The 72,089-nt window shown below is 37.1% G+C and overlaps 6 protein-coding genes across 12 annotated transcripts in view; 3 read left to right on the forward strand and 3 right to left on the reverse strand.

The window, feature by feature from the left end:
* Window positions 1–1,405: 1,405 nt before the first annotated feature.
* LOC105050506 (sm-like protein LSM7) lies at window positions 1,406–7,314 on the forward strand. 2 transcript variants are annotated; one of them, XM_010930560.4, is made up of 6 exons: window positions 1,406–1,542; window positions 2,139–2,225; window positions 3,458–3,539; window positions 5,821–5,892; window positions 6,483–6,535; window positions 7,000–7,314. In XM_010930560.4, exons 2-6 carry the CDS (start codon window positions 2,223–2,225, stop codon window positions 7,087–7,089), a joined length of 300 nt encoding a protein of 99 aa, XP_010928862.1. In that variant the 5' UTR covers window positions 1,406–1,542; window positions 2,139–2,222; the 3' UTR covers window positions 7,090–7,314. The 2 variants fall into 2 exon arrangements, with proteins under 2 accessions (XP_010928862.1, XP_029122056.1); XM_029266223.2 differs by lacking the exon at window positions 1,406–1,542 and adding an exon at window positions 1,573–1,690.
* A 2,583-nt stretch (window positions 7,315–9,897) lies between these two features.
* On the forward strand, window positions 9,898–11,967 carry LOC105050505 (zinc finger A20 and AN1 domain-containing stress-associated protein 8). Of its 3 annotated transcripts, XM_073262063.1 has the most exons (4): window positions 9,898–10,028; window positions 10,134–10,188; window positions 10,806–10,892; window positions 11,089–11,967. In XM_073262063.1, exons 3-4 carry the CDS (start codon window positions 10,834–10,836, stop codon window positions 11,621–11,623), a joined length of 594 nt encoding a protein of 197 aa, XP_073118164.1. In that variant the 5' UTR covers window positions 9,898–10,028; window positions 10,134–10,188; window positions 10,806–10,833; the 3' UTR covers window positions 11,624–11,967. The 3 variants fall into 3 exon arrangements, with proteins under 3 accessions (XP_073118164.1, XP_073118165.1, XP_010928861.1); XM_073262064.1 differs by lacking the exon at window positions 10,806–10,892 and having other exon boundaries at window positions 9,902–10,028; window positions 10,134–10,192; window positions 11,094–11,967; XM_010930559.4 differs by lacking the exon at window positions 10,806–10,892 and having other exon boundaries at window positions 9,903–10,028.
* A 4,365-nt stretch (window positions 11,968–16,332) lies between these two features.
* LOC105050504 (uncharacterized) lies at window positions 16,333–30,888 on the reverse strand. The gene is given in 14 exon segments (XM_073261490.1): window positions 16,333–17,420; window positions 17,595–17,684; window positions 18,845–18,950; window positions 19,252–19,448; window positions 19,937–20,147; window positions 20,288–20,363; window positions 20,571–20,650; window positions 21,265–21,360; window positions 25,121–25,192; window positions 27,932–28,129; window positions 28,273–28,475; window positions 29,473–30,082; window positions 30,735–30,740; window positions 30,742–30,888. Coding segments are annotated over 14 exon segments (2,820 nt in total). The 5' UTR covers window positions 30,874–30,888; the 3' UTR covers window positions 16,333–16,677.
* Window positions 30,889–60,017: 29,129 nt separating this feature from the next.
* LOC105050503 (large ribosomal subunit protein eL31) lies at window positions 60,018–62,140 on the forward strand. Its single transcript, XM_010930552.4, has 2 exons — window positions 60,018–60,194; window positions 61,636–62,140. The coding sequence occupies exons 1-2, from the start codon at window positions 60,109–60,111 to the stop codon at window positions 61,913–61,915; spliced, it is 366 nt and encodes a 121-aa protein (XP_010928854.1). The 5' UTR covers window positions 60,018–60,108; the 3' UTR covers window positions 61,916–62,140.
* Window positions 62,141–63,660: 1,520 nt separating this feature from the next.
* Window positions 63,661–68,242, reverse strand: LOC105050501 (putative pentatricopeptide repeat-containing protein At3g13770, mitochondrial). The gene is made up of 2 exons (XM_010930551.4): window positions 67,168–68,242; window positions 63,661–66,109 (listed from the first exon to the last, which is right to left on the reverse strand). Exons 1-2 carry the CDS (start codon window positions 67,628–67,630, stop codon window positions 64,674–64,676), a joined length of 1,899 nt encoding a protein of 632 aa, XP_010928853.2. The 5' UTR covers window positions 67,631–68,242; the 3' UTR covers window positions 63,661–64,673.
* A 479-nt stretch (window positions 68,243–68,721) lies between these two features.
* LOC105050500 (transcription factor bHLH48) overlaps window positions 68,722–72,089 on the reverse strand; it is an 8,163-nt gene continuing 4,795 nt past the window's right edge. For 2 of the 4 annotated variants that reach the window (XM_019852091.3, XM_010930550.4), the window contains one exon: window positions 69,834–70,064. In XM_019852091.3, coding sequence (XP_019707650.1) covers window positions 70,041–70,064 — 24 coding nt within the window. In that variant the 3' untranslated portion in view covers window positions 69,834–70,040. Of the gene's footprint in view, window positions 69,234–69,833; window positions 70,065–70,088 lie in introns of those variants that run through there. The other 2 variants (XR_003801644.2, XM_073242461.1) reach the window with 2 other exon arrangements.

Below are 72,089 nucleotides of genomic sequence, written 5' to 3' on the forward strand. Positions count from 1 at the left end.
CTTCACATGAATCCACCAGTAGATCGTATAATGGCCTCTTTGAGATTTACGAAGGAGTTTGCGGGCAGATGAATGAAGGAATCTGCAGTGCTTTGAGATCTGTATGAGGTGCGATTCAACCATTGATGTTGGAAAAGAAGAACAATCATTCTTCCTTTCCAAATTGTCCGTCCCAGATCCATCCCAACTATCACTGTGTCAAAGTATTTTTCTTTTTTATAATGGATGGAGCATTCGTGCAAATATGATACGAATACAAGAATCACAAAAAAAAAATATTACAAAATAATGCTGGAGTTATCCCGCTTCAATCTATAACACCACTTTTAAATGCTCCACAGTATAAGATACGGCTCAATCTCATGAGAGGCGTGACTAGCATCCAACGAAACATACTCCCTCAAGAATCTCTATATGTCGTAAAGGAGTGGGTATGTGGTATCAATCCTCGCCTGCTCCAGAATCCAATCGACCACCCTAGTTGAATCCCTCTCAAAGGTGGTGCAGAAATACTTTCCATATATTGATTCGTGTCGCTAATGAGAAATAACTGATTATCTTTTGTGATGCGAAATCATGTCATGAGAAATTTTTTATGCACGCCCACAGTGTAAAACATGGAGCACACCGTTCCGTCTTATTGAATCACGTAGCCACCACTCTCCAATACGCATTTAATGTCTGCAATTCTATTTTTTTTATTTAAAATTTTGAATGATGAAAATATTTTTTCTTAAAAATTATGACACTCTTTCCTTTTCGAAAAATTATAACATTTTTTCACAGAATTATGACACCTCTTTCATAAAAATTATAATATTCCTCCTTCACACAATTATGACATCTCTTTATAAAAATTATGACACTCCTTCACAAAAATTATATCATTTTGTGATAATATCTCTTCACAAAAATTATGATATCTCTTTTTTAATAGAATATCATAATTTTTATGAAAAGATGTCATAATTTTTATGAAGGAGTGTCATAGTTTTGTGAAGGAATATCATAATTTTTTGAGAAAAAAATATGTATCATAAGTTTTTTAAAAAATATTTTTATCATTTAAAATTTTAAATAAAAAATAAAATTATAAATATTAAATAATATTAAAAAGATGATTATGTGGTCCAATAAAATAAAGGGGGAGCGGTGCACTGAGATTTTCTACTCCGCGAGCGGTGCACAAAGAATTTGTAATCGTGTCATTTGGTACTCGGACTGGGCCTCAAGGATCGTTCAGCGGGTTTGGGTTGTTTATTTGGATGGATATTGGCACCGATCCATTCTTTGGTCGCCGACCAATCGTTCCACGATCCAACGGTAGGTTCGCACGGAGCAATGTGAATCCACACTGGCGCTCTTCAGCTCGACAAAACAGCGTGGTCCGCACGCTACAGTGGTGGGAAGAGCAGCGTGGTGGGCTCCACGTAAGCGGAACTTTGGTTGAAAGGCGGATTCGTCGTGATGTTTGGATTTAAAACGAATATATCTGGCTGGGACAAGCGACTGCCGAACCAGTTCCACTGCCGCAAGCAATAGGTAATTCTTCTCCGTCACTTCTTTCTTCGAATTCTGGAATCCAGGTTTTGATAATTAGGGTTTATTTGGGGATACATTTCCAGAGCTCGGGGATCGGATTTCGAATCGGGCGAATCTCTTGTATATTGTTATTGTCATCTTGGCATCGGTAAAAGATTATATAAGCTCGTTTTTCCTCGCCGGATTTGTTTTGTAACAATACTCTTCTTTCAAATCTTCCATCTTTCCTCAAAACTGATAGCTTCTTTGAGATTTAGACTATACCTTTCTGGGATATTTTCCCTCAGTAGTTGATAGTTGTTTGTTTTCTTACTAACCTTGATAAAAAAGAAGATCCCTTTTTTCCCTTAATTATTTTTCCACCTCCAGTTAATTACGTCGTTTATTCCTTTCGGTTACCCATTTTTATATAAGAAAGAAGATCCTTTGCTTTTCTTTTTTTTACTGTTTCGAAAAATAATCTCAAGTTACATCAAGAATTAAGATTTTGATCTTGATCAAAAAAAAAAAAAAATTAGGGTTTTCATCTTACTTCCTCTCATGCTAATTCTGTAATCTTGGAGCTATTGTTCATTGATGTTGTTACTTCGTCTCAGGTAATTGTGTTATACGGTCAGTTTAGTTGGTTAGTTTTCGAAGCGCTGAATTTGGGAACATCTTAGCAGGATCAAGATTGTAAAATGGTGAGTTCCTTATGCTAATCCTTGCTCCATTGTCAACAATCAGACTATACAAGTTTCAAAACTATGTATTTTTGTTTTACTGAATGTATCAGCGTTGATTTAATATGAGCAACCAACTGGTTTAAATCTTGAGAAATTGTTAATCTTAGGTATCACAATCATGTTTTTCAAAATCATGCAACTTGATGTGTTATATATGTTGTGAGAGCTCTCCATTGCATTGGTCGTATCAACATCATGCTAAGCTTATTGATGTCATCTACCTTAGCCATTTGCCTCATCACGAGTGAACTAGGAGTCGTGGTTTTCTATTTGGTGTTATATAAGTTTCTTCTTTTTTCTTTTTTTGTCAGCTGGTCCACAGTTCGTAGCTTGTTTGAATAAAGACCTTGTTCTTGGATAGTATGTACTGATACACAAATTCCACATGTGACTTTAGAAGCATTCTTCAGAATCAAGTCAGACATTGACTGAATGTGCAACAGTGAACATTGCATGTGTACTAAAATTTTAATGGGACTGAGCTAGATGTAATGTTGTTATTTAGGGACACTGGGATCTGTATGCCAAAGAAAGCTAGACATGCATTAAAACGCTTTCAAGGCTTCCTTTGAGTGTGCCTAAAAGAAACTTGTGCTATTACTAAAATTCTCATGTTTTAAGCTTATAACTATTTTGATTTTCATGTCTCATAAATTTGCACCATGATACTCCCAAATTTCACCCCTGCATCTCTCCTGTACATGTAGCCAATTTATTCCTTTATCAAGTTATGTTATAGCAACCTGTTTTATAGGCTCAAAATGATGATGCCTCGACTCAAATGTACTTATTATGCTCTTTCTCTGAAGAAAAGATGTTCTGGGAAGTAAACTAAACCATTCATGTGCTGTTTTATCATCTGGCCGTAAATCACGATCCTTCAGCTATTGCCTACATTGCCAGACAGGAATGCTAATGCTTAATTTTATTGTAAGAGATGATTGTAAAGTTTATAGGACTCGAGGGCACAGAAAATCTAGACCATAGTCTTTTTGTCAACTCCTGCTAATCTCACCAACATATTTTTCAATCAAAGTCAGTTAATCATCCTGTTTATTAACTTCAATATGATACTTGTTCTTATTAGACTTCTTTTCACTATATTAGACTTTTTTCATGACTCTGGACTACCCTATAATCCTAAATATTGTGCCGATCTAAACAGCTTATTGCTTATTTATATATTTCAGTCAGGCCGGAAGGAAACTGTTTTGGATTTGGCAAAGTTTGTTGACAAGGGTGTCCAAGTCAAGCTAACTGGCGGAAGGCAAGGTATGTTCTGAAGTTCATGTTTTTTTTTTTTTTTATACACTCAGATTTGTAATTGCTATATAAATATTTTTGCAATTGCTAGTTATCATGCATGTACTAATGAGTGTGTACTCAAATAAGGTCTCATGACATTAAAATATTGAGAATGTATCAAATAAATTAATAAAAAATGAATCTGATTTGTTCATAAAAGTTGCACTTAAGATGACACTGAATCTAATGGGTTTCCATTAGGAGGATAAGACCATGTCCAATCTAACATTACTATGTTGGAACTCACAAATTTTGTTTGAGGTCCCATTTGTTTATGATATGCTGTAAATTTCTGAAGGTTTAGTTCTCTATAGTAAGTGAAATTAAATCAAAAATGAATTTAAATCAAGAGTAAGATAGAGCCATTTTTAATGAGGAGAAATCAATATATGCTTTGGTTAAAGAAAGTTCATAATATCCATCCAAAAAAAGCTCGTGAAAATAAATAATGAGGATAAGTATGGGTACTTTTGGAATGAAAGTTGGGAAATATTGTGAATTTTATACTAGTGTTAGGTTTTTACAACATATATCTTTATTATGTTCCATCTTGTTTATAAGAAACCAATGTATCAACCCAGTTAACAAAGAGTTTTGTAGAATGCAAGGAATTCTGACTTTTGTTCATGTTGGTAAGGTATCATAAAGACCAATTTATTAATAAAAGCTTGCACAAAGTACCATATAACACATACTATATGCCGTACTTTAATATACACTGGAGGAAAACAACTCTAATAGGCTTTGAGAGGCATGGTTTTTTTTTTTTTTTCTGACATGGTTTTCTCAATATGGATTCTTTTCTTAGAAATTCCAACTCTATGATGTATCTGATGTTATTAGAAGTTAGAAAGGAATTTGTGAAGGTCAGCATTCAATTTGTGGCAAGCATAATATTTGAGCAAAATATGATAACTAAAATGTCCTGCAGCTAATGTTTGTTTTCGCTGGAGGAAAAAAAAGGAATTTATTAGAATGAGGATAATAAAAAAAAATGCATTATTTCAGTAATTAACATACTATTCGTTAATGTTATTGCAGATGGGCATATAGTGGTTCACAGGAGGATTGCTTTAGCATAGGCTGCATATAGTCCATTACTTAGTGTCGGAATCTTGCACCAAGATGATGCACCTGCTTTGGAATCTTTTTAGAATCTTGGATCTAAACCTCCTTCCTAAGCATTTCCTTTTTCATGTATTCTGAAATATCTGCTTCCCTGATGCTGCTCTTGTACCCACTCATACTCCCCCTCCAGATTCTAGCAACTAAGGTCCACTATACTAATCTGCTGGCAAGTATGAAGTTCATGGTGAGGAAGAAGATCCGTGAAATGATTTGTGTCACAAGCCATTTTTCTTTCATTTAAGAGAAGCCACACAGCCAAGGGCTTAAATACTTGGTACACCCGTTTCTGTGAAAAGAGGGAAAAAAATGGAATCTGCCCATTGTGGCTAGTATGTAATACCACACCAGTTCCAGCTGGTAAACTGATTTGTAGTCGATGAACCGGTCTTGGATATACAAGCAATACAAGATTAGAACAGTATAGCAGAAAAGGCTTAAGTAATGGCCAAAAAAAAAAAAAAGAAGAAGGAATGGTTTGACTTGTAGGAAATATTATGTTTTTAAAAGAAATTGAGCTGTTTCTTTTACTATGCTTGGATACCAATAATTTCATTATCATCAATTCAGTAATTCCTGTGCATGGTTGTCGCATTGGCTAGGAAGTCCGTAAGCAATGGTAGCCCCGATCGCTGCTATTGTCTAGGGTACTGGCATAGGAAGGATAGAAAATGGGGGACAAGAAAAGGAGGACAAAGAAAGGAAAAGGAAAAAGGGGAAGAAAAAGAGATGAAAAGGAGAGGGGAAGAGAGAGAGAAAGAACAAAATGTGTAAAAGAGAAAAGAGGAATATGTGGATGAGAAAGTGCTGAAATATTCATGTAATTGTTTTCAGGTTACAGTAATTTGAGTTCAATGATGCTTCTAAAGTATGCTAATATAAATGAATTTGTACTTTATACTCATCACAGGTTATGACATTGGTTATAAATCTGAATCTCTAATGTAGTTGATATAGTCAATAATGAATTTCTTGTAGGTGGAGTTAAATAAGATCAACATCAAGAACTTCTAGAGCAGATCCCTTAGTTTTTGGGATAAAACTTCTTGTTTTATGTTTCAATGATAAAACATATTATTTGTTTCGATGTTTTTACCTGAAATTTAGCTTTATCTTCGTGCAGTTACAGGGACTCTAAAAGGATATGATCAGCTGCTAAATCTAGTGCTGGATGAAGCAATTGAGTTTCTAAGAGGTACTTGTATTTGCCACACAATCTGGCTCAAAGTTAATTTGAGCTTTTTGTCATTCATTATCTTTTTTTTAATTTTTTTTTTTAAAAAAAAATCTTTACTGTACATGAATAGAATTCTTGAGTTTGTATATATGATGTGTGTATCTATACAAATATCTACCCGTTCGTCAATGTGATACAAATTATAAGTATGATATTGTGTCTTTCTTTAATGAATTGTGTATTGGAAGTTATTGGTGGATTTTTTTTTTTTTTTTTACTCTGGTGGGATATACTCAAGTCGTGAAATAAGCAACTATGATTATGAAAGCCATTTCCAGCTGAGATGACCCCTTTTTTTTTCATTAGTTTGTTCATCTTTCTTTTGAGGTGGATGACTTGTAACAGGCTTTCTTCTTAAGCAAATAATCTATTGCACAACATGGCTGGTGCTCTTCCCATTTAATTATGTGAACTATGTTATTTTTGTTGGGTGAGGGTCCGCCATTATCTCTTCAAGTTGTTGTAAAAGATTTCTGGATGAGATAGACATTTTTTTTCTGCAAAGCAAAGACTTCACTTTTGTCCCACCTTTTTCCCAACTTTTGCAGATCCTGATGATCCACTGAAGACTACAGATCAGACCAGGCGTCTTGGCCTAATAGTATGTGCTTTTATATTTTGCAGCTTTTGCTCATTGTTTGCTCACATAAGAAGTCTTACTTAAAGAAACGTAATATGTTGCAGTATCCTATCATACTAAAGCATGACCTTGACTGATGATTCAACTGTTATTTAAGTACCTTTTATATAGCCATAAAGTAACTAGGAACCAAAGATCCTGGAGGAAGACAAACATAAAAAATTCAGATGCTTTTGTAGAAATCTTATATGATTAGTAGTGTCCTGATATGGAAACATGATAACAAGATATGCCATAGAAGTGAAGATCTTTCAAGAAAGAAAGTATGAAATTGAGGTATTCTGGTAGAAAGCTTATTTGATTTCTCTTTATTTTTTGAAAAAAATGAAAACAAGAAACCAACATATGTGGATCTTGTTTTTTTATTTCCAACAAAAGGAAAGCAGATTTGCTCTCTAAACTGAATTTTGCTTGGTTCATCACAGGTTTGTAGGGGAACTGCAGTGATGCTCGTATCACCTACGGATGGAACCGATGAGATTGCAAATCCCTTTATGCAGCCAGATGGGGCCTAATCTGATCTTCCTTTTTTTCTCTCCTCTCCTTTTCCATTAATGTTGTAACTTTGATGTAAAATCAGTCTACTTTATTTTAATATGGTCTTTGCTGCAGTTTCTTTCCTCTGGAGGGTTGAACTCCCTGAGAATTTTTATTCACCAGGCACGGATGTTCCTATTTATCTTTGTGTTGAAATAGTAGCAGCAATTCGTGCTTAAAGAAATTTTCGACCATTAGTCCTATTCTTGGGAATTCCTTTTTTTAAAAAAATCACACTTTGTTATCGTATATGTAAAAAGAATATTATCTTCTACCATTATTGTTGTTGTTCATGTCGTTGTTGCACCACACTACAAGAGACATTTTCACGTGCATCAGCATGTTTAAGCGCACATGTATTACCTTTATGTGCATCTTGTCTTTGAAAAAGTGCAATTTGGTTTTGCAAAATGATGATGCCGTCTTTCTCTCTCTCTGTCTTCTCTTTTTTTGGCTAAGTTCCTTTTAATTTTTTATCTTCTTTTGTGATTGTACCAATGAATTACCTACATGATACTTTGTCCTAGATAGAGCACTCTGATGTTGGTTCTTGTAAACTTCTAGTTATGGATATGCAGATGAAGCTAATAAACAATATGAAAAACTTACAAGAATGGCTCCATGATCCATTTTAAATAAAAGGCTCAAACAGAGGAAAAAAAAAAAAAAAAGGCCTGTCAATGCTAAGTATGAATTTTAGTAAAATTTCCAAGTTGCAAAATTATTTTTGTTATTTGGTTCGATGAAGCAAAAAATTATTCACTGCATTGATGGCAAACATGTAGAGTATCAGCTAAATCTATGTCGGCGTGCACTGTGGACAGGTGTCCACCTATGGTGCCTAGAGAAAGGAAGGAACCGAGCTAAGGAAGTGGGCTGCTCAAGCTTAGTTTATTTACTATATAATAGTTTAATCAAGTTCAGCTTGAGTGAAGTTTTGCAAAAGTTGTTCCAATTCAGCAATATGAGCCAGGAGTTTAGAATTTTACCAAACCGAGCCAACTTTTTTCTTTCTTGTTTTCCGGCCAACCTATAGTATTCATGATTGGCTTGTTTATGCGTTGGATGGTAGAACTTTCTCAGCTGCCATTTACTATCTAAACGAGCTCCTAGCCTAGCTAATCTTGAGTTGCTCGTCAACAAATTGGATTGTTTAAATCTCTAATGGTACCAAATAGGTGATTGTGGCGATCACAGACCTTTCTAGGGATTAAACATTCTCCTTGAACTATGTCCAAAAGACAAATTATTGAACCGGTCATGTCAATTTTTGATTACCACCTATTAACTACATGAGTGAGCCCCTTCTGTGAAACTTACATGAAAGTGGTGACCATAAATGTTAAGAAACAAACACTTGGACCACCAAGAATCCAAGATGGGATGGTAAATAAATGATTCGCTGGACTTGCATTTCATTGAGCGATTAGTTTCTGAACAAGCAATATTTTTAATTAAAAGATGAGTCTGCCAATAGGAATTCCCCTGTTGTATGTTATCATATTATTGCTCTTTATTGATTTTTTTTTATACCAACAAGGAAACTTGCATATATTATAAAAGAGCGGATGTTTTAGCAACTCAATCCTTTAAGTCGGATGATGCATTTGATATGCTTTGTGGCTGTGGGCATAAATACAATGGTGGACGTATATATTAGTTTTCATGGCAATTTAATGAATCCGTGTCTCTCTATGCCACCCATTTGACGCAAGGATAGTCTACTAATTAACATCTTAACATGCTAGGCCTTATAAGAGCAAGTGACACGAGTTTATAGAAGCCTAAAGGGTTCAGCACTTTTATATGGATGGTCATATGATCCATTTGCGTATGATAACAAGGAGCATTAGTTAACACTCGAAGGACACAACTCTTTCAATTGGGAAAAATTAAGTCATGTAACCAAGAATAATACTATAGGGATCTTACGCATGCATGCAACCAATTCTCTTATCAAGTGGCAAAAACGAATTGGTACGTGTAATTCATGGGATTGTTACTAAATACAAGTCATCGGTCGATTATGAAGTTTCCAGATTAGCAAATGCTGATTCCATAAATTTTTGATGGTCACAGGTACCTCGAAGCATTTTCTTGTAACCAGACATAACCTCTAAAAAATTTTGGGAAACTAAGATCCATCTTTGGTTTCATGCATGAAAATTTTAGCCAGTAATACGACATACAAGCATCCAAGGGAATAACACTAAATTAATCTTTCTTACGTGATGTCACACTGGTGTCGCTTCTTAAACATGGAGATCTATGATGGTTATCAAGAATATTCGACGGTTTTACATTTTTTTTGGGTGGTAAATGCCGACGGTTTTACTTTTACGAGCCAAAAATCTCTAAACGACGAACTCTCCGGCCGCATGGTGATTTCTGCGCACGAGAACGCCGTAAAAGCTTCAAAAAGGGCGAAAAAACATAATCGCTCCGCCGGAACACGTCGCTTTGATGCGAAAAGCAGTCCCTTGCTTCTCAGAACCCCCAACATCCGTCGGCAAGAAATTCTCCACGTCATTGGTATATATTAATTTTGTTGGACCTCAGAGATATCAGCACCTCAAGTCGGTACTCTGAAGTCTAAACCGCGAGGGCATGGCGGTCGGGCAGCGTCGCCCCAGGTCGAAGGCTTTGTCTAAACGAACGCACAGCAGATCATACGAGTTTACCATCATCAAACGGGTGAGATCTCCTTCTAAGGTAAATGGACGGTAGATGTAGTTGATTGCATATAATTAAATATGCGGAATTGTGGTTAGGATGTGGAAGACTCGTCTTAAATAGGGGCGGAATGGTAACCCAACCCACCTCTCTCTATTTCTCGCTCTCCCCTTCGTCTTTTTTATCTCCATTCCCCTTCCGAGCCCTCGATTCCACGATCCCGAGGCGATTTCTGGCCGCTAGGGTTAGGGTTTCGACCTATTTCTGTTGATTATTTTTCGTGGATATTTTGATCAGATGGCAGGGGGTTCTGATCCATTTTATTTGTTTTTTTATTTTTTGATGGCAGGGGATCGTGGGGGAGATCGCGGCAGAGGGGTCGTGACGAAGGCCATTTCGAGCAGGTATGTTAGGGTTTTCATTAGCCCGGATTTGGGTTTTTTTTTGTTTTTTGGGTGGGGGGTGGCTAGGACCGAGGGTTAGGCTTGATTTCTGGTTTAATTGCTTAAAAATTCTTCATTTTGCATAATTTGGAAATAAAAAGTTGTTTGACTGATCATGAGTTGTTCTCGTGCTTTTATTCCCTTCTCCTCCTCCTCGTCCTATTTTTTTTTTCTCTAATTAAAATGTTATACCAGTCCGAGTTCGGTTCTGTCTGGAGGGGAGCTCATGATTAGATTTAAAGGCATTAATTTTGCATGAAGAAGTTGCGTAGTTCTATTTCTGTTTTCTCCCCATTTCTTGTTGTTGGTTCTTGAAATTTTGAAATTTTTTTGTAACATAACAGCTTTATTTTTTTAAAAATTAAATTATGGTTTTAATTCGAGATGTCCTCTTTTCATCCTCTGTTTGTTTAGTCTATACGATAAAGGTTAGATTTTGTTACGAAGTTTTTCTTTTTAATTTGATTGCTTGAATAACTTCTTTGTTTTCAGCTGGCTTTTAAGATTTCTGAAGATTGTCTAATGATAAAAATTGTGAACTGTATTGATTTCTGATGAATCAGTATTCTTGATTTTAGGTTTTGGGCAATTGTACATAAAATCTAGATGCATTTAGTGTATCGGGTTCTGAAATTTGATCAATCACTGATATTTATACTTGGCAGGTTGGTTCTGTTCTGTGACTGTTATCGCTTATACTATTTGTGGTCTTTGATTCTTGAAAGTTCGTCTTTTCCTTTCAATTTTTTTGGACATGGTTAGATTGGTGGCTAGGGTTTTGGAGTATTTAGGTGTAGAGTTCCTTTAGAATTTTGCACAAAATTGCTTGGCTGTTTAGATTTTGAGGTGGTTGTGTTTCAGGTTAGTTAAAAAAAAAAAAAAAAAAATGGAGCACGATGAGACTGGATGCCAGGCTCCTGAAGGTCCAAGGCTCTGCATCAACAACTGCGGCTTCTTTGGAAGTGCAGCTACCATGAATATGTGCTCCAAGTGCCACAAGGATATGATGCTGAAGCAGGAACAAGCCAAGTTGGCGGCATCCTCCATGGGCAGTATCGTGAATGGAAGTGGCAGTGGGAAGGAGCCTATTGTTTCCAGAAACGTGGACATAGTTGCTGGTTCTGTGGATCCGAAGGCCATTTCATCACAGCCATCTGATGCTTTGGTCTCAGGTAAGGATGGAGAAACAAAGACGAAGGAGGTTCCGAACAGATGCAACACTTGTAGGAAACGGGTGGGTTTGATGGGCTTCAGTTGTCGGTGTGGGAACCTTTTCTGTGCTGTGCACCGCTATTCTGACAAGCACAACTGTCCGTTTGACTACCGAACAGCTGCTAGGGATGCCATTGCTAAAGCAAACCCTGTAGTTAAGGCTGAAAAACTTGACAAGATCTAGAGAGCCGAGAGAGATGGCCAATGAACTCTGAAGTGATGCTTCTCTTTCTTATCCATGCCTTTTCTGTTGATGATGGTTTCTTGTCAGTGTCCTTTGTCACCATAAATGACTGGATGCGTAATTCCTGGGGCATCCTTGCAGCCTCAGCCTCAAGTACTTTTTCTTGATGATCAGAAAAGGTTTGCATGTTGGTTCTGGTGTGTAAGCTTTTATTCGTGCTGGTTTGATGGACATTAATGTGGCTTATGATTTGGCTAGCTTTGTAACCTGCTATCCTGGTTCTCGTGTTACATTCTATCAATAGTAATGATCAGCAGTGGTGCATGAAATAGTGTGAAAGTTCATATCTCCGTTCAATGTTTCTGTGTCGTATTTTTAAGTTACTAAATTGAGGAATGTGGGGTTGCAGAGTGGTGGCAGTTATTTGGTGATGCATGGTTAGGTTTTTTATTTTTTATTTTTTTCCAGTATGTGTAGTTTGGGGTGAGGGGCATAGAGTGATGGCAATAATTTGGTGATGCCTGGTTAAGTATTTATTTTTTTTATTTTTCTTTTTTTGAAATTTTTTTGAGTATTGCCATGCTTTTGCATAGTGTATTTGGTGGCGTTGTGTGTATTTGTGTGATTGCATAACTGATATAGCTTCTGACATGTCTAGACATTTGATAGTTATATCACTGACTCCATAAAGTATGAAATAGTATGTGATCTTCGTTATCTATGTTGTATGGTTATATTGTATGCATGCATTTCCGTATATAGGTTTGTTAATGTTTTCTATTTATCACATATCCATTTCTTTTGTTGCTTTTCTTGGTGGCTTATTTTCATCACCTACAATACGTATGACAAGTAATGAACACTTGGGCTATTTTTAGGTTGTTATGCGGTATCCCCATCAAACCTTTATTTAGATGGACTATTTTCCCTCTTTTCCATCTCTGTTCATGACTTTAGATTTTTGTTACAGATTTTTAGTATAGATGTTATTAAAGATATTTCACTGATGTTGGTAGGCAACGACAAAAGAAGCTGGGGGAATTGATTTTTGATACATGCCTAGTATGAGATTAGCAAGTTATATTGGTTGGTAGTTGGTATTTTAGATTTAAGAGTCATTCATGGCTATGACGTTGTCTTATGCACATTTGTAATTACATGTGTTGAAATGAATGGTGCTGCACTTATTTCGTACAGAGTACTCAGTTGCAATGACAACAAAATGGAAGATGATCTTTTATAGATTTGATATGGAACTTGAGTTTGTTGGTTGAGCGTTCAATCTGATGATGGGCTGCCTTATTTTGCTTGGTTTTTCACACTGCTTTCCCGACTACATCTTGATTGCATTATACATTCTGGTAATGGTTGCTGATAGTTGGTGATAGTTTGGCATCTCATTCAGAAGGAGAAATGATGTATGGTAGTGGTTGGTGTCATCTTTTAAAGTGGTAATAATGGTTAGTTCTAGCTTCGTTGGAGCATTAATAAATGAATTAATATTTGCTGGGAAATGGCTAAGCAAACCTGGAGACATAAGTGGATGTGGAAGGGGTCCTGCTTGCTTGATTTTTTTCACTAATCTTATGTGGTGGTCATCTTCCAGATTTATTGGGTGCTTTTATATCCGGTAAAGCATTCATGTATTGTATTTAAAGTTGTAACCCAGTTTAGTAAGATTCACACAGTTATCTGCTAGTAGTGGCTATTTATGTTTGGCATGTATCTATGTACAAAATTGTTCAATAGAAGATTATATTTTCCGGTCATTGTCTATGGGAATGATTAAAGCCAAATTTATGTTTACATAAGAGTCTAATCTTGCAAATACTGTGCGTATTTTTCTTTGTATTACTTGTTTGCCGTGTGCTTTGAAACCATAGCCATGAGTCAGAAGTAGCTTTTGGAAAGTCTTGCCTTAGTTCAGGGCAGGCTTGGATGAGCCTGGTAGAAGGAGCATGTTGTGTGTACCGCAGACATCATCTTGATATATCTGTATTGATAATAAATAAGGTTTGGAATGCCTGTGGATAAGGAGATGGTGGGTGGTAGAAAAATAATGAGATCAAGGAGGTGAAGATCCTACAGTTCATGAAATAGTGGAATACCATCTGATAACTGATTCCAGTATCTGTGCGATGGTGGATGACCCTGTTTGGAGACGAATCAGCGATTCATGTTCCACTGTGGATGCTTTTGGCTTTTATCCTTCTATTGTACGGACCTAAACTGCCTTATCACCAACATCAGCAATTGGTGCCAAAAACATGCTTACAGGCGACCCTGATGCGTGCTGACAGTGTTGTTAATTATGGTCGTATGTGGTCAAAGTAGCTTGCATTCATTTGTTCCAAGCGCAAAAATTATTTTACAAGTCATTGTGCCTTATTTTTCTGGCTGATTTCCAGGGCGGTTGCATCACACCAATGTTATAGATAGTCGACTATAATTTGACATATGTAAAGCATTGGAGTTTTTTATTTTTATTTTTTTTTGTGAATTTTCTCGATGTTTGTTTTGAAGTAATGCTGGTGAACAAGGAGCCTGTGTGCATTCCACGAAGTTTCTGTCATCAGCTGTATTTTCCTATTAATAGTTCAAACCTGAGCATCCTTTCGTTTTTTTGATCTGCTCTTGAAAGGTGGTATTTTGCAAGCATCATTGAATGAGTGTGTTTTTTAAACCATGCAAAATGGGTAACCTGACTTAAATCAGAATTTTGTTGCCAAATGGTGGGTTGTAGAGTCCTTCGCCCCTAGGTGGGCTCCCCTTTATCTCCATGTGCTGGTGCTATTGCCAGAGGGGCATGCATCTATGTTATATGAGCCGGTGTTTCATATGCTTGTTTTAGACTTTTGCTTGCTGCAACTCAACCAATGCCAAAGTGTGTATTCCACCCTCTGTTGTTTGTTCAGAGATTGGGTTGAACAGTCTGTGTGTATTTCACTTGTGGATGGTATAAGAATTTCAAGGGATACCAATAAGATAGCTGGTTGATTAACGGTAGTGCATTTTGTTTGCGAGATATGTGGGGATAAATGATTAGGTAATCACTGAATTGACGTTTAGGGAACTCCGATCAAATATTTCCTCTGATGCGGTCCTTCTGCAAATGTCAAACGAGTGGGTACCAAACAAATTGCAACACCGGTATTGCAGGGTGTTTGGAGTGAACTTTGGGTGCTTGCCAAAATTTAGTGCGGTTGCGAGTCTTAAGCCATCATCAGGTGGACTCGGGAAGTTTTTGGTGATGCGTGTTTTATCTATATATCTTATGTGACGTAGCAAATTCTGTGACACCCTGATCGAGGCAAGGCAAAACATCTGCTAATGCTAGTAGCTTGTGGATTTGAATTCGGGAAAAGATCCACGGCTATGATTTAAACAAAAGCTGGTCCTCAGAAATGACTTGAACTTTGGGACTCCTGTATCTTGGACAAATCCCATCGATTTTTGCATCGTGGCCTTGATATGTTGTGGCAATATGACCGGCCACTTTGGGTACAGTGTTCTTTCTGCTCTCTTTTCCTTTTTGCGTTTTCTTTTGGTAATATCTCTAAAAAGTTATGCTGGTGAGTCATTAGAGGAAATTCAGCATGTGCATGGGAAATATGGGAATAGAGAGTGAAAATTGAAGGACTTGTGCAGTAATATCGTTCTACATGCAGTCGCATATGCGATCATATGTTTTGGAATAATCTGAAACCTACCGGCGAACAAACGGCGGGTGCAATGGTCTTAGTTCAGGAGATCTATGGTAGGGAATTTACTTTTGAATGCCACTGGATTCTTCAAAATTTAGCTCCTTGCGTCCCATTTAGACGTGCATAACTGCTTGCAGCCGAAAAGGTCTTTATACCCATCTAGCTGGAAGGTTCGTAAGAATCTCCATGTTATTCTAGATTGACTATATCACGGAGTTTATATATATATATATGCATGCTTAATTTTGCAAAGGAATAAGAGGAAGGAAACACGGAGATCGAATTTACTGTATAAATCTCTTGTTATCATGTGGCGAAGATCGCTTGGGTTGGAGAGTATATAACATGATTGTTGAGTCTACTGGTTTCCACGAAGTGTGGACACATTTTTTGCCAGTTACCAAGGGTCATGAATGGCATTTTTTTTGTTTTTTTGGTAGAATGTGGTCATGAATGGCAGTGATCTCTCACAAATGTACAGGGATAGTTTGACCACACTTTGCCTGGAATAGCATGAGCATAATGTTTTGCTGATTTGAGGCACGAGTACGACAGCAAACCACTTCCACTGATATTTCAGAGCAGGGGCGAGACCTCTCTAAGTCCCATCCTTATCCATCATGCTAGTTTTCTCTCTCTTTTTTTTTTCTTCATTTTTGGTACATCATCATGCGAGTTTTGAGGGACAGCGGATAAGGCATGCAACTGAAGAAGCTTTTTGCATGCGTTTTAGAAACCGAGATCTACTTCTCTTTTATGATCCAATTTCATGTCAAAAATGTTGTTCTCGCTTCCACTTGGCATCATCAAAGACAAGTCATTTTGTTGATTCTCTCATGCCAATTTTTTCACATTTTCTAATTATATGACAGATTCAGAGAGGCCTCAACTGGCACACTTGTAACCCATGGAAGAGTTCTAGACCGATACTGCATCTTTACATCAGATTGCTCAAATTTACAAGCCATTAAGGAACTGGGCAAGAGGAAGATTCCAAATGGAAGATGGTCGAAAAGATTACTTTTGTGCACTTGCCAGAGAAAGATGCTATCAAGCTCCAATGTGGAAGAGATTACAGGTGCAAATATTCATTACTCACAATTATTAAAATTACAGAACATATGGTTTTATTGTTAGGACCGGCATTTTATTCTACGGCTCAGAGCCAATGGAATTATCCCATGAATAGGGCTTTTCCGTAGCACATAGCATTATTGAACCATTTTGTTTTGGTGGTCCAAACTCTTCAGATGACCCAAGATCTAGTATATGATCTTCACCAAGACGTGATGCTTTGTGGTGGTCATCGTGATACACTCAGGGTACAATTAGCTGGGCACAAATGCATCCTCAAGCTGCAATGTTGAAATAGATGGTGTAAGTTTCATCTCTCAAGTTCAGCAATGGCTCCAGGAGGAAATTTCTTCTTGCACCCTTGGCCACAAAACTAACAGGATGGTACTGCCTCAATCCAGAAACAGGAGTGAAACTTGCCGCCTGACGGAAGGATATGTCATCTGATACTGAAACCCCTTGGCATATGAGCTGAATGCTCCTGGTTGAGGTACCTGCTCCGCTGGACACAAAGCAGCCTTGTTGGCTCACTGATTCTAAGGATACAGTGTGTGGGTTCCCATCCAATCCAGCAACCAGGCGGAATAAAGATCCTGATCCTGTAGCACCAGAGATTATCAGGCCACCATTTGGCCCCTGTTGCACCACCATCCCAGGAAGATCAAATGGCTCAAGCATCACAGAGCTTCCAGCAACCATCTTATGGGCAGAGGCTCGTGAGCTCGTGGAGTTTGGAGCAAAAATTCGGAATGTTGCATGAACAGCACCATCAGTTCCATCTTCAGGCCAGTCCACCATCGTGAGAGAACCATTTGAGTTAGAGATGACCATGCTCATGTTGTTGAATTGCTGGGTGAGTGATGTCAGCTGAGAAGTATATGAAGTTGGAACTGCAGTGATCCAATCTGAAAGGGAGGTGGAATTTCCAGTCTTAATGTCCCAATCCCCATCAGTCAGACCTGCAAGAAGGTACGGACCGAAAAGGATTGCCTGGATGGACCCATATTCAGGTCGATCATCTGTGAAATTGGAAAATAGCGACGGAGGTTATATTAGTTACAATTTTACTAACCTTCTTGAACATGCAAATATTTGGTTAGTTCCCAGTATGTCTTCTAGAACCAATTTTTGATGAGGGGGGAAACAACATGCATGTATTTATAACGGCATGGAAAAGAGGTCCACGATGTAACCTTTTATGGCTTCTGTTCTTAAAGTGATGGGGAACCGAAGATCCAAGTTGTCATTTGAAGCCCACTTTCTGGTGACACTGAAGAAATTTCCTGCCAATGAACAAAGAAGAGAGGAGGTGAGGGAGTCTATGATGAGGTACATTTACTAAAGAGAATATGATATCAGCTGAAATTCAATTGATCTTCTAACAAAGTGAAGTATAATTTCATCTGAACTTGAGAACAGAGAGCATGGTGAATCATGCATATGCTCACTGTCGCAACAGCTATGACTGTTGCATGTAGATTGTGATGTTCTTTTCCCCTCCTAAGCTCAAAGTAATTATAGCTTCACTTCTGTTTAAAATCTAAGCACTCATCAACTCCCAGTAATAATCAATCAGATGTAGCTCAAAAATGGAGACATATAGTTCAAAAGTGGCGGGAAATGTCATAAATGGCATCAGTTCTTTGACATATGAATAACCAAATCCTCTCTCGCCTAGGATGAATCAAGTCCCAACATATATGCAGCTATTTAAGAGCCTCATGTGGATGTATAAGGATTTAACTTCCATAAATTATCCAGATGACAGTCAGACTCCAGCTATGTGTCAATTACACAGAAGTGAGATGCTAATACTCATGATATATCACAATTTATATAAATTGTGGGACATGATGCACAAAATACAAAATGCGGGAAGGACATGAAGAACTTGGCACAAACCATGGCTTTTTTTTTTAATTACTTTCAGAATGTAACGCTCTGAACTATTTCTGGTTATTTCATCCAAATCTTCATCTAGTCTTGGTTGCAGAATGTTTGAACCAGCCTTGACACTTTCGGTATAATGGCTCTCTCTCTTAATACACAAAATGTGCTCCGCTGCCAATCTTATTTCTAATATGCCTATGAAGTCCTCCATTCTGTTTTTTTCTCTGATGTCACATTCATTTGAATACACCAATTTCTACTTCGTTTATCAATTTTGCATAACCAAATATTACCGGTTCGAGTGGCACTGTGAAACTCTTTAATTTCAAGTGACAATATTATGCCATTTCATGTTATTCACTTATAAAGGCACCCCCTCCAGTATTCTTATCACCTTATACCCTAAATTTGTTATGAACATGTCTGTTTCTTCTGTTCAAATATTACCTTCAAATGTGAGTTATTTTCTTGCTTTTAATCTAGACAGGTCCAGAAGCAATATGCGTAAGATCTGGACAGATCAACTAAAAGGAACAAAGATAAAACAAGTCACCTGGATTTGGTAGTTGCATATCTTGACCATTTGATGTTGCTCTTGCACCATCTAAAGATGTCCAAGAAGGTATCCGCAGGTTCAGGGTTGAAGACTGACTAATTGACTATTACAGTGAGGTACGAGAGTCAAAAGAACACAATTTATCTCCTTGTAATGTTCACTAATTGAGAAAAGCTACTTGTAATGTCCACTAATAAAGAACATGATCACAATGCCAACATAGAAATGGAAATTTATGCATTAAAAAAATATATCCTTTTTCCTATGGGGAGGAAGCCATGAGCCATTAGAAGTGTAATGGTTGGCTAACTGCAGAAGTAAGAGACATGATATTCAAGAAGTAAGCTTTAGTTAGTGCTTAGCAATCCTATTAGCAGTCAAAACAATGATGCTCTCAGAAATACCTCATTTGCAGAAACGGTCAATGTCACCTGAAGGTATGGGTCCTGTGAGCTAACAGGGTTTATTTTTTGATGGAGTGCAATCCCTCCGAATTTCCAATTAAAAGAACTTGGTATATATTGTATGATATAGAGTCCAGGTGTACTTCCCTTCTCCTCAAAGTAAATAGAATTTCCAAGCTTTGAGAATGATTCTATTCCTGGAAAACGAAAGAATAATGCATTTACAAACAGTAGGTGCAAACAGACCAGATCAAAGCCAACATATTTGGAGCAGACAAAAACTAACATATGGACATTCATAATCATTGAAATATCAGTCAATCTATTGCTAATAGATATTGATGCACTGACACCTGTAAATGGTGCCTTACTAAAGGACCTGCCTCATAAAACTGATTGAGAATTATAAGAACTCCAGAATAGCAACAGAAATGCTGGGAGTCATTTTATCCCAGGTCTCACAAGACAGCTTTAAAACCCAAGTGATGTAGATATTTAGCTATTAGTTTTCTTGAGTAAGAGAAATTGAATGAGAACACAGTATGATTTAGGGAATGGTTGCATTATAGGTCATATTACTTTTAGGATGCAGAAACAAAGAGTCAGATAGCATCACAAAAAGCTTCGCATAATATCATGGATTACTCAAGGAACACAAAGTGCTGACGTAATAATATAACATTACCTGTTCCATAACAACACCAAAATGAATCAAACTTAGTTCCCCATCCATGATAGCTCCGTGCCTTTGACATCCCAGGCCCCTGTGGTAGCATATAGATCATTATTCCAGGCTCCCTGCCTCTTTGAATGCTTAACACACCATTCATCAGGGCTCTTTCATAATAATCAGCATAAATCATTTCCTTCGTCCATCTAAATAAGTTGCGAGAAACCTGTATAGATACAGCACATGCACATAAAGTTAGTACCTACAAAAAAGAGAAGCTTTACATGCAAACCAAATGCCATCAGGCTAGTTAACTTTCTGACATAATTTTGATAGAAATCAATACTGAAATCAAGTTTTAGACACCTTAAGCATGTTGTATGTTGTACATGACTCTTCAGTTTCTCTACTTAGAGCATCTGCTAATCGTTTTGGATTAGACCTGTATGAATATTAAAGGGACGAGCCCACAATTAACAAATGAAAGCATCTTCAAGCATATCATTTCTCAAAAACAAAGACTTAATCAGTAGTTCAAAAAAAAAAAAAACAGCTGAATCAATACCCCCCCACCCAAAAAAAAGAAAGGAAAAAACTCTATTGCTGTGAAAATGGTAATAAAAAAGGATATATGGACTTGTTTTGCTACCAGAATTCACTGACAGAAGTTCCTCCTGTTGCATAGCTGTGGGAAGAATTCACAATATCCATAAAGAATGTTCCAATTTCCTGCGAGTTGGATAAAAATATCTTCAATTCATCCACAAGGTCATAACAGTGCTACAACACCATTAAGCTTATAGAAACCAAACATTCAGAGGAAAAATATAACTGTTAACATAAGCCATATTGCTCTTTACTTTGTGGACTGAATGGAAGTGCTATAAAGCAAACTTGTATACTATTCCAGCTGACGTCACTGATATGGCAGCAGTGAATGTCTTTGCTCTCAATTATAAGCTCCATTAGACCATGTAAACATAGTGGAAAAGAATACACAGACCATGATACTCTAAAACTGCAAGTGGACCATTCAACCATGATACAAGTATATGATCACTGTTCCAAATGAAAGCACGTGGTACAAGCAAGTAGGAACAACTGAATTCAAAAGAAGTCTACAACTTTGGAAATCTTGCTAGTGGCTGTAGGGAACTGCCAATTCTTATGGAGAGATTGTGGCTTCTAACTAAACCTTTAAAACAATTTATACCTTTTGAAAATAGCTTTTTGAACAAAGAATGGTGTTATTTTCCAAGGAAACAAAAAAAAATACAGGACTAGCTTCCAGATCATTACACAGCCAGCTTAGTGCATTGGCATATACCATTAATAAGTTTTACCTTGTAAAGAGCATCACCGGTGATTTCATATCGCATCTGTGCTCCTATAACAACTGGGATATGTGTATTGGCATGGAAGCCAGAAAGGCTATCATCCTGCAATCAACATGTAAAAGTGGCATCATCTAGGATTCAATAGGAAAACAGATATACATTTATTATCAAAAGTAATGATGGTGAAAATGCATTATTATAAGAAATAAGATACTTGGGAAACATGCTAAATGGCATTAGATTTAGTGGCTATACAATGCATCTCGTGTTTTCAATCTCATGAACTATAATATTTCATCTTAATATGTTCCCAGCTCTTAGAAAACATGCTACCATTTTCCATGAATTATTAATAGTGCTCAATGCAGCTTCCATGAAGACATTAATACGGTAGCATAAAATCATTCATTGATATGATAATTGTCATGGTTATTATGTTTGTTCTACATGTCCAATTCCAAGGATTATCTATGGGATTCAAATGAAAGATCATCTCTTGGCTATGGAAGAAAGCAAAATGAAACAAATAATAGAATTTTTTGTATAGAATAATCACATGGATATATTAAGACAGCAAACACTAATATATTTTAGTTGTGACTGGACTTGTCTAACAAAACAGGCAAAAACTGGGGCTTTTAATTGTCACTCAACTATATAATTACCTGCAAAATTTAGACCTTAGTTTCAACTACTTAGAACTCAAAGCTACATCTGGTTTATTATTTTAGTAAGATGAAAATAAGTGTTCCTAGTATCATGGCTAAGAATAATTTATTCAAAAAGACAAAAGTGCTGCAGATACTCTGACATAGAAGGACCTTGACCTTGCAAATATGCAACAATTCAAGTTTTATACGAAATGAAGACTATGGTTGGCTGGTTGCATCAATTATTGCATCAACCTTACTCAGAGGTGACGTAAGGATGGTTGTTTTTTGTATATTGATGCAATCCCATTATACAACAAAGCATGTGTCCATGGTGAGCCCAAACTCATGCAATATAAGCAACTTTTGATCAATTGTTGCATGCTGTGGCTTATCACAGCTCATAAAATATTATCCATATGATGGATCTCATCACATGAAAATTTGAATCACATTCGTATTGCTTGTGCTAACCCTAAAACTTTCAACATTCAATTGACAAGATCAAGCTTCTTGGAGGAACCAGTTTTACATGTAAATGCATGTAGGGATTGAGGCCTCTGATAGCAATGGGATCTCTATCACTTTATCACAACATCCAACTTTGACCACAAATTTAATAACTTCATCCAAACAGAGAATATTGACTATTTGTCCTAATTTCTTGAAATATTACCTTGTCCAAGAGAAAATTGCTCATATTTTACAAGAACTTCAAGAAGATGAGATGAAGAGAGAAGCTTTATTTTGTAAGTATTAAAATATACATATTCATTTTCAACCAGAGGAGAGGTTAGGTTAGTGATCACATATGAGAATCCATCAAAGTGGGAAGCTTAGCAACCCATTGAATCTTCAAATTTGTATGCTATAAAATTTATCCACTTGTTAACATTCTTGGCTTCAAATATGCAAGCTAGCTTTCATTACCACCAAGATTGACTGTGAGGACTGTTATTTCAAGTGTAAGAACATCAAATATGCATCTGATTATGGAAAATTAGGTAAACAATTCGCATCAGGAAGATTATGCATTAACACAAAGCTCTAGGTTTATTGACTCAGAGAAATTTGGAGTGGAAGACTTGCCACTTGATCTGGACAGGGTTGATTATTTATTTATTATTATTTTTTCCTTTAAGTGAGAAGAAGACTGTGAAGTTCTATGTCTGCACTAGTGACATTAATTAGGAATGAAATTTTCTTGGAAAGAGCAAAACACGAGCCCTTTAAGGTTCAGTCATGTTACTAATTTCATCTTTAAAACAATCAAATATAGCACAAAGACAATAGCAGAAGAAGGTCAAGCTTGTCTTCTTGTATCTCAAGTATCTTTCAACATGTATCTCTATGTATCTTTTTTGAACAAGGTTTGCCAAGTATCATCATGATATGATCCATTGATACTATATGCATCTCTATGTATCTTTTGTGAACAAGGTTTGCCAACTATCATCATGATATGATACATGGATACCATATGCATATTGTCCCAAATAATGATTGCATTGTGAGTCTTAAAAGCCTTGGCTCTAAGCCTAACACTAGGATGTCTGGCAATGCCATAGTGACATTGTAGGGCAGTTTGTATAATCTCAGACAAGCAAGGAGATTAGATGGAGAACTTAATGTAGAAGGTATTTCGAGGTACAAGCAAATGGTCACATGCAGAGCCTCTTAGAAACAGACACTGCAGGCTATCATATATCAAGTAGAGGGTCATCCAGGTCAAATACTCTAGCAGCTTAGAATTTAGGAGAGATTTGAGCGAAAGGAGATTAAGAGAGGAAATAGGATTCATCAAGAAATGCATGGTTTGGAATGCATATTGTTGATAAAACAGTGAATAGGTGAGAAACAGTGCATTCAAGAGAGCATAGTTCTTTATTATACAAAAATGGGAAAAAAACAATACACCTTGATAGTTTAGGAATCATCCACATGTCAGATATTCAGTGGATAAAAACATAGAGAAGTGAAAATTATGGCATGTTAGATAGCTCAGTTCTTTCCTTTTCCTTGATCACATAAGAAAAGGAAAAGATAGTCTAGTTGAATCGAAGTGATTTAGGACAAATTTTGGGAAATTTGGAGAAAGAATTGCTAATTAAGCCAACAAATTAGAGAAGTCCAAAGTTCAGGATAGATTGAGTGATCAAGAATCAAAAACATAGTGATTGCATAGAAAAACAAACCAAAATTTTGGAATTAAATTTAAATGGAGTTTCTTAGGGTATTATGGGGATGAAAATTGATGGATAGAATCTTTTGAGTGATAGTCTAAAATTTAAACATATCATCTGCTCATATAGTATAGATTAAAAATGACCATATTTCTTTTATCTTGCCCCCTGAAAAATATATAATTGCCAAATTTAGGTGTGTCTTCTAAAGCTTCAGCTATACCTGGATATTAAATTATCAATCCATGGGCCATTTGTTTGGATTGTATTTTAATTAGGGTTTTGTCACTCAAATAGTGTGCTTTAGAGGAGAACGTACAGTCAAACCTTACTTTCACTTTATTCAGATTTCAGACTGAACATTGGAGGCTCACCACATTCTACCATTAGCTTAGACTCCGTAACCAGTGAAATGTGTCACTATGCCCACCAAGTGGCCTTCAATGATGGCAGGCCACTCTCTTGCCAAAATTTTTATCAGACAGGAAGGTGGCTCCAATGTACTGAGAATTGGCATTTAGAAGAAATGAAAAAAAACTTCGATGCACAGTACCCTGATCCCGATTTAAATTGAAACGCACAGAGATGAGATAAGCCCCATTGGCTGAAGTTTTATTTTTTTGGTAAAAATTAGAAAACAATAGGACCACATAGATCCAGATGTTTCTATGTAACTATACTGAGCATACATATAAAATGTACCGAGGAATAAGAATATATCACAACTTTACACCTACACTTTCAGTGGTAAATAGTAGTAATTAGCTTCTTGAAAACAATGTTTGCTATCACAATACCTGTTATGCATTTGATAGTAACTACTGAATTTTAAAAAAGATGACCAGCAAATAGAAATCTGTGAAGTCCATATGCTAAATTAATCTTGTCTGAAAAAGAAACTTCAAAACAGAATAGCAAATTCATATAAGTTCCATTTCTTTTGTTTAGAATGAAATTTACAGGTAAAACGAAAAAAAAATGCAAGTTAATAAGGAGCAAATCCATGATTTAGCTAGGAATGATGCTGACCTGCAGAGCAAGCAAACCGAGAAAACATGGTTTGTCAAAAAGATGAGCCAATATCAAATGCTTCTGATCATTCTGGAAAAAGTCAACATAAAAATTAGAATAAAAGTCAACATACAAATCCACATATTACAAAAGGAATAAAAGAAAACTACCAAATATGTGAAAAAAGAAGATAAATAAATAACTTGATATGGGGATTTCGCAGAAAAAACACTTTATTTTCATTTAGCAACAGCTACCTTCCTTTAGCAAAAGTACATCGTTTGGGCTTTACAAAACATTATGCATCTAACCCATAGATAAATGCATACATTTAGCTCAACAAGCACTAGACAAAGACACATGATGCTAAGAGATGCACATGCGGTAGAATGCTGCAAATGTAAGAATGTTCTATATTAGTTACAAGGTACGGGGGATAACAGTCCAGTAAACTCGAAAGTACACCATTCATCCAGGGCAAAAAGTAAAAGTAGTTCACTTTTGTAAAAATTAAAATAAAGTGGACTTCTGTTGCAAATTTCCCCAATTATTTGTGCCAACAATTCTAGTTCATGAATACAACTAAAACTAGTATCAACAAAGATGCATTTTGCAGTAGAGAGATCTTCCAGATTGAATGCAAAAGCATTGGATACAAAATCTATTTCACCATCAATGTGTGGTTACTTATTTTACCATTATTTCCTCATCAATATATGTGCCCAAAACAAAGTATTTAAAGTTACATAATTTCCTTAGATATAAATATTACCAAAAAATTCCAATATATATTGCATTAATTTCCCCCAAATTCATGTTACATTTTCAAAGTCAATATGAGATGCCAATGAACCATGATAACATATCCTCCAACAAACATTATATTGGAGATGGACTTTATATGCTTCGAGGAAAACCAACTCCACATATTGTATACAAGGAATCAGTTGAAGTAATTATAAATGACAGAATGAATAAAGTTTACATTAGATAAAGAAAATAGTGCAATAAATATGCTGACCTAGAAAACCAGGGTGCAAGAGGATCTGAGGACTGGATGATTGTGAAGTTTATGAAGTAATATACGAAATGTTTACCAAATAAAAAAAATAGGCTCTACATACTCAAATTGTAATATTAAAAAAGAGTTTGGCTTCATTGGAACTGATAACATGGTACCCTTCATTAAACAATCACCAAAATTAGGACAAAGTTTCTTACTGAATTTTCTCTATAAAAGGATGAGATGAGGCTTTTTAAATTCATGTTGTTGCAGGAAAACTATTGTTTAAGATATTTCTGATTCAATCATTCACCCACTCATGAGTTCAAGAAATTGACTGGATGGATGCGTGATGGGGAGGTCATACCAACTGAAGTATTCTAAATAGAGAAATAGTGAACTCCACCCCTCTCTCCCCCCCCCCCCCCCCCCAACCCAAACCAACACACACCTTCCTCTCTCTCTCTCACCCATGTTTTGACATCTAGATATCTTAGATGAAGAATATGAAACAAATGCAAGTAATTATCCACAAGGAAGTTCATGCATTTAAGATTTTATATTCTTGAATACATGCAGATATGAATCAGACCCACATGAACTGAATAAGAACTCAAATCTAAAGACACATGCACTCACACTGCAAATGGATCTCATCCATGCATTAGAATACAATCAACCAAAAACAGATTTGTTAGAAAGTTGCAATATATTTGATGGCAAAAGTTCTCTATGTTAGATTTAAAGAAATCTACTTGCTAAAAGATGTTTTTTGGAGGAAAAAAAAAAGTGCCACTGAAAGGTCAGATATTTTGCTTTAATTAGAAATGTGAAAGCGCAATAGTCCACACAAGCAGAATTTCCACATACATGACTGGACAGTTCAGCCAGGAATCTATGTCAGGTTCATAAATATGCTTCACAAAACAAGGTGATAACTTAGACATAATGGTTACTAATACCATATATCCTGCTTTTTTGGGTGCTAGGCAAAAACAGAAACAGGAAACTTCATCCTGAAGTAACTAACTCCCATACATGGATTGCTGAACTGGCCAGTTCGGGGTGTGCCGAACCAAACCAATCGGAGGTGTACCGCACCAGATCAGTCGGGGGTGTAATGAACCAGATCGATCAGGGACCGGCATGGTTCATCCAATTAAATCGAGATGGGACTGGTACTCTCTCAAAAGCAAATTAGTCACATATTTCTCTGCTCTCAAAAGCCACATGCCCCAATTCCGAGTCTGTCGAAAACCCTCACTGCTTGGAATCTTGAAAACCCTCACCCCTTGCTTGTGTAGCTTCTCACGATGGTCCCCCATGCCCTCCACCCTTAGTAAGTCCCTCCCTTCGGCTCCCTCTCCCCCCACCTTCCCTGCCTCCCTCTCTCTCTTGTTCTCTTTTCCTCTCTCTCCTTCTCTCTTTCCCCTCCCTCTCCAGCTCTCTTTACGTCTGTATGCCTTGAAAGGGCACACAGTACAGACCCATACCATACTAAACCGATTGCCAATCAGTACTCTCTCCAATATACATTCAGCGAACCTTGCTCCCATAACATATATCTTCGACAATGCTTGAGTAGTTGAAACACATCCTTGATTTGAAAATTTGGACCAACTAATACAGCTAAGCTTTACATGTCCTTCAAACAGCTAAGAGACATATATGATTTATGATCATCACATATCTTGATCATTATTAAATAGCAAAGGCTGCATACATAGATGAATGTCGATTACATTGTACTATAACTATTTTAGCAAATAGGTTGGTTCAATGTGAATTATTGATAAAAAGTCATGACTGAATTGAAATAAATTTACCGTTATGCTGTATAATCTATAAAGAACATCATTCATTCCACCAGTTTCTTCATTTAGAGATAACCAATGTCTCTCTATAGTATATTTCAATATGACATTTTTCACACGGTTCCCAAAGTATTCAGCCATCCAAACCACCATTTGTAATGCTTTATTGTTCCCAGCCAATGAATATTGATCAAGAAGACCCGCCATGATCTGTTAAAAAAGCAGAATTAGTTTCTCTACAATAAATTACAATGAGAGCGATCATGAAGATGTGAGTAACCAATGCTGGGGTCACTGAACATTATGCACAAAGAAGATTTCCTGGAGTATTACAATAAGCACGTGAGGCTTACCTTGTGTATAGTGTAATATGGAGCCCAGACATATTTTATAGCTTCAAAGAGGTCAAAAAAACTGGGAGGAAAAGCAGAAAGATATCCTGTTCCCATTTTCTTCTGGCAAGCATCAAGTACATCAACAACTGCTGACATTTTCTCATAGAGAGTATCATTGTGTGTACTAGCCCACATCATAGCAGACGCACTCATGTAATGCCCTACAAAAATGATAGCTACCATTCAGTGCAATCAGTCTGATTCAAGACATCAATGGTTAGAGAATGTAATAGCACAATCACCAGTTTGGCATTCAGGAACAATGAATTCAGCATGGGTCAAAATTTATTACTTGGATCATGTGGATGTCATCCAGAATAAGCCTAAGAGATTTTTTTTTTTTTCAAAATGATTGAAATAGTTGATGAATTTATAGCCGAGCAATTGTACATAAAAGTAACCACCAGAATCAGAAATTACTTGGAACATGTGGATATCGTCCAGAATAAGACTAAGAGATTTTTTTTTTCTTTCAAAATGATTGAAATAGTTGATGGACTTATAAACGAGCAATTGTATGTAAAAGCAACCATCATATCAGAAACAACAGAAAACAGTGATGATGAAAACAAATAACAAAAGATTATTCAATGATTTGCATATATCCCAGGATTAAAACTTTCAGTATTCCATAATTTTCATAAATAATAAAAAGGTTCGTGAATATTTCAGAAGTAATTTGCAGCACTAGTCAGCCAATAAAAGAAATCAAAGATTTGGAGAATTTCTTCAACAATATGACAAAAGAGCGATGATTTCCCTTTTTTCTATTTCAAATTAGTCCAAACTGTCCATTCAAGATCCTGAATTAAATTTAGTTGATCAAGTAACAGCCATCAATCAAATTAGTAATGCATGTAAAGAAAACCTGTACACTAATTTCCAAACATCAATTTTGAGCAGAAATGGTTAAAAAAGGCATATAGACAGCACTCAGCAGTTTAATGAACCACGACCCCGTGACCTTCCCAAAATCAAACACTGGTAGCATTGAGTTCATCTGCAACTAAATCAACAGAAAACAGGACTTTAAGCAATTGAAGCCAAACCAATATCCAGGCAGGATGGTACGACTCTACAAATTGTCAGAAAATATGCATCCACGATCAAAATTAAATGCATGCCAACTATTATCTTTGACGAATAGAAAATACTAACCCACAAAATGCCCTCTAAGCTGAACATCTGCCCCCTCCCACCCTCCATACGGTTTACCAGGAGCAGATAGACCAGCCTGATTTCGAAAGTTCCAAACCAACCGATCCACGTCCAGCATCAACAAGTACTCCAAATTTGTCTGCTGTGCTTGCCCATACATGGAATCCGGATCCAGGCGGACATCATGGAGTGAGACTTCACCGAGGAAATCTCCTCCTTTCTGCCACGCATCGACCCCTCCCGAACCCTTCATGCTCCGATATAACATCAACCAATCAAGCTCCTCGAGCGGAGCTTTAGAGTTCAGAAGCTTTCGAGGGCGCAAGTCCATCCATGCGGACTCATCAGTTGGAGTCAAGTGGTAATGAGAGAGCATCTCGTCCTTCCATGTTTCATTATTGGTAGACATAAGCTGAGCACGAACAGTGTGCGACGATAGCTGAGTAGGAGTGTTTGTACATTCCTTTGCAGAGACCTGGCCCGACAGCGTGGATGCTAGGAATAAGAAACCAAGCAACAACCCACATCCCATTTTCCTTCTATTGTTCAAGTAAGAACGCCCCGCTAGAAGACGAACGATCGGATATACACAGAAGGAGAATGAGAAAACCTGGAATTTTCCAAGAAGATAACAGTGTTATGCCAAATCAAACTCGAGAAGCATCAGCGACTAAATTCTACTCCAAAAAAAAAAAAAGGCAAAGATAAACACAAGATTATAGACAGTGTGAAGTGCGTGCCAGAACTAAGCTAAAAATTAAATATTTCTCATACCTACTGACAGAACATCAAGAAAGGCGAAGAATTAGACAGGAACAGATACCAGCGTAGGAAGAACATACATAGAATTGAGAGAGGCCGAGATTTAACGCCAGACGAGCACAAAATGATGCAATCTTTTTGCAAGCAAATGGACAGTTTCTCTACCCAGTGACCAGCCTTCAAAGGAATCCAGCTCCAAGTACAACAACATCAAACATACCAATAGGGTGTAAGATGTGGAATCCAGCTCCAACTACAAAAACAGCCAACATACCAACAATGTGGAAGAAGTGGATTGATTGCGACGCGGGTTTTTTATCGCGGTCACGAAAGGATAAGGCCAGTGCGGTGCGGATTTCCTCCCGTGAACGAAAGAATGGAAGGAAAGGGGGCATTCTCATCTCCCAAAACGAAAAAAAACAAAAAAAAGAATAATAATAATAAAGGAAAAAAAGGAGGGATATCTGTCAAACGGATCCAAAAAGATCACGGGGTTTTACGGCGCCGATGTGGTCCCTCGACCACGAACCTAGGCCCCGAGGCGACCTCCCTCCTTCTGTAGCCCCTTTCCCCATTTCTCCAACCTCGCTCGGCGTCGACATCTCGATCGATCGCCATCGGGGGTGGAATTGGCGTCATCTCAGCCAACAGCTAAGTACCATCTGCAGTGGAAAAGAGAGTGGGAGAAGGAATCTTTGCGTCACGCTGGCTCCAATTGATGGATTAGGTATAGGATTTGGGACCTGGGTTCGGGTTAGCCTTAGGATCTTGGGCATTTTTTTTCGAATAAAAAAAAAAAAATCATCGGGAAAGGTGGTGGGCTCTTCTGACAGGCGAGGTGGGACCCGCGAGTGGATTCTTGTGGGGGTGAGCCTGCACGGAATCTCTGATAAACCAGAAGCGCTCCTCGGTGCGTTTTTTTTCTTAATGCACTTTGAGAGCGAGTTCTTGGTATTTCTTTATTGTCTGGAGTGACAGGTTTATTTACGATATTTAAACTCTATGTGCTTCATGCTACACTGACACGTTTATATGTAATATTTAGATAATAAAGAGGGTTTTGTGAAAAAAATTATAAGGCAAGATTTATTCCTCTTGACCGCATCCCTGGAACCCATGTCTCCACAGGCATACAAGATTTTTGTTTTTATAATATATTCACCGACAGTAGCTAGGTATATTGTTTTTTGTTTGGAGGAGAAATAGATATTGTTGGGTTGGATCGGTTGGAACATGACTTGCTTCTAGAATATTGTTGGGCTGGATTTCAGGGATATAATTTCCTCTAATCATACTTATTTCTTTTCATTTTTTTTAGTAATTCCAGTCTGAATTGGGGGAAACATGAAGAGAGAGAGAGAGTAAAAATTCCATTGCGTGATATTAGTGGTGCCAATTTGGGTGTCTATGAGTTGGTCCACCTCTACGGAAATATAAGTTGTTTGGTCGGCTGGTGATTTATTCAAGCTCCAACGGCCAGTGTCAGACGAGGGTTCAAGGGACCCGTAGGTCTACCAAACTTTCTATCTTATTTAATACAACCCCGCTCCCGCCAAAAAAAAAAAAATAATTCATTGGTGTCGCTTTCGTCTTGCTAAATCTTAGATGGCAATGGAAACCTTTGCATCTCGGTAATCTGTTTTTTTTTGCTTTTTTGGGATGGTTTCTTCTATCAGAGTGATAGATAGAGATTGTGGCCAAAGTGAGCAGGTGGTGGTGGTTGTTGCGTGCCACCACTTCGATGAAAGCGTCAATTGAGTTCAAATAAGAGCCTGAATTAAGTTTTAGAAATTGAGTTCATGCCATTGGATCATCCATGCATTAGAATTAAGCTTAGCAGTACCAGGGGATAAATGCCTGCTTGACTGGCTGGTGACCTGTTCAAGCCATAAAGGTCAGCAGGGGATTTAATCAAGGTACTGATGGATCTACCAAACTTTCCTTTATATTTAATACTGCCCCACTCTCCCCAGAAAATATAAACCCTCATTTGTGTCGATTTTGTCTTGCTAGAATTTATGTTAGTCGATAAATCTATTAGTGGTAACTAACCAGCGTAAAAGGTTGTTGTCATGTTTGTGTCTGATAGAGCTTGATAAAAGAAATTACAAAAAAAAAACATTGCATGAATGAAAATTATGAAATCATCAAGTTTGTAATGCAAAATTTGAAATGAGTTTGAAACAAAGAGGATGGTCGAAAGCTGAGTTCATAATCTTGCAAAGCAAATCCTGGTCCATCATTAACTTTGTGTTATAGATGCCAGCTTCATATCAGCATTCTAAAAAGAATTATGCCATCTCTCATTAACTATCCAAACTTAATCATGCTACCACGCTAAGGTTACATGCCATGAATATACATACATATGTATGTCTATGAGAAATTGACAAATGATTACAATGTGAAGTGGTGGTAACATGATTACAATAGTTATGACAAATGACCCTCATAACTTCCTATATCTGGACTGAAATTTCACAACCCTGCAATAGGGGAGAGATGAGTAAGGCCATAATTTCTGACATTATATTGTTGTGTGGCTATAATGTTTTCAAAAAATTTAACTAGAAGTCATCAAAAGTAAGCAGTCAATCATGTGACACTAGATTTTGCTTCTCCTATTCTATTGTCACTAATTAAAATGTGATGGCATCCATCATCAGGATGTTGATTAAAAATCAGGCTTAGACATAAACAATTGATGACCTAAAATTTTAGGTGCATGTATTAAAGACTTCTCCAAGCTAAATGAGTGCTATTTTTAGAAATAGCAATAATCTAAGAGAAATTATTGTCTATACTGCATGCACCAATGTGACTATATATACAGTCGGTCACGATCATTGGTTCCTATGATGATGTATAAAGATGCATACTCTATAAGTAGGATCTGTAAAAGTCATCGGTTATTATTGATTTCATTCACAACTGCATGGTGCATACAATGTGGCAATAATTTCTCGTAAGCGAAGCCAATCTTTTGACCATTGAATTGCAAATGGAGCGTGTTGCTTTATCTTTTCAAATGGACCTTTGATTGCTTTGCAGCGATGATAGTTAATGCCATATGGATCAATCAATAGGACTTTCAAGAGATTGTCCGAATGGATCTTTTACAATCCACATAGGTGGAATCAACGACAAATTATATGGGAATCTAATGGGCCATAGCAAATGAATGAATTTTTTTATATCTATTTAAAACAACCACCCTCATTGTTTTGGATGAGTCAGTTTCATGATCATGAAAAAAATCTACCACCATCTTGGTGGTAGAGTCTTTTTTTTTTTTTTTTTCTGTTAAATACTAGTAGAAATTTCGGCACACATGATCAATGAAATTTTATTTGGGTAAGTGTTGGCAGAAATTTTCAACACATATCAACAAACATTGATTATATGGACCTAGAAAACAATCTTTCTTTAGTAAGTTCTAGTGCAAATTTCCAAAATACATAATTAAATATTTTTTGATAAATGCTAGAAGAAATATTCAACACATATATAGTTCTTTAATTTTTTCAACACATAGTCAATGAAATTTTTTATTGATAAGTATTAGTAGATATTTTCAACACATATAGTTAATGGATGATTAATTATCTAAAGAGGTCCTTGCAGCAGTTTTTCATAGTTAATGCCATTTGTCATGGTCCATGAGCAACCAATCCTAAGTAACCATTAAAGATGTTCTCCGCATGCAATTAATGCAGGACTAATTATACATCGTCAAGCGTCTTCACACTAATATTGCTCCAGATCATCAAATGCACTACTAGGAGCCAAATGCTCAAAACATTTTAGGTGGCTAATAGAGGCCATGCCAGCAAAACCATGTTTGCTTTCCAAGTTAAGCAAAAAGCAGCAAGACAAAATCCCATGTATAAAACCCCTGCATAAAGATTATATAAAAAAAATACAAACTAGCACCAACATAGCTAGCTTAACCATTTATGAGAATTAAAATAAAAAAATATAAATAAAATGAAATCCCCACCAGAAGCTTACCTTGTTTTCTTTTTTGTAGAGTAGAATACTCTTTGGAGTAGGTCGACCATGCCTAGATCAGAATCCAAAACAAACATCAATTAAATCAAGCAAAAATAATTTGAAAGAGAAAAATAAATTTATTTTAAAAAAATAAAAGTCAAAATAATACATCTTATGCTTCTCTAAAGAAGCTATACAAGAAAGCTTTCCCTACCACAAAAGATCTTACCAAAACACTTCCCCACTCTCTTCCTCTTTGACACACCACAAAAGAAGATGCTTCAAATGGAAGCTCACAGCTCTTTAAAAACAACAAGTCACATACTTCAACTCCTACTCAACTTCAAAAACCAAAAGGAGACCAAAACCAACTTCAAGACACCTTGTTCATTGAGCCCAAGGCTCAATTTAGTTAATATGGACCAACACAAAAAAAAATACTTTGGAATCCATGATAACAGTATTCTCCTTATTACGAAAACACAAAAATCTTCAAACTACTCAACCGTCAATTCTTTGATGAAAGTATTCAGCGGCTAATCCTTTACGGAAGCCTCTTTTTTTTTTCCTTCACCTTATAAACACCTTATAGGAAATAGAAGTAGTATCACTAGGCAAAAATACTGGATCTTATGTCACATTTTCTTAAGAATGAAAATCTCTTCTTTCGTCGCATCCTTCTAAATATAAATGCCTTTAGTCTCATCATATAAAATAGATTTTGTCCAATCAACAATATTAGAAGCATAACAATAAGTGATAGAAGAATAATCCCAATCTTTATACATGTCAACTTGTTTCTTCTTTCTCTTGCTTCTCTGCAAGGTATTGAATTCTCAGAAGCTTTAAGTTTATTTTCAAATAATTTTATGTCATCTTCTCTAACATATGTTTTTTTTTCTTAAAATTCAAGGCTTGTACACTAATTTTCTATAAACTATTATGAGTAACTAAAGTAGACAATTAAAAATGAAGAAGACTCAACTACTGAGTTGAAGAAGAAGAAGCTGGAGAAGAAAAAAAGAGTTCTCCAATATTTGTGGGAATTGCATCCTTCTAAGATACACAGTCTTTATCGATGACTAATTTGGAGTCACCAACTAAAATATAAGATCTATTAGAAGACCACCACGAAGAGAGTTCTCATCAAAAACATATCTAGACTTTGAGTATAGATAGAAAAAAAAATTTTATGCTATCTTCAACTCCTCTATATCTTGAATATACTGATGATTATCTTTATTTTATTGGTCTTGAGAATATATACAGCATTTCCAACTTTGATCTTCCATTTTTTCCTCATTTTTACATTGTCAGGAGTTTCCAATAGCATCACCGTATCTATCCCATTCATAATCTTTCATAAATCTTGCTCGATCAAATAAGACTTAATATAGGACTTTTAATATATATAATTAATGCTATTCAATTTGTTGATTTCAATATTCGAGATGACAATAACTTTAGCCATAATAATTTATTTTTTAAATCACCAAATAAAAATCTGCATGATTGCATCATTGCACAGTAAATTACTAAAAGCTCTTCAATCACGTCGAAAACAGACGAACACCGAATCTCTAAGTTTATAATTTTGATGCCACGTAGAATGACATGCTATGTAGTGTAGATCGACCGATTCACGATCCAAAATAAATACTAATTAGATCAATAAAACTAATAAAATAAAAATTTTAAAAAAATATATTTAAAAAAATAAAGCTTAAAACAATGTCTCTCACGCTTTTCTAAAGAAGCCTTATTGAAACTCTCCTTGCCACAAAAAAAACTTCCCACCAAAACTCTACCTCTCCCTCCCTTTCTCTCTCACGCCACACGAAAGGGATGTCTCAAAGGGAGGTTCACGTCTCTTTAAAAAGGCACAACTCACATGCCTCAATTCCCACTAGACTTCAAAACCCAACGGGAGATCAAAACCAGCTGCTACGCAAAACTCGTTCACTGTGCCTAAGGCTCAATGTAGTTAATATGGACCAGCCCATGAACACAGAAAGAAAAAATATACGTTGGAGTTCTCGATAACTCCAACATTTTTTTTTTTATCAAGGAGACAACTTGCAAATTACAATTAATGGTAGATTCTGAGATTCAAGTTCAGAGCCTGGAGATCCACTCAGATTTATTGGTGAAGGAAGCATCGTCCTGAGTCTCGATGGACCTGCTGTGGGTCCGCTCCCTTGAACGTGTGCATCGGCAATAAACCAGTTTCTTGCGCCCAATTCCATACTTTTCCTTCTGTCCGCGTAGGAGTGGAAATGGTATGAATATCATCTATCAAGATTTTTTTTGTATTCAAATTAACTTAGATATAAATAAATATTTAAAAATTTAATTAATATTTATATTTATTTTTATATCTATAAAAAAAAAAGTTAAACATGAATATAAATAAACAGCTATTCGACCGCATTCGAATATTCAAATTTATATATAATTTTATATAATATTTATTAATTTTTTAAAAAAATATAACTATATAAATATATTATTAACTTGATTTATTATCTATTTAGTAATATCTTTGATTTTGTAGCCATAAAATTTAATTATCTGAATAATATCTGTAGTTATATCCATACGTTCAGTATTCGAATTATATCCGTATCCGTTTAAAATAAATATGCATATAAATTTTTGCATCCGAATAATATCTATATCCATATTTATATTCATCAAATAAAATAAATATAGATATAAATATGATGGTATCCGATCCGATTTTAATTTTATAGATGAGACTTTCTTCCTCCCTACCCTTTCTTAGGCCTACAGCAGATCTGGGGTCTATAATCCTTTTTAGTTGGGCTTCGGCCTATTTAATATTTAAAATATGATATTTCTGCACCCAAGCCCGGTCCTGCGGTCCATGATCATCTCTACTTGGGGCTGAACGCCATTTGGAGACCAATGTTTCTCTCTTGACATCTGCAGATAGGGTTGTAGTTGATCCGTGAAGTTAATTTCATTCAATTGTTATGAATACGTAATGCTCCTGTGTGTACAAGTTCCTTGCCCTCTAGAAGTACAGGCAAGAACTAAGTGACTAAAATTAGATGAAACATACGGTACAAAAATAGTACTTTTCTATGTTATCAGTTCAGCACTTCATTTTTTTTCCTCCATTTTTCGAATATTAACTTTTGCCAATCTTGATTTGGGATGTCACGATGTAAGCGACCAAGTGCTACAGCCCATAGTTACAACCCTGTACGCCCTTACCATATCCAAAAAATAACAAGAAACATGTCCTGATGAATAAGTTTATTAAATCATTTATGATTTCCATGGCGAGCCACCACTTAAAAGAGTGTTGGATACTTTGATGCAGATGTGATCACGGATGCATCATAGAGTGGCATGTTTTGGTGGAGAGATCGGGTTAGTCTTTTAATTGACAACTTTCTATAAGCCCCTGCTAAGAAATGTATTCTACCTTGGAATTAGTTTTTCACAAAGTGTTTGATGGATCTGCCCAAATGAAGTCTTTGCCGATTACCTAATGTCAACATTGTGTGGCTGGGTCAAACCTATGACATCCGTGTCCGAGACATTGGTGTCAAATGGAGGCATATCAAATCTGGGTGGCGGACACAACAAGTTTCTGGTATCCAGGGGAGTCAACATGGGGGACATTATTGTTATGCATTTATACTCTGTGATAATTAGCACAAAAACCTCTTCATCGAGCTCCTAGTTTGTTGTATGAATAATCATATAAAGAAATTATTTCACGCATCTAGTTGTTCTGCACTATTATTCAGTTGAGCACTAATACTAGACCTTTAAGAGAGGAATTCAACGACTCCAAATCCTCTGTAATAGTGAGCAGCTTTAAGATAACAGAAACAAGGGCATACAAAGTCTCGTATTTACAAAGAGGCCTAATAAATTGGAACTCCTATACTCTGAAAGAATCAGTCTAGGGATAATCGAGTACACCTCGATCCATATGACACACAAGCATACAAGCACAACGAAAACAAAATCATTTTATAGGAGAAAAATAACTAGAACAAACGTAAAACGTTAAACAGGAAAGATAATCAAGTAATCAAAATAAGAGAAAAGAAAGCACACCAGATTTATGTAGTTTGGCCTGATTGTTGGCCTATATCCATAGACAAGACCTCCTCAACATTTTTTTATTAATAATCTACAGCACAAAGAAGTACAAAATTAGAGAAAAAAATAAGAAGCTCACACAGATTCTCTTTTACAAAAAAAAACATCCTTTCTCTCTCAAAAAAAGCCTCACACCACTCAAAATAAACTCACTGTTTACAAGCCTCTTGGATCTCTCTGTTCACTACTCTCAGCCTGCTTTGAACCTCTACCGAGGCCTCCCTTAAATAGAGCTCGGAATCAGAAGAAAACTGTCCCGACCCATGACAAAACAAGACTTCGAATCAAGGTCAAAATCAAAGTCTTCTCCCTGCTGTTGGATCTGCATCGCACGGTCCAAAAACACTTGAAAATAGTCCCGAAATCAGCCCAAAATCAATCGAAGAACGCCATCAGCCGTTCGATCAAAATCGAAAAGAAGAGGAGCCATCCGATCGCACCAATGAAGTGGGCCACTACCGCTTTACATGGTAAAGAGTGAAATTAGCCATCCAATCACGTGTCAGGCAAATTCTCGACCGTCGGATGGTGCTCGGATTTGATAAACTGCCGGTGGACCGTGCCTGGTCCACAGAATGCTGCATGCACCGATCAGCCCCACACCGCTTGGGCTTGGGCCATCGCTTCCGCATGCGCGCGCCCTCGCGCATAGGTCTAGGCTGCTCGCTCGTGCACCCGAGCGCTGGGCTGAGCTCGAGCCTGGGTCTGGGTCGGGCCTGGCCTGGCTACTGGGTTCGAGTCTGGGCTACTGCTGAACATGGGCTTCACACTAATAATTCTCTCACTTGAAGATATGTGCCAAAATTACAAAAATATCATCCCTGGAGGCCTTGCCAACCTACCACTTCTCACATAGCTCCAAGATTGAGAGAAATTTTGCTCCAATTAAACTTCACCCGAGTCATCGGTTTCGTCAACACATCTGCTAGATTTACATCTAGGGGTAGCAATCGGGTTGGGTCAGATCATAAATGGATCGGGTCATAAACGGATCGGATCAAAAAATCATCAATCCAAACCTGACATGTTTATTAAACGGATCAAAAATTCAAACCTGAACTCGATCTGTTTATTAAACAAGTAACCCGACCCGATCCGTTTATCCCGTTTATTAAATAGGTCAAATTAAGTTAAACGGATTAAAGAGATTAAACAGGTCGGATTAAATGGGTCAGAAACAGATTAAACAGATTTTAAACAAGTTAAACGGGTCTTAAATGGATTAAACAAGTTAAACAGGTCGGATTAAATGGATCAAAAATAGATTAAATAGGTTAAATAGGTTAAATGGATTATCTGACTCAACCCGACCTGAATATTAAACGGATTAAACGGATCAGATATCTAAAATCCAAATCCGACCCACTTATTAAACGGGTTAATCCGTTTATGATCCAAATCCATTTAGCCTAAATCCAAATCTGTTTATGATAGGTCGAACACGAGTTGAGTTGGCGGATCAGATCATATTTTGTCAGCCCTATTTGCATCAGTATGAATTTTTAACAATGAAACTAGACCATCATCAACCATATCTCTCACAAAATGATAGCGAATGTCAATATGCTTCGTCCAAGAATGCAACATTGGATTTTTCGTCAAGTGCAACATGCTTTGACTATCACAATTCACCCTCATCACATCCTGCTTCACTTTAAAGTCCCCAAGAAGCCTCTTGAGCCAAACAGCTTTTTTACATGCGTGTGTCACTACAATATACTCTGCCTCTGTCGTTGATAATGCCATCGCTGACTAAAACTTAGATTTCCAACTTAAGCACCATCGCACATGAAGAACACATAGCCTGTGGTAGATCTCCTCTTGTCTCGATCTTCTGTAAAATCAGAATCCACATACCCAATGCACTCTAAATCTACTGAACCATAACAGAGTGAATGATCAGTCATCTCCTTCAGATATCGGAGGATCCACTTTACTACTTTCTAATGGCTGCTACCTGGATTCGCCATATACCAACTTACAACTCTCACTGCTTATGCAATGTCTGGTTTTGTGCATACCATGGCAAACATAAGGCTCCCTACTGCTGATGAATATGGTATCCGAGCCATGTCAGCCTTTTCTACTTCCGTGCTAGGTGATTGCTCTGTTGACAGTTTCAACTAAATAGAAAACAGAGTAGACACCAGCTTTACATTTTGCATATTGAAGCACCGTAGAACTTTCTCCGCATATTCTTTTTGTGAAAGTCAGATCTTCCTATCTTTCCTCTCCCGTAGCACCTTCATCCTAAGTATTTGGTTCATGACTCCTAAATCCTTCATCTCGAACTCTCCAGCTAACTGAATTTTCATATCTAATATCCGACCTCTGCTATTCCCTGCAACCACCATATCGTCGACATACAACAGTAAAATGCAGAAGCTCCCGTCATTATAACCGCAAAAATATACACAATGATCTGCCTCCAGTCAATCAAATCTCAAACTCATAATAAAAGAATCAAATCACTTGAACCACTATCTCGGCATCTGTTTGAAACCGTACAATGATTTGTTCAGCCGACAAACTAACTCCTCCTTATCTTTTTCAACAAAACAATCAGGTTGCACCATATATATCTTTTTCTCTAAGTCACCATGTAAGAAAGCCGTCTTTACATCTATCTACTCGAGCTCCAAATTCATTACTGCCGCGATCATCAAAACAATCTGAATAGTAATAAGATGAACCATCGGTGAGAAGATCTCATCAAAATCAATTCCTGACTTCTAAACATAACCCTTCACCACCAAACATGCTTGGAACCTCTCTACATTTTTATCTGTATTCTTTTTCACTTTATAGATCCATCGACATCTGATTGGACTCCTCCCCTCCAATAGAATTGCAAGCTTCCAAATGTTGTTCTTCCGAAGTGACTCCATCTTCTCCTCTATAGCACAATGCCACTTTCTATAATTGGTGGACTCACATACCTCTTTGTATGAAGTTGGCTCGTTCTCCTCCACCAAAGCAACATAAGTACAACATGATTAGTAGAAAAAATAAAAAAAGTGATATAGTCATCATACTTGACAAGAGGTCAATGACCCTCCTAGATCGCTCGGACTCCATTGGTAGCTCTTCCAGTGAGATAGCATCCTCAGATGATTGTGGAGACTTCGTGTTCGGTCCATCATCAACTACCTCGTCGTTCACTTGTGCTTGCTCTGCTTGAACCTCATCGCCTGCATCAAAGAACTCAATAGAAGTAATGACTTTATCATCTTATTTTTTTTGTGCCTTGAAAAGATTCTTCATTAAAAATAATATCTCGACTAACAATGATCTTGTGGATAGTAGGATCCTACAATCGATACCCCTTTACTCCTTTAGCATAGCCAAAAAAGATGTACCTCCGAGAGTTCCTATCTAATTTTGTCCTCTTCTCTTTTGGAATCTATATATATATATGCATCACATCCAAAGATAGAAGATGAGAATAATTTACTGGCTTGCTGCTCCAAAGTTCTTCTGGTATTTTCAATCCAAGTGATTTTATCGGTGCTCGATTGATTAAGTAACAAGCCATGCTTACAGCCTCTGTCCAAAATTTCTTGTCAAGTTTTGCAGTACTCATCATACTATGGACTCTCCATGAGTGTTCTATTAAACTTTTCTATCATATTATTTTGCTGTGGTGTCTCAAAAATCATAAGCTATCGTCGAATTTTATGTTCATCATAAAATTCATTAAACTCCTTGGAGCAATATTCTCCTTTATTATCAGAACGTAGACATTTAATTTTCAAACCTTTTTCATTTTCCATCGGAGCCTTAAATTTCTTGAAGGTTTCAAAGACATCGGATTTCCGCTTTAAAATATATATTCAAGTCTTTCTAGAATAGTCATCAATGAAGGAGACGAAGTAGGAACATCCGTCCAATAATTTATCAGGCGACTTCCAACTATCTGAGTGGATTAGCTCAAGAAATTTTTTACTCCGCTGCTGTGATAAAGAGAAAGAGATCCTTCTTTGTTTACTATAGATGCAATTTTCATAAAATTTCTATGGCACTGATTTGCACCCCAGAAGAAGCTCCTTATTTGATAATAATTGTAGCCCACACTCACTCATATGTCCTAAACGTTAATGCCAAACCGTTGGAGACACCATCTTTGCAATTGCTACTGCTGCCTTGCCCACATGAGTCTCATCCACTAATTTATAAAGACCATCTATTTATACTCTTCTTATCACCACCAAATATCCTTTGGACACCTTCAATTAATCTTGCTTCCCGATAAACTTTAAGCCTTGCCTACAAAACTTTTCAATTGACAGTAGACTCTTACGAAGTGCAGGAACATGCCATATATTAGAAATCTCTGAATTATACCATCAAATATCTTGATCCGAACATCTCCCACTCCAATCACAAGATCAGTTGTATTGTTTTTCAAATAGATAACTCCTCCATCCCATGATTTGTATGTATGAAACCACTCTCTAAAAGGAGTCATGTGAAAAGATGCCTCCGAATCCAAAATTCAATGACATGCGAGCTTGAATCTCTCTAATGCCGTGAATGCATCTCCATCATTTGAATTAGCCGAACCAGTTTCACTTTCTGCTACATTATCTTGAAAGTTTTCTGATTCAATTTTTGTATCAACTCCTTTAGCCCGACAATTTTTCTTTATATGTCCTATTTTTTCACAATTCCAGTATTTTACCTTTTTCTTGCTCTTGGATTTGGATCTTGTCTTCCCTTATCACCACGTTCTCTCTCGAAAGGTCTGTCCTGTGCTACCATAGCCTCTCCGGAAGAGCTTTCTTGGCTAGATTTCTATTTTATCTCTTCTGTAAGCAATGATGCAACAATTGACTCCATCTTGAGAGTTTCAACATGACTCAAGTTTATAATAAGATTATCTCAAGACTCCAGCATAGAATAAAGTAGAATGCTAGCCTTCTCTTCATCTTCAATTCTGACATCTAGGACTGCAAGCTTGCTCACAATGAAATTGAATACACCCAAGTGCTCTTGAACTGATGCCCCATCCTTCATCTTTCGATTATATAATTATCTTCTTAAATAGATTTTATTTACCAAAGACTTCCCTTCATAGAGATTCTTCAATTTTTTTTAAATCCCTTTCACAGTAGTCTCGATCTCGATATTAAATAATACCGAATCATCCAACGTCAAATAAAGGTTCGTCATTGCTAGCTTATGTTTCTCTTTATATTGCCCATCCATCATCTCTTATGGTTTGCATTCCTTTCCTTGTACAGTAATTTCACAATCATGCTTGATCAATACCACTTGCATCTTCATCTTTCAAAGTACAAAGTTTAGTCCATCAAACCTCGATAACTCATATTTTATTGTCGTCATCTTGTCCATCATTGTTTCAAATCAAACCAGTTATAAGAGAATCTTCTTGCTCTGATATCAAATTGAAAGGACCGATCGAGAGATAATCGAGCACACCTCGATCCACACGGCACACAAGCACAGTGAAAATAAGATCGTTTTGTAAAGAAAAAATAATTAGAACAAACGTAGAATACAAAATAGAGGAGATAATCAAGCAATAAAAATAAGAGAAAAGAAAGCACATCAGATTTACATGGTTTGGCCTACGTCCACGGACAAGACCTTCTCAATATTTTTCTATTAATAATCCACAGTACAAAGAAGTATAAAATTGGAGAAAAAAATAAGAAGCTCATACAGATTCTCTTTTACAAAAAAAAATATCTTTTTTCTCTCAAAAGAAGTCTCACGCCACTCAAAATAAACTCACTATTTACAAACCTCTTGGATCTCTCCATTCACTGCTATCAGCCTGCTTTGAACCTCTAGCGAGGCCTCCCTTAAATAGAGCTCGGAACCAGAAGAAAACTATCCCAATTCGTGACAAAACAGGACTCCGAATCAAGGCCGAAATCAAAGTCTTCTCCCTATCATTGGATCTGCATCACACGATCCAAAAATGCCTGAAAATAGTATCAAAATCAGCCCAAAATCAATTGGAGAACGCCATCAGCCGTTCGATCAAAATCGAGAAGAAGAGCCATCCAATCGCGCCAATGAAGTGGGCCACCACCGCTTTACATGGTAAAGAATAAAATTAGCCATCTGATCATGTGTAAGGTGAATTCTCGAACATCGGATGGTGCTCAAATTCAGCAAACCGTCGGTGGACCGTGCTTGGTCCACAGAATGCTGCGTGCACCGATCAGCCTCGCACTGCTTGGGCTTGGGCCGTCACTTCCGCATGCGCGCACTCATGCGCTTAGGCTGGGGCAGCTCGCTCGCACGCCTGAGCACTAGGCCAAGCTCGCACCTAGGTCTGGGCCGGGTTTGGCTTGGCTGTTGGGTCCGAATCTGGGCTGCTGCTAAATATGGGCTTCAAACTAACATACTCAAATATTAATTTCCATGCAAGCGACCATAGTTAAGTGAAAAGAAATCTTTGTGAACGGAAGCCCTTAGGCTACTCAGGTGAAAATAATTAGCATATCCCATAATCTTATTCTAGATTAACTTGCCTTGGGTTTTCTTTCATTTAATTAATGAAAGTGATTAGGCTATGCCTAATCTTTCCATCAAAAAAAAAAATTCTTAACCATCAATATATTATATAAAAACAGAGGTATGATGGCTGAGAATCTGCCATGTGTCATCGTCTGAAAATATAATCTTAATAAAATCCTAACTAAAAAAAAAGATGATTTTATCCTCTCTTTAAATCTCATTATTTGAAATCTGACTCCTTAATTTAAAATTTAAAATTTCTCTCTACCAACCCATCAATCAATATTAAAATTTAAAATCAGATTAGATCGTATATATATAAATAATAATGTAATCTTAATAAAATCTCAGTTGAAAAAAAAGATTTTATCCTCTCTTTAAATGTGATTGTTTGAAATCTGACTCCTTAATTTAAAATTTAAAATTTTTCTCTACCAACCCATCAATCAATATTAAAATTTAAAATTAGATCATATCGAATACATTTAAATAATATAAAATTATTATAATTTAAAAAAATATATATTAAAATTATATCGAATTATATATCCATATCAGATTTATTTTTTTTTTTCAGAATCCAAATTAGACGTGAATCCGATGTGGTGCGAAGACGAGGGTGTTATGAAGATGTTAATGAAGCGAAAATTTAGTGCAGGGGCAAAATGATAATTTTAATTTTTTTTCAAAATTATTATTTTACAGCAGAATTATTAATTAATCTCATTAATTAATACTAATTAACCCTACACTAGGATCTAAATATGATACAACAGCATGCATTTAAATTTGAAATTCAAATTTGAATCAGTAAACATTTTACAGTACTGTGTTCAGAACACATCACCTTTTGTGGGTAGTCGATCACCGCAATCTGATCACCGTCAGAGGGCTCTGATTGTCACGTTGCAGCCACACAAATGTCTGACCTCTGTGGATCATCCACACGAAGCTTCCGTCTGATCAGCTCCTCACGAATGCTAGTTCGTGATTTCACCCTTTTGATGGCAGATATTGATCGAACTCCTTCGATAGATGTGTGCCGACTTCTCGAATGCTCCAGATCATCTGCACAGTTGCTTGAGAGGCTGATGGATCTCTCCCTAAAATTTGGTGGACTCATGACACTCGTGGCACACCAATCTCACTTCCCGAACCCTAGGTAGAAACCCTAGGGTACACACCAAAAATCCTGCACCCAATTTTCTCTCTTTTCTTTCTTTTTCTCTCGAAAGGTTTTGGACCTTCACCTTGCGCAGAAGCCTTCCTCACACCTCAAAGTTTCTCTCCTAAAATTTTTACGCACGTCCCACCTTTCTCCTCTTTTTAAAACAACGTCGAACGTGTCTTATCCGCGTGAGAGGATAAAGACAAGAGGTTACACATTTGAATTCAAATCAAATTTGAATTCAAACAAAAATCAACTTATCCCTATCCTTTTGGGCGTGAGAAGAGAAGGGGCGTGGCTCTTTGTGCGTGAAAAATATTTCACGAGAAACCTTTTCTCGTGTAAGTAATGTGGCACACAAAATGGATAAGGATGAAAGGGCAAGTGATAAGTTATCCATTCAAATTCAAACATGCTTTGAATTTGAATGGCTAACTAATTATTTTATCCATCCATATGGCGCACAAATGAGGGCGTGGGGAAGGATTTTACGTGAGAAAAATTTCACGAGAAGTTTCTTCTCATGAATTCAAATGGGTGCAAGGAAGTTGGGTGTCGCAGAAAATTTAAACCCATATCCCATCGGAGCAAATCTTGACAGCAGAAATAGCTCCGGAGTTGGTCACGTTCAATGCTTCAGGATGGTTTTAACAACTTTTCAGTGATTTTCTCCTGGATCAGATTGGTATCTACTCACTACCCCTAGTGAGTATGCCACATCTGGTCGTGTATATGTCATGGCGTACATGATAGATCCCACTGCCGAAGCATATGGAATCCTACCCATACGCTCTCTCTCTTGAGGTGTTGTCGGACAATCCCTCTTCGAGAGAGAAATTTCATGGCCTATCGGTAGATAGCCTTTCTTGAAATTTTTCATGCTGAACCTTTTCAGCATAGTATCAATGTACGTGGACTGGGATAAGCCAAGCAACTTTTTGGATCTATCCCTATAGATCCTCATCCCTAGGATGTAGGAAGCTTCTCCCAGATCCTTCATGGAGAACTGTGACGATAGCTAAATCTTTATTCCCTGTAATGCAGGGACATCATTTCTGATTAAGAGAATGTCATCCACATACAATACAAGAAATACTACTACTGGACCATTAGCCCACTTATAAATGCAGGGTTCTTCTCCGTTCTTAATGAAGCCATACGTTTTGATCGTCCTATCAAAACGTATGTTCCAACTCTGAGATGCCTGCTTAAGTCCATAAATGGACCTCTGTAGCTTGCACACCTTAGACTCATCTGTGGATGTGAACCCTTCAGGTTGTATCATATATACCTCTTCATCCAGCTCTCCGTTTAGGAAAGCTGTCTTCACATCCATTTGCCAGATTTCATAGTCCAGATGGGCAGCTATCGCAAGCATAATCCGAATGGATTTAAGCATTGCCACAGGAGAAAACATCTCGTCATAGTCTATACCATAACGTTGACGATATCTCTTGGCAACCAGACGGGTTTTATAGGTCTCCACCTTTCCGTCTGCGCCCCTCTTCCTTTTGAAGACCCACTTACACCCTACGGGTTTTACTCCTTCGGGTGGGTCAACCAATGTCCACACATCGTTGACCTTCATGGACTCCATTTCGGATTTCATGGCCTCTAGCCATTTCTCAGAGTCAGGTCTCTGCATTGCATCCATGTAGGTGATCGGATCCTCATCGTTTTCATCAAGTTCGACATGATCACCATCCCGGACCAAGAAACCATAGTATCTGTTCGGTTGATGTGGTACTCTATCAGACCGCCTTAAGGGTGCATAATCAATGGACTCTGGATCTGATCTAATCAAATCCGGTTCAGGTTCAGTAACATGTGTCGGTTTTTCCACCTGTCGAACTTCGTCAAGTTCGACTTTAGAGGCAACAGTTCCTTCACTAAGGAACTCCTTTTCTAAAAAGATTGCCTTAAGGATGACAAACACCTTTTGCTCATCAGCAAGGTAGAAATAATACCCTTTGGTCTCTTTTGGGTACCCTATAAAATTACACTTGTCAGACCTAGATCCAAGCTTGTCTGTAATTAAACGTTTAACATAAGCCGGACACCCCCAAACCCTAAGGTGCGAGAGTACTGGCTTACGTCCTATCCATATCTCATATGGCGTTTTGGCTACAGACTTACTCGAAACTCTATTTAGAAGGTAACAAGCCGATTCGAGCGCATATCCCCAGAGGGAGATCGGCAGACCAGCAAACCCCATCATGGATCGAACCATGTCTAACAGGGTCCGATTCCTCCTTTCAGACACACCATTATGCTGTGGTGTTCCAGGAGGAGTCCACTGAGAGAGAATCCCATTCTCCCCTAGATACGTCAGAAACTCATTGGAAAGGTATTCACCTCCTCGATCAGATCGAAGAGTTTTAATACACTTTCCAGTTTATTTTTCTACCTCATTTCGGAATAGTTTGAACATTTCAAATGATTCCGACTTATGCTTCATTAAATAGACATACCCATACCTAGATAGGTCGTCTGTGAAGGTTATGAAGTAGAAAAATCCACCTCTTGCACTTGAGCTCATGGGTCCACATACATCAGAATGTACCAGACCTAAGAGTTCACTGGCTCGCTCACCTTTTCCAGTAAAAGGTGACTTGGTCATCTTCCCAAGAAGACAGGACTCACAGGTTGGAAGTGATTCACAATCACTAACTTCAAGAATTCCTTCTTGAGCCAACCTATTTATCCTGTTCTTATTGATATGACCTAGCCTACAGTGCCAAAGGTAGACTTCTGATACATTATCTATTCTAGAGCGTTTATCAAATTTTTAAACCACATTAACAGGCTGTGATAGTAAGTAAATTTTATTATTTAATTGTTCAACAAATATTGTAACACCATTCAAAATGATATTGCAAATATTTTTTTTTATTAAAAAATCATAACCGTACATGGCCAAAAGGCCTACAGAAATAATATTTAATAAAAAATTTGGACAATTGTGACATTCACTCAGAATTACATTACGAGAATTGATTACAAGTCTCATGATTCCTAAAGCTAGAACTGAAACTTTGCTTCCATCTCCAACATTCAGGAACCTCTCGCCTTCATCAAATCTCCTACTGACCTGCAGACCCTGCATCGAATTACAAATATGATAAGGGCTTCCGGTATCCAATACCCAGACAGTAGTATCATAAATCGAAAAGTTGCAAGGAGTTATCATATAATTACCTTGCTTCTTCTTTGGCCTGTTCGGGTCTAGGGAGGCAATGTATTGAGGACAGTTCCTCTTCCAATGCCCGTGCTTCTTACAAAAGAAGCACTCCGCCTGGCTCTGATCGTGCTTGCGCTTCTTGATCTGACCCCGTGCTACTGTCTCAGCATGAGATTGCACCTTCTTATTTTTCTTCTTCTTGTTCTTCTTCCCCTTCCCCTTCCCAAAGGGTTGACGACGAGAAGAAGACCCTCCCACTACATTCACCGACTCCTTATGGAGTTGGTGATCCTTCTCAAAGTTCTGCAACAACCCTAACAATCCGTGGTAGTTTACTGCAGGCTTTGTCATTCGAAAATGAGTAAGGAATGGGAGGAAGGACTTGGGCAAGGAATTAAGGATCGCATCCTTACCGAGCTGCTCGTGCAGAGGAAAGTCCAATTTGCTTAGGCGCTCAATCATCTCGATCATGTACAGTACATGATCAGTGACTGAGGCCCCATCCCTCATCCGAGCATTGAAAATGGCACAACTAGTTTTGTGCCTTTCAACGTCGTCAGGCATGCCAAAGGAGTCGTTCAACATTTGAAGCATCTCCTATGGCTGGGCGTTCTCAAACCTTCGGCTGAACTCGTCATTCATTGCTGCCAGCATAATACATCGAACGGTGGTGCGGTCATTGAGCCACTTCAAGTAAGTGTCTCGGATCGCCTTACTAGCGTTCGGAGCTGGCTCCTCAGGTGCTGGATCCGTTACTACATAAAGGATCCGCTCATGCTCAAGGACGATTTTCAATTTTCGATACCAGCTATCGAAATTGGGTCCCATGAGCTTGTCATTATTTAATAATGACCGGAGCGATAGGGTAGTGGCCATAGCTGCTTAAAGAAAAACGAGACCTCTATTAGTACATAAATTAATACTAAAGACTTGGATTTTAGTCTAAAGTTTTTTCCAATATTTTTACGAACTGGTAGCCTCATCCTCCAATTCGAGAAATTACTTTAATTCCTTAATGGGTACTAGAATCCACACAGACTACACACGAGCCCAACTTTGGTTGGTCAACCCATGTGCATCTATGGGTAGGTTCTTAACCAGTTGTTTCTCTAAACAACTTCTAGTAATTGATTTTGCACCAGAACCTAATCAGTAGGCTTTGGCCTCCACTGAAAAGATCAGGTTAGGTCCAACCATTAACATGACTTAATTTAGTGAATCGGACCAATAAATGATCAGGCCCGACTTTGACCGGCCAACCTAACCACCATCAGAAAGACTCAATCAAATTATCATATTATGAATAATAATTTCATTAGCCAATGAGCACCAGGCCTTTGGGCCTCCAATGATCATTGAACTAATGGACTCATTATCACTCACTTAATGGGAGACTATGACTTAGTTATCATTATAACTTAATCATTTTAGGGACCTAATAATTTTGAAGATTTTATTAAAGAATAGTAGAGAAGAAATTATCCAGCCAATTTCAATCATCCCACTGACTTCACCAAGTCAGATTAAAAAAAGATTTAATTAAAGCTGGCATTAGGAGCACCTAAATCAGTCACACTGATTTACCTAATGACATGGGTGAGCTCTAATCACCAAATAATCTAATCAAAATCTAACTTACCAGATTGGCCAGGTAAGTGAGATCAGTGGTGGAGATTTGTCATTAACTCATCAATGATCGAATCAATGCGAGTAGCTCCCGCTTAAGAATCACTGGTCAAAACTGCCGAACTTACCTTAGACACCAACCGGTTCATTAGTTTTAATTTTGATCAACTTAGTAAATAGGGTTCCACCGCGTAGCCATGAATTAAGTCCATCTTGGTCTAGGTAAAGACATGGACCCATTCAACTACAACTATTGAAGTTGAGTCTAGAGTATCCTTGACCTAATCTAATTCAACTTTTGATCAGATTTGACCAATTACTCCATTTAGTCCATTTTTTAAACTAACCTTAGGTTTAACCCAATTATGGACCTAATTCATCTAACCTATTGACCCACAAGTTTATGCAATTGTCTTAGGTCTTAATTCATAATTCTAGACCTACTAGACAACACTTAATTCTTTTAATTAAGTACTTGGGCTGATGGGTCAGGGTTTGGCATTTCGAAAATAATTTTCAAATTTGAAAGATTTTATTTTCTGTTCACCAAATGTGTTAACTCATTTCACAAACGGATCAGCACATTTCATAAACAGCAATTCTATTGCTCATTTCATAACAGAAAATAACTCAAAATAAATCATAATTTTTTTTTAGATCTAATCTAACACATTCATGATAAATTTCTTAATTAAGTCCTTTCGCTGCTTCATCGGCATGGGATATAATTGCATCGGCACCCCTACCGCCATAGGAGACCCCATCGAATGGGAAGAGAGGGCCTTTAAACCCTACTTTTTTCCTATGACCGGACGGCCATGGCAACCAACCCAATTAGATTACTTGCTACTTAGATCAAGTATATCTAAATATACCAATTTCAAAATTTAAATTTTGAATTTCAAATTTCAAATTTCAAAATTTAAATTTTAAATTTTAAATTTGAGATTTCAGTCAAATTTCAAATTTCGAATTTCCAATCTTTGAATTTTAAATTTTGAATTTTGAATTTCAATTTTCAAATTTTGAATTTTAAATTTCAAATTTCAAATTTGAGATTTCAACCAATTTTTAAATTTCAAATTTTAAATTTTGAATTTCAAATTTCAAATTTCGAATTTCAAATTTTAAATTTCAAATTTGAGATTTCAACCAAATTTTAAATTTCAAATTTTGAATTTCAAATTTGAAACTTCTAACAAATTTCAAATTTTAAATTTCAAATTTCAAATCTTTTTGAATTTTAAATTTTAAATTTTGAATTTCAAATTTAAACTTATAGATTACACCTTAATCTACGCATGCATATGTATATCATATTCTAGAACCATGCTCTGATACCATTTGAAGCGAAAATTTAGTGCAGGGGCAAAATGGTAATTTTAAAACTTTTTCAAAATTATTATTTTACAGCAGAATTATTAATTAATCTCATTAATTAATACTAATTAACCCTACACTAGGATCTAAATATGATACAACAGCATGCATTTAAATTTGAAATTCAAATTTGAATCAGTAAACGTTTTACAGTACTGTGTTCAGAACACATCATCTTTTGCGGGTAGTCGATCACCGCAATCTAATCACCGTCGGGGGCTCTGATTATCACATTGCAGCCACACAAATGTCTGGCCTCTGCGGATCGTCCACACGAAGCTCCCGTCTGATCAGCTCCTCACGAATGCTAGTTTGTGATTTCACCCTTTTGATGGCAGATGTTGATCGAACTCCTTCGATCGATGTGTGCTGACTTCTCGGATGCTCCAGACCATCTGCACAGTTACTTGAGAGGCTGATGGATCTCTCCCTGAAATTTGGTGGACTCACGACACTCGTGGCACACCAATCTCACTTCCCGAACCCTAGGTAGAAACCCTAGGGTACACACCAAAAACCCTGCGTCCAATTTTTTCTCTTTTCTTTCTTTTTCTCTCGGAAGGTTTTGGACCTTTACCTTATGCAGAAGCCTTCCTCACGCCTCAAAGTTTCTCTCCTAAAATTTTTACGCACGTCCCACCTTTCTCCTCTTTTTAAAACAACGTCGAACGTGTCTTATCCGTGTGAGAGGATAAAGATAAGAGGTTACACATTTGAATTCAAATCAAATTTGAATTCAAACGAAAACCAACTTATCCCTATCCTTTTGGGCGTGAGAAGAGAAGGGGCATGGCTCTTTGTGTGTGAAAATGTTTCACAAGAAACCTTTTCTCGTGTAAGTAATGTGGCGCACAAAATGGATAAGGATGAAAGGGCAAGTGATAAGTTATCCATTCAAATTCAAACATGCTTTGAATTTGAATGGCTAACTAATTATTTTATCCATCCATATGATGCACAAATGAGGGCGTGGGGAAGGGTTTTGCGTGAGAAAAATTTCACGAGAAGTTTCTTCTCGTGAATTCAAATGGGTGCAAGGAAGTTGGGTGTCGCAGGAAATTTAAAACAAGGTGGTTTAATTCAAATTGAGCCAACCTAGTTTAAAATAGGTTAAGCACAATTAGACCAGATTAAATCCAACATAATTAGACTTAATTAGGCTCAATAAAATTCTAATCAAATCAGAAATTAACTAAACCTAACCCCTGATCAAATCAGAGACTAAACCACCTTAGTGATTAGGTCAACATTTAACCTAATCGGGTCAATCCAAACTGAATCCAATTCAATTTGGACTTGATCCAAAAATAATTACTCAATCAAATTGAGTTTATTAGTAATTAAATCACTAATTAAATCTCTCATAAATATTGAGTCCAAATCCGTTGGGCAATCAGGCATCAGAGACCATCGATATGAAACCTTGATCAAAGAGTTCAAATTTCAAATTCAAATTTTGAAATTCAAAATTTTGACCCCGGTACCCAAAATGTGTGGAACTCATGATTAGAGAATCCTAATTCTCAATCATAGAGTCCCAGATAGATAAGACTCATAATCAGCCATCAGATCAGAAAGGAACCTCTAATATGTGTGATCCCGCAGGTTCGAACCTAAGCCGATAGCACAGGAACCAATTCCTGTACTAATCGAAGTGACCATCTAGCAATGGTACCTGACGATCGGATAGGTCGAATAATCACAATCGCAACATTCAGAACCTACGTGAATATGGTTACCGTATAATTCATCCCTTTTGACCTCTGTGTTTAGGACGACTCAGGGTTAAACTGTCAACCCTGATGATATCATCCGAATCGTGCTCAACTCAATTAGTCCTGTGACTCCTCACTAGGACTATCCTGACCAAGATTTTGCTAAATTGAAACACGACTGTACACAGCTCCTAAACTGGAGTGGTCAATCCCATCTTGACACGCGCACCGACAAGTCAAGTACTTGACTAACCCAGCAACCTTCCGTCACTGAATTAGAAATTCAGGTAGTCCAGTGCCTAAGTACAGTGAGTTGCTTGCAAGTCACCATGGCGGTCTCAGGTCGGAGGGACATTTATACCCATATCCCATCGGAGCAAATCTTGACAGCAGAAATAGCTCCGGAGTTGGTCACGTTCAATGCAGATGTACCATTACATCTCACCTGTATGTCATACCAGTGTCTCCACACTCTTTGGTTATGAGGACAACCAACCCATATGGCACACAATGACCTATGCTCAATAAACGTTGTCGTCCTTGGTAACAACGTATCATTTGGTCACGAACATGTTTAAGGACTAAGCGATAAATCCTCCTTTGTCGAGTCTAAATAGTCCTAAGGACTTCACCACAACACAGGAGTTCATTAGAAGATGAAACATTTGTGATGAAAAAATATCAAAATAATTTTTATTTATTTATAATTCATGTACTAATACAAAAGGAGCACAACCGTCAACAGACTGACGATTGGCTTTGGGACACTATTCCCAACAGTTAAAAGGGGTTTTATGAGAACCGTTGGATCTGAAATAGATGAAGATTCACTCATCAGTAAATGGACCACCCCTTGAGATGGCTGTTAGGCATGGAGAAACCTCTGGTATAACCTTCTGATAACCAATCTCGATCTGATCAGCATTCTTTCTCTTAATACCTCTGTCTCATGCTTTTCGCTTTTTTACTACTCCAAATTTCATTTTCGACAATTCGATTTCTCTAGCTCATAGGTGTTACGATTGGGGTTTTAATATTAAAGCTATAATTCCATCTTTAATCCTCCTTTAAATCTCTATTTTTCTAGGGGAAAGTATGCGTGAGTTTTGTGAGTTTTATTTTTTTTATTTTTTTTCTCCTTTGCACATGTGACGGAAATCGAGCTAAAGTGCGGGTAGGTTTGTGGGTCCACTGGATTACAGGCATGGCCTGAGATGGTAGTCGATCGCCGCAGTATCGATCTCCAACCCCTTCTCCAGCTCCTTCTTACAGGTAGTACTCCCACCATCTGTTTTCTTCTGAAAATAGAATCTCAATAAAATCTCAGCTTTAAAAAAAAAAAATTATCCTCTCAATTTAAAATTCTTCTCTACCAACCCATCAACCAATATTTAAAATTTAAAATTTAAATTTTTTTCTTAACAATCATATTTTGAAATTTGAAATTATTCTTTGAAACCATAAATCTGATCCCTTGGCAATACTCGAAAACCACACAAGAATTTCACTACCAATGTCGGTGATCCCTTGGCAAAATTACAGTATCGATGATGGCTCGAAGAATTCATCATATCAAAGATATTTTTACTGTTGATGAACCACAGAAGATTAAGGTTAGAATAATAAGATTGTGAGAGGTTCCATTCCATTCCAATTCGGAAAAAAAAAAATGCATCTTTGAAATGATGCTTTTGGATGAATTGGCAAGTAACTACTTAGATTTTAGTATTGTTAAATCAGTATCTTTAATGAACTATTGTGAATGTTGCATGGGTTAACACTCCTAAGTCAATTAGAAATGCTGATAATTTTGTACTCATTATGTTCATGCTGAAAATCTGAATCATAAGGGACATAGTAAACTATAAATATTGATAAAGCTTTAATGATCTGGTCATTGCCTCATTGGCACTATTAGATTTTGGATAAATTTGAAGTTCTGTTGATCAATGGAGCTGTGGTACTAACTCACATCTTAAGAACAGTGGATACTATTTAAGATATTATATGAAATTTGAGCATTTCCTTCTAATCAGTTTCTTGCATTAGAGGTTTTCTGCATGCCTTCACACCACCCCCCCCCACACACACTGCCTGACCTTTCCTCTAATAATTTGTTATAGTGTTTAAGTTCCTCATCTTTGATTCAAGTCATATAATGTACTTGCTTATACTTTTGAATAAATTGATAAGTAACTACTAAAATTTAGTATTATTAAATTAGTGTTTTTAATGAACTATCAGCAATATTGCCCGAATTAACACCCCTGATCTCTTTCTTTCTCCTATTTTTTCTATTCGATCTGATGCATTTCTATCATTGTGTATACATGTTTAACTTTTGTTATGTTAATCATTCTAACTACTTCATTAGGGTGAGAAGATTCATGCAAGTGTGAAGAGCATATTGATTTATAAGTTTAAGCCCTTGTTGACCGAAGGCAATGTATATGTGCTGAATCATTTTTTAGTTGGAGTCCTATCTGAAAATTTTAGAATCACGATGAATCGTTATAAAATTAACTTCCAATACAAGACCATTATTCATCCATATGAAGATCCCAAGATTTTTCTTACTTGCTACTCATTCATGTCTTTTAAAGATATTACTTCAAATGCCAGCGAAAAGGAATATTCTTATTTAATTGATATATACAATGAGATCTATGTATTTATTATTGTTATGCTAATCATATTTATCTATTATGATAATAATATTTAAAATTTATGTAGTTACATATGGTTTCAGATGCTATTCGTTTACTTACTGGGGTTGGAGATATTGAAGATAAAATGAAGGATGGAAAATCAAAAAAGAAAATAGAACTTGAGGTTGAAGGCTTGGGGTAATTGTTTCAAAATAAAAATTTGTTATCTATCTAAAAATATATATTTTGAATTATGAATGAGTATCACTTCCAAACAAAAAAATTAAGGTGAAATGGTGCCTGTAAGATAAATTAGCTGTGGATGCTGCTTCTTTTCTTAAAAAAAATTCCAACGATCCTATTGCTATAACTTCATTAATGAAAATGATTATTATAAAAAAAATAAATTAATAAAAAAATAGCATGTCTCGAACATAATTTTATTTTTAGAAGAATGTATTACCTATATTTATTGCAGATGAAAATACATATTACACCAAAAGCATGAGTTGATATAAAAGATTTGAACACACCAGGCTTAGATGACTTGCCCTTTTAACTACAATCAATTCCATTTTTTCATCATTTATTTTTTCTTCATTTTTTTTCTTATATGAGTTTAATTTTATTATTTGTTATTAATTTTCTCATCTTTAATTGTATTGCTTTAGTGCTTCTCCTTATTCTTCCTCGGTATAATATTATTTTTTTATGCTTATATATTTATAATTTCTACATGCTTATCTATTTAATTATCATATTATTATTAATTTTTATATTCAGTTATTTTATTTTTTACCACAAGATTGTGTTGAGTACAAACAGTCTCATAGTTTTGATAATGATTTCGAAAATGAAAATAGTCTTGATAAGATTTGATAGTGCTTACTTTATTGAATTAGAAATAAAATTAATTTATTATCGTTATGTCTGACATCTTTACTATATACGATGAGATGATTAATTAGTATGTAAAATTCTAAAATTATTTCAGATCTTTTTTTCTGAACATGATAAAAATGAGTAGTGTGATCTCTCTTAAGGAATTTACTCCTATCAAGAGGCTCGAAGATGAAATATTTAATGAAGATTTGACTGCTGAATTATCTTCTAATTGCATCAAACAGAAAAAAATTCATTAAGCAAGAAAAGGATTGAGGTGCAACATGAAGGATTTTGTTATTAGAGTGTCTTTTTTTTCAAAAAAAAATATAAAATGATGATATTTTCTGTTGAAGGAACCTGCCTTCTTTTATTTTTATTTTTTTCAGATGATTGCTTAATTACTTACTTTTTTGCAGTGATGTTCATTGGATCTTTTATTTTTGCTTTACAATAGCTATCTGGCATAAACACTATTTTCTTTCCTCATTAGATCTTTTCTTTTTGCTTAGTTACTCATTGAGAATTAAATGGTAGATACAGAACCTAAAAATATCTATTTATCTTTGTATTGGAGACTTAAAATAATAAAAAATACTTTTCGAAATATAGGAACATATTGGAATTTTCTAAGTTGGATACTTTGATCTTCTTTTTTCATTCTTTAATTTTTTTTTATATGAGTTTAATTTTATTATTTATTATTAATTTTTTCATCTTTAACTATATTTTATTTTTATTTTATCTAATTTAATAAATATATTATTTTTTTTGGTGCATCACATGGATGCAGGACTAGTATCGGAATAAAAAACGAGAGAAGGCAACCGGCGGTTGCTGTGAAAGCCGATTGCCATTCACATGAATTGATGAATATGTAAATGATACAAATCGATTTATCAACCAGTAAATAATCTTTCATACATAAATTGTTTTACCATAGAAAATGCTCAGCAGTATGGAGAACAATATCTATGGCCGCTAAATTCATTAAAGATGAATTCATTTGGATGATAGGATTTGAAGAACAAATAGATGCATTTAGCCCACCTTGGTTATCTTCTGGTCCGGTAAACTCCTTGCCTATCGCTATAAATATGGATGCATATGCTGAGGGACGCAAATTGGTGTATGTGATTACAGAACAAAGAACCTGGGATGTTCAGAAGTTATTCTCATTTTTTTCCAGCTGATATGGTGTCTGCTATTGTCAAGATACCTCTACTTAAACTGCAAAGATCGCCATGTCGTGGCAAGAACAAGAACAGTAAGGTAAACTTCAAAGAAGCTCATAATATTATTACGAATGGATCAATGAGCCACCCAAATTGCGGATTTTCTTGCATTCGGAAGCTCCCAGCTCCTCCTAGTTTGAAATATTTGTGGTGGAGGGTGAAATGGAAAAGAATTCCATTCGATTCGATTTTCCTTAGTTATCGAATGCTTCTGCATGATCAGATGACCTGTGATGTGTGCAATGATCAAGTAGAAGATGTGGAGCATATAATTTTTTTCCTGTCACTTTGCACGCAGGCCGTGGAGTTGTATGAGCTCTCGGCTATCCCTCAATCTTCCTATGGATTCGATTGATGTGCTTCTGCCATCAAGATCAAGTAGAGGTAGTGACATTAAAGTTGTGATGCTTTATATAGGGTGGCTACAATTGGGGTCAACAGGAATAGAGAGGATTTTAAGGAAAGCTTCTAAAGGAGAGGATCTGTGTGCTAAAGCCAGGTTAGCTAGCGGATTCCTTTTTTTTTTTTTTCAAAGAAAAAAAAAAGCTAGCAAATTTTTTTCGAGACCAGAAAAGTGACTTTATCGATGCAACAACAAGGTCTTGGAATAGCTTGGTCCTTCTTCTATGTTTTTCATGGAAAAAAAAGAAAGAAGCTAGAAGTGTACTATGATTATAGGTTCTTTCAGCAACTAAATTTTTCATCCAATTTTTTTGAATTATCATTTTTTTTTTCTTTCCTACCACAGCAACAAGCGTCTATTTGAAATATATAATTTTTAGTTGGATCAAATTCATGATCGATTAATCATGTGCCTTACTTTCTTTTTCATTTTATTCATCTATGTGCATCCTCTTTCGTGACTGAATTAATCCATCCGTCACCTCTCCCTTTAATACGGTGCAAAAAAAAAAATTTAAAGAGAAAAAAATAGAAGAAAAAATAAAAAAAATATTAATTTTTTTAATAAAAAATTAAATTTTTATGCATGATTATCAATAATATCAAGATTATTTGATAATAAAATATAATTTGGAGGATTATCTTGAAAAATTTGAGGGATGAGATCACTGTATAAATATTATCTAAAATGAACTCTAACGGTGCAAAGACAGCGTTAAATTCGCTCTAAGAGTCGAATACTTTTATCCACGCGTCAACTCTGGGCGGCACTACCGCGTATGGATCTGTGTACGACCTGTCAATTGCGGCTTTCTGTTTGGGTAAAACAGAAAATGATCCGCCAATTCAATTGGGTTACATATTTCGTATTTTAAGATTAAGGATGGGTGTTCGTGAAAATTTGATCCTTTTTACATCTATTCTTCGGTGGGCCGCCCTAGGGTTCGACGTTTCGCCGCGAGAAGGGAATTAGGGTCTTGGGGGGAGAGGGAGAGAGAGGGCGGCGACGATGGTGGAGAAGGCAAGCAAAGGGCGGAAGGAGGAGGTGGTGACGAGGGAGTACACCATCAATCTCCACAGACGCCTCCATGGATGGTACTTTACTACTTTTCGTCCAGTTTTCCTCCCCTTTTGGTGCCAATTGTTATTGTCCTTTTGTTTAGTTCTCTGATCGCCAAATCCAAACCGGTCTCCTTTGGCGTTACATTTATCTCTGACTTAGATTCTTCCATAGTCTCTGGCTTTTTTATGATCTGTCCTTTATAAGTATCGATCAAATATTCGAATCTATGACATCCACATAGAAATTTGTTGAATTCCGTCTCTTTCAACTAAAATTAGGATTGATTTTAGTCCATTATAATACGAGGATAACAATAACTGTTTCTGTTGTCCTTATAATGGGTATTATAGAGTGAATACTCGATGTGAAATTTTGCTTTTTGAAGTGTTTTGGTTGGAATCAGAGATAGGCGATTTCCGGTGGCTTCTCTGGTTCAAGTCCAGTGATACGATAATTTAAGTTTCCAAGCTTGTTGTATTGATAAATTAGACTTTGAATTTTGGCCTTTTTTGCTACTTTATAGTATCATTGAGTAGTCTTCTTAGTGCACAGTCTCATCTTTTATTGCACTGTTTTGAGGTGATACATTTAGTTGGATTGCAAATTGGTTATCTATTATTATTTGATTTTAAAAAATGAAGGTGCGCTTAGCATTGATCAAAAACTCGGTGATTGTGACAAAGAACTGGTTATTTGCAACCATTCTATAGAGATGTGGAAAAGGGAATGGGGTGCATTTCCCATTTTGGCAGCAGCACATAACTAAGATGAGAGGTGTAGAAACATTGGCTTATCTTTCAATTCATCTTTCATATAGGCTTTTAAAATTCACATTTTATGTTTCAGCTAGCCTTTTCCGTGCAGCGAAATGATATTTTCCTCCTCCTGACAAGAGCTTTTTGAATATTATGCAAATTCCATGGTGATTTCCATCATGAAGGTGGCTTTGCGTTTTATTCTTCTTTTTAGCATAAGAGGAGAATTTTTTACAAATTTAATTTGTGCCAAATTTTGGATGCAAAAGCCCCCTGATGAGAAGTCAGTCAGTCAGTCAGTATTTGGGGTAAAGCTTGTATCCAGTGGATAAGGAGATTTCTTATGTTCACCACGGTGCCATTTTTTTATGTGTTGATCTGAACAAGATACTCTCTCTCTCTCTGTGTGCAATTGATCGTGTTGATTTGCATATGCTTGAGACTCCGCGACATGCTTTCATGAGCTTAATTTTTCCTCCAAATTGATATGCATTCTCAGACGTTTTATGTGAGGTGGCATATCCTAAATGAATACAAAAATCTGATCCAATGATATAAACATTATGATCCCCTTCGTTCTTTCTCTTATCGGATATGTCCGGTGGGAAAACTTTGCAGACCTGGATGTTTTTTTGTGATAAATTGATGGGACACCTTTGCATCATTTCTTTAAACCTTGCTGTATGCTGATTTCTCAGTTATTATTATTTCTGAGCAGCACTTTCAAGAAGATGGCCCCTAAAGCTATCAAGGAGATTAGGAAGTTTGCACACAAGGCAATGGGTACAACAGATGTGAGGGTGGATGTGAAGCTTAACAAGCACATCTGGAGCAGGGGGATTCGAAGCGTGCCGAGACGTGTGCGTGTGAGAATTGCTCGCAAAAGGAATGAAGAGGAGGATGCTAAAGAAGAGCTCTACTCACTGGTAACTGTTGCAGAGGTTCCTGCAGAGGGGATCAAGGGAGTGGGAACCAAGGTCATAGAGGAAGCAGACTAGACTGTTTTCTTTTGTTACTTTGAGGCCATGGTGGTGAGGAGACATTAGTTTAAGGTTTTGTGGGGAACTTTGCTTGCAGTTCAGATATTTTGAATCTTCTAACCCTTTTTTGTCATATGTGCTCAGTATTATGTCTTGTTATGCTATATTTTGAAGTTTAGAACCATGATATGTTCTTAATATTTTCTTGTATCTGTCAATGATTCAGTAGAACTTGAACATCGACTTGTGGAGTCTAGTTACCATCTGCAGTCTTAATTATTTGGAAGCATGGTTAACTGGTTAGTTTAACCATAGAAATAGCACAAAGGATATGTTAAAAGTTTGCTTTTAATTCAGACAATTCCGAATTCCTCTGTGGCTCATTCAAATCTAAACCAACATGACTAAATAACAATAGAAACAACACAAAAAGCACAAGATAAATAAAGACACTAGCAAACACTCAAGATTCTTGAAACCAGAAAATTTAAAAAATTCCTTTTTAAAAAAAAAAAAAAAAAAAGTTGACATCATAACGAACTCTTTCAAATCCAAACAGATCAAAAGGATCAATGGAAAGGGTACCAAAAACACGACAAGACTCGAGAACCATGAGAGAAAATAGTAAAAAAAATAGTTATAACCTAAGAATTCGATATCAGCTGGAAGCCCTTTAAATCTGAACCATTGTCTGAGCTAAAGAACAGAAGAAAGAGCACGAAAAGTGAAAAACAAAAAGAGGAGCAAAAAGACAAATCTTGACAGAATGAACCGAGGATAACATCAAAAACATGAGAAGCAAAGAAAACAAGCAAAGATTCAAAAATGTTGAAAAACAGGCAAAAATGATCAGCTCAAATCAAAGATTTTGACATCCTCAGCAAATGATTTAAAGAACAATAGAAACAGCACCCAAAAACGATAGAAACTAAGAAACAGCACCCAAAACATGAGAAACGAAGAAAGCAAGCAAACAATAAAAAATCCTTATTAATTGAAATCGAAAGAATTCCTCTTTCAACTCCGAAAGAAACGCTTCTCCGAAGAGAGCAGTTTCTGAGATAGACTAACAGAAGATTTGCAGCAGGCTGGGCTTAATGACTCAGCACCAACAACATGAAGGCCCACAGATTGGCCCATTCCCATCCCTTACGATCCATTTCATTAAAGCTCTTACCCCAATAAATATGTATATTTGCATATTTATTGTTTATTATTTATTATTTATGTGATGATATATGAGCTTTCGCTTTACTGGTTGTATGCTTCTCTCGTTCCTCTTCCTTCAAAGGAGTACCCGAACCAAGAGGAGCGTATACACAAGGACAACAAGTTACCGTAGATTTCGAAGCCACCAATAGAGGTGAAGTTGCAAAAATTGCATCAGAGCATTTGCAATCCTTGCTTGGATTTGAGGATAATAACAAAATATATATTATCCATCTAATGTGGTGAATTTCCACTTTGCATGCAAGCTTGTAACTTTTGAAAGCTCTCAGGGCAGCATATCTTCCATTTTGCATGCTAATTATACGTTGTTTGTTACCTGACGCTACAATTTTCTAAAGAATATTATGGGTTGTTTGAATTCCAAGTCAGTCTCCTTATACCAGAAACTGTGTTAGGAGGCCAGTAGACTAACTGATTGCATAAGCTTTCGAATTCCTTCTTACCTATATGAGATAATACACGGATATGAGATCAAGACATCCCAAACAGCCCCTAAAAATTAAAGAATATATTTATAATAACATTTAAAACCGTTGATGAAATCTTTTTCTTATATTGTTAATAATAAGAGACTTACTTGTTCTGATGGATGACTGAAATTTGGGGGAGAAACTGAGCCCACTAGCATCAACATTATAGAATAGAACAGATGAGGATTTGAAACTTCATGCTTGCACTTGTATTGATGGTCTAGCAACATTTGCAATTATCCTCATGGTTAATGGCGTTTCGGCTGATTGGTTTCCGCATGGATGGCTACTATGATCACAAGGTCGAAACTGAAAAAACAAACTTCTCTTTCTAATGCCTTCATCACATAGGCCTGTCTCAAAAATCTGCCAATTCTGACTTCTAAATCACCACTGGGCTTGAAACACCACCAGACAAGATTTTCCTCGTCATATAGTTGTATTCTCTGCACCATGTATTATAAATTTTCAAAGCATTTGACGATCCACGCGTTGGAATTGCTAGTTGATCTTAAGATTGACACCTTTCCACTTCCTTATTTTCTCTCTTTAATGCATGTGTATCTACAACTCATGAATGAAACAATCACTTCTTTTTCTTTTTCATCCTTCCAAAAAGCAAATGTCGGACTCTTAAAAGGTGATTCTAAATAGACTCCTCAGCAACCAAACACATTGCAGTGCCCACTACTCTGAATATTCCATACTGATATCAATCCCATCTTCTCCTAAAGTTCTGCATTGACTCCATCACTCCTGCTCGCCTATAGATTGCTTCCAACCATAATGAGATAGAATTTCCAGTCATTCGATTTCTCTCCTGCAAGAATTCCATTTCTTCCATCTTTACACATAAGCAGCACCTCGTTGGTACTCTCTATGGACCCAAAATTCTAAATTGCAGCTATTCAAGAATCAGCAGGTGAGATATAAGTTATGCTAATTTAAGTGCTAACATGCACTATGTGTTGTAGCATTCACCGGTCCACTGGGTAGGGGATGGCAGAGCTGCATGAGACTTCACCATTCGCCAGTAATCCCCACAAAAGCATACCCCTCCTACGATCAGATGGAAGTCACCAGTAATCCCTACAAGAGCAAACCCCTCCTACAATCAAATGGAAGCGGTTGCTATCCCTCAGAGATAAATCTCTTCCATATACCTTTGACACAAACTTGGCAAAATTATGGCAATCAACACAAATACGAAGATTCTTTGTAACCCGAATCATCCCACTTCTAGAAGTGCCCATAAGTCCAAATGTTATTGCCAATTTCTCGCTGTGCCCAAGAAGCATACGCTCCTTCTGCTCATCATCGACATCATGCAATACACAGCTCAGATCAGGAACATAACCAGCCTCTTTGATCTTCACACATAGCTCCTTAAGCTTAGCATCTATTGCTTCCTTCTGAGGATGGGAACGATCACTAGAATGAAATGTATGGATAATTCTATCAAGATTGAGCCAACTCCTTCCTGGCTCTTTCATCACTGTCTTCTCCTTCATCGACTCTCTCACCCTGACCACATCTTCCCACCTTCCAGCTGCAGCATATATATTAGAGAGAATCACATAGTTTCCAGCATTTTCTGGCTCAATCTCAAGAAGCCTCTGAGCAACAAATTCTCCAACCGAAGCATTAGCATGAACTCTACAAGCCCCTAGTAACGAACCCCACATAGCTGCTGTTGGCTCAAATGGCATATCTTTAATGAAGTCAAGCACCTTTTCTATTCTTCCAGCGCGTCCAAGAAGGTCAACAACACACCCATAATGTCCAAGTTCCGGCTTCAGGCCTTGCTCATTAAGCATATAATCAAAGACATCTAAACCCTCGTCAACCAATCCACCATGGCTACAGCCAGACAAAACAGCCATAAAAGTGACACCATCGGGTTTCAGTTCTTCACGCATGGACTTAAAAAGTTGAAGAACCTGTCTCCCTAAACCATGCTTCCCTAATCCCACAAGCATTGCATTCCAGCTGATCACAGTCCTCTCAGGCATGCTGTCAAAGACTCTTCTTGCATATATCAGGCACCCACATTTGGAATACATATTGATCAGAGAATTCTGTAGAACCACATAAAATGGTAGTTCACGTCGGATTGTCAGACTATGCACCTGCCTGCCATAATCAAGAGCAGAAAGCCCAGACAATGCAGTGAGAAGACTAGCAAAGGTAATATAGTTGCATTCCATTCCCTCTTCATACAGCTTTCTAAATAGTTCCAAGGCTTCCTCATCAAGGCCCAACTGGGCATATCCAGAAATAATTGCAGTACAAGTAACAACATCCCTTTCAGGTAACATGTCAAAAACTGTTCGAGCTTCATGGATTTTATCGGCCTTCGCATACATGTCAAGAAGGGAACTTCCAACAAATATATGAGATTCAAAGTTTGTTTTCACTACAAGGGAGTGCACTTGCCTGCCATGCTTAAACCCATGAGGACCAGAACAAGAAGTAAGCACAGTAGCCAAAGTGAATTCATTTGGCAGGAGACCTGTCAAGTTATTCCAGATGGTTAATTTTGAAAATAGAACCACATGAACTATTCTGATTATCGCAAATGGACATGCATCACGAATGAGTGATTCAATGAACGAGAATATTGTACAAAGAAAGTCGTGACTTCAAGAAACATTTTGGGTTTATGCACCACTGCTCTGCAGCAGAGTAATGCTACAAAGCTAACATGAAGTTGATTGGAATTACAAGAGAATGAAACAAAAGAACTAGAATTTTTGCTTTCATATTACACGGCCATGCATGTGGCCAAAAAGACTCATTACTTTTATTTTTGCGGTCGGGGGGGGGGGGGGGCCGAGGGGATATTTGAACATCCGGAATGCAATTCAACATTGTCTGTTCTCATATAATACCTACAAACCTAGATTGTTTTCCCATGTAAACAGAAATCCAGGGACATAATCATTTAGTTTCATAACAAAACTGAGATAATGCATGAAACTCTCCCACAGCAATACCATGAAGTCACCTATCTAGTAGGCAAGCAATGCAGATATTACATTGAAGAACCCATAACAAGGGAAAAAATGTGCAAAGCATCCATTTTCAACACCTGCTCATCTATATAGCCTGCAGCATATGTGTAATTATATTCTTACATGTATGTGTCATTTGGATTGAACAATTTCAGGTTCTCATTCCAATCCTTTTCCACATTTCATGGTGTCCAATTTAAGTGCATGGTTTTGATCATAATTTGTTCCAAATTACTCGATGAACTTGTTAGCTCGTTATGTCATACTGCTACAGTAAAAAAAAGGGTTTTGGCTGGGTATAGAAGACATCCGTGCTGAGTCTGCTACATCCCGTCCTTCATTGAATCCTATGGATCCTAAAGCTGAAGCAGCTAATCAGGTGGGCACATTTGAATCGATCATGACACAAAACAATGGACTTCCGATAAGATGGATTCTCACAGGGCATCTTTCAAAGTCTTTGTTCACTCCAGGAATAAGTCTCAAATGCAAACATTAAGGAAAAAACAATTTTGTATCAAAAACGTGCATGAAATTGCATAACAATATACGATACCAGTTTGCAACATCCGAATAAATAGCTCCAAAGCCTCAGCGTGGCACCCTCTCTGAGAATAACCAGAAATCATGGCAGTCCACGATACTATATTCCTCTCAGGCATTCCATCGAGTACATTGCGAGCATCCTCCAACGAGTCGCACTTCGCGTACAAGATCATAAGCCTCGTGCCGAGATAGACGGGAGGAAGGTAGCGGCTCTTGATCATGTGGACGTGGACCCTCTGGCCTTCTCTGAGGGCCCTCTGGTTCAGACATTCCGTGATGAGAGAATCGTAGCAGCTAAATTTTACTTCGGTTCCTAAAACGGCCATTTCAAACAGGGCCTCCTTCAATCGACCGTTGAGGCATAGGGATTTCAAATTAGAATCTGCCGGGTGTTGGGGCTTAGTTTGGCGGGCGAGAGAGGAGAGACCGTTGGCTTTGGAACAGAGAGAGCGGAGAGATCGCCTTACGAGCATTCGTAGCCTTTGGGCAGCGCAGAAGGATATATATATATATATATATATATATATATATATATATATATATATATGGATGGTTGGATGGATGGATGGTTGGCTGTGGGATTTGTTACTGCACTTCTTAAATCATAGGTTCATATATGGTGGAAAGCCCAGGTACGCGGAACAAGTACCATATTTTACGAATTTAGCAACATTCACATGTCTCAAGACATCAATTGCCACGCCCAACCAATAAGCACGTCAAGTGGCTGGCAATCATGACCAAATTAGAAACTGCATCACAATCGGAACACTTTTCTTTCTAGATGCATCATTTTGGCGTGAACACTTAACAAATACTAGGAGATTGTTTTTCACTTGTTTTCGAACTCTTGAGGATGCTCAACCGACCCTACCTCTTGTAAGATGTCCTGAAGCCTATACCTCCTCTGTACCTTCAACAAATTGTTCTGTTGGAATGCTGTTCTGGTCCTCCTCTTTTTTTTTTACATGGAATGAATATTCTGCATGGGCTCTGGTGGATTTTAATGACAAGACGAGGCTAGTTGCTGGAATCCTTGGTCATGCCATGCTTCGACGAGTCGGTTGGTAGAGCCCTTGGGATGGAGAAACCTTCTTGGTTATGAGTGGAAAGGCTACTGAGTATCTCATAGATAGTTTATTTCCTTAGTTCCTCTCAACCATTAGTTCTGAAAATTTATTTTTCTACCTTCTTACTTTAAGATTTAGTTTAATCTTTCTTTAGCAATTTAGATTATAGTGTAGCGAGTTTAGTCCTATATTGGATAGCTCTGAACTCCAGCCACCAAGGTGCTCATGGCACTGCTTTGTCCCAATAATACCCTGGTAGCTGTGGCAGCCGCACCTGATGGTGTCTCCTGCAAAACCAAAGTTCAGCCGCCAATCTTCGAAAGCAAGTACTTGATCATCAATCATATACCATCATCCGTCATCCCTGTCGGGAGTATATCCTGCTCAATATTTTACCACAAGCTCAAGGTCTTAGAAAAAATTAATGGTTAGAACTATACCATATGTACAAAATTAATACTGGAACTTCTCATTCAAAATTTTCAATCAAGTTTGAATATAACGGTGCGACTTTTCCCAACAATAGATGATGTGATGATTTTTTATTGGATCATCCAAGATATATACAGTAGAATAGTTTTAACCAGTAATTTCTCTCTCTTTGGACATCTCCAAGAGCTAGAACTCATGTTCCAATTTCTACTTAACCTGAGCTCCCTTGTAAATAATGCCGATCAAGAACAGTAACCCAAAAACTCTGACAAGACATTACTTCCACAATTCCACATGCTCAAAGACGATGGCCTTGGCAAAGCAAGAGGGTGGGCTACCCCACACCATCAGGGTCCACCCCTCACTGTATCTGGCCGAGGCCGTAAACCAGCACCACCCACGCCCATCTCGGTTGACCACCAGTGGAAACAGTGGTGACCCTTGACCTCGCACTCCAAGCTTGCTACCAGCCGCTTGATCGTTAGTTTTGCCTTCTCCACCACACAAACGCATTCACTTGCTCACTCAATCCAATTGCACTCCTATCTTATTCTGACAAATTACTGGTATACAACTGGTGAGACAATAAATAGTTAAATAACTATTACCGACACAGATTGTCGAGGATAAACTGAAACTACCAGACATAAAGCTATCTGAAGAGATCGTTCTCAGAAAAATTTCTCTTCTTCTTGATAACCAATGTTTATTGAAAAAAATAACCCCAAAATTTTAGGACCAGAAGCAATCGACAGTGTCTATTAAATAAGTCTTTTCGGTTTGAATTAGATTAAAAACACATAATATATTTATATTTTCTCCATCTTCGAATAAAATATTTTCTACGATAGCACCATGAACAACGTAATAACTAATAATAGTATGATATCATCTCAGATGCCATAGTTTATATGAATTTATGAAGAACAAAAGTATATATATGATCCGCATTTTCTAAACCACTGGAAATTTAGAATCAGCAACTCATGATGCTGGTTTCCTGATCTAGACCATCCAGTAATTACTTTATTCTATTATATCTTTATGGCGAAAGCGCACTTCTTCTGTTGAAGATCATGACGCTTTGTTTTGTGTTCTTTTGAGAGTCAGAATTGTGTTTAAATTGCAGCCTTGTGGGTGCATGTGTATCTGCTGTTCATTTGAGACATAAAAATAAGACTAACAAGGATATAATATAGTAAAATTAGAGTTTTATCATATTGTGCAATTAATGAGCAAAGAGCTGGTAACTGAAGAATGTGGAGGTAGCTCCCTTGTCTTCAACTCTACTCAACCTAACAGTAGTATCTTCGCTATGTACATCAGATGAGCATACTGGTAACATGGCGGCAACCACCACCACGACTTCAGAGTTCCGTCTTTAACTGGTTGGAGTGCAGCAATACTGCTCCAGAAACAACAGAAACAGAAGATGAAACAAGTCAGCCAAGCATTTCAGTGTTTATATCCCAAATTGGACCAATTGTGCAGTGCAACGGCTGAACATATATATAAATTAGAAGAAATTGTATGCTTATAAATATCTCTGCACAAATTTCTTTATATGGTATGAAGTGCAAGCATGCATATTCAGATATTGAAACTTGTAGAGACACTCCCAAATATAAGCATCATTAGATAATTTTTATGACAGCATGGTAACAGGACATGAGGTAATAATCAGATTGAGATAACCAGTCTCATAACATCACTGGTTACATGGTTAAAGACACCTTAAGGGATATAACCAATGTCAGCAAGCAAGCTACCAAGTCTTCTTCCTATTTCATTACATAGCCGACTCTATATTAAAAGGTCAGACAGGTGTAATATCTGGCATGGGACCACAGATAATTGATAAATTGGGCGAAGATGACCCCAGTACTCAGGCAAACAGCCACCAGTGATAATTAGCTAGAGGCATCATGCAGCCAAACTTACCGCAGCAGGATTTCTGAATTCTGGTCCCCTGTATAGTTTGGGTCCACACTACGTTTTATGAATCCATGCATTACTCTGGGTGGTCCATCTCATCGCAGAAACACTTGATAAGTATTGAAGTTAATATGTACCATGGGGCAACAAAGACTTGAACCCCTACTCAGAAATCATTGTTATGGCCGTAGAGATCTGGACCACCTCTGCTGTATCTAAAGCCATGCATCAAGCTCGGGGATTGTATATTTGAGTCATATTAGAGGAGTTTTGTTTTTTCTGGTTATTGAGTGAAAAACCGAGTCTTAGCTGGGTAACCTAAAAGGCTATTTTGCTTGGCAAGTATTCTGCTGAATAGCATTTTTCTTGGCAGCTTTCGATGTGAAAACAGTGGTACAGAAATTTTGGACGGAACAGAGAAAAGAAAAAAAAAGCCTTATAAATATTCTTTTAAGTGGCTATCTACTACAACAGTCATCTTAATTCCTAAGTTTGTCTCCTTCACTTGAGCTGAAGGTACTTCCATCACCCATCATACTTATTTTTAGGTTTACATATTACGCATGTGGTAGGTGCCTTTCTAGTTCAGGACCGACTATTTTTGCAACATGAAGGGATCAAATTCAGTTTGGCAAGGTGAAGTGAAAAAAGAATCTAACATGAGAAGAGAGCATGTGTTTGTAGGTTGCTAAGCTTCTCTCTCCTACAAGGTTGTTATTGGCCACTAAAGCGATGGATGAGAGGAACTAGAGAAGCATTGTTGAGTGAAGACGTTCAATTGAGATGTTATCTGATAATATTAGACGTGAATCTGCTACAGGATTCAGAAATTATCAACCACCCATGGACCGTCTCAAACATGTATTGGAAACCACTTCCTAACTTCTCTAACGCTCAACAGCAAGCCTAAAAATATACTAGAGGGTCTGGAGAAGCTAAAGTTCTCAACGGCCTTAGGTGCTTAGAAGGGGCTGAAGAAGCTCAACACAGACATAAGCTCAGCAAAATCAAGGTAACATTCAAGCTCAACTTTCATGGTGTATCAAGTGAAAGCAACTGGGGCTTTAAGTGGTCCAAAGAGCTGGCCCAGGACCGGCAGTAATGTGAATTAGATAGTTAGATTCCAACAGTGTAAACAGACTCGTATGTGAGCTGGTTTGCACCAACCTCAGTGTTAGAACAGCTGGCCCTGAGTTAAGCAATGTATAAGTGCAGCATCCAATCAGATAGTGAGAGTTGATCCACACAAGCAAAGTGCATGGCACTAGAAACAGTTGATTGAGGACTTATTTTGCAATAAGAGCTTGGAACATGAAAATAACACCTCAAGGGGCAAAGAAAATGGAGTTATACTCGGCAACAAAAGACAGTTGTACAAGAGATGGCGGGGAAGGACCACTCGGAGGAGATTTGAAGCGGGGTGGGAGCTTTGAAGGGCAAGTAAATGCGACAGCCTCACTGTTCCAACCAATCATTAATAGCTTCGGGCCCGACA

The sequence above is a fragment of the Elaeis guineensis genome, chromosome 8 (genome assembly GCF_000442705.2).
Source record: "Elaeis guineensis isolate ETL-2024a chromosome 8, EG11, whole genome shotgun sequence".
Classification (NCBI taxonomy): Eukaryota; Viridiplantae; Streptophyta; class Magnoliopsida; order Arecales; family Arecaceae; genus Elaeis; species Elaeis guineensis.

Excerpts from the sequence above, each read along its gene's own strand:
- LOC105050506 (XM_010930560.4), top strand. Across the intron at positions 5,893-6,482 it reads AGCAATTGAGTTTCTAAGAG|ATCCTGATGATCCACTGAAG; the intron begins GTACTTGTATTT and ends CAACTTTTGCAG. Across the intron at positions 6,536-6,999 it reads CCAGGCGTCTTGGCCTAATA|GTTTGTAGGGGAACTGCAGT; the intron begins GTATGTGCTTTT and ends GGTTCATCACAG.
- LOC105050505 (XM_073262063.1), top strand. The coding sequence starts at position 10,834 with ATGCATTTAGTGTATCGGGTTCTGAAATTTGATCAATCACTGATATTT. Across the intron at positions 10,893-11,088 it reads CTGATATTTATACTTGGCAG|GTTAGTTAAAAAAAAAAAAA; the intron begins GTTGGTTCTGTT and ends GTTGTGTTTCAG.
- LOC105050503 (XM_010930552.4), top strand. The coding sequence starts at position 60,109 with ATGGTGGAGAAGGCAAGCAAAGGGCGGAAGGAGGAGGTGGTGACGAGG. Across the intron at positions 60,195-61,635 it reads CACAGACGCCTCCATGGATG|CACTTTCAAGAAGATGGCCC; the intron begins GTACTTTACTAC and ends ATTTCTGAGCAG.
- LOC105050501 (XM_010930551.4), bottom strand. The coding sequence starts at position 67,630 with ATGCTCGTAAGGCGATCTCTCCGCTCTCTCTGTTCCAAAGCCAACGGT. Across the intron at positions 66,110-67,167 it reads TATTCGGATGTTGCAAACTG|GTCTCCTGCCAAATGAATTC; the intron begins GTATCGTATATT and ends ATAACTTGACAG.